This window comes from Triticum urartu, chromosome 1A (assembly GCF_056163025.1).
Source record: "Triticum urartu cultivar PI428250 chromosome 1A, HENAU_Tu73, whole genome shotgun sequence".
Classification (NCBI taxonomy): Eukaryota; Viridiplantae; Streptophyta; class Magnoliopsida; order Poales; family Poaceae; genus Triticum; species Triticum urartu.
In genome coordinates this window covers 98250111-98321176 of record NC_141873.1, presented here as the reverse complement: position 1 = coordinate 98321176, position 71066 = coordinate 98250111, and the positions used below count along the sequence as shown (strand labels likewise).

The 71066-nt window shown below is 42.2% G+C and overlaps 5 protein-coding genes, 1 long non-coding RNA gene and 1 pseudogene across 30 annotated transcripts; 5 read left to right on the top strand and 2 right to left on the bottom strand.

Moving 5' to 3' along the window:
* Positions 1-5216, top strand: part of LOC125532730 (uncharacterized) — a 5341-nt pseudogene extending 125 nt beyond the window's left edge.
* Positions 5217-5295: 79 nt separating this feature from the next.
* On the bottom strand, positions 5296-6778 carry LOC147990230 (uncharacterized). Of its 2 annotated transcripts, none has more exons than XR_015599249.1 (4): positions 6668-6778; positions 6099-6589; positions 5927-6011; positions 5296-5569 (listed from the first exon to the last, which is right to left on the bottom strand). It is a non-coding gene; the product is annotated as an uncharacterized LOC147990230 (long non-coding RNA). The 2 variants fall into 2 exon arrangements; XR_015599250.1 differs by lacking the exon at positions 6668-6778 and having other exon boundaries at positions 6099-6439; positions 6535-6592.
* On the top strand, positions 5569-6573 carry LOC147990231 (uncharacterized). The gene is made up of 4 exons (XM_087514564.1): positions 5569-5702; positions 5783-6071; positions 6144-6226; positions 6462-6573. The coding sequence occupies exons 1-4, from the start codon at positions 5653-5655 to the stop codon at positions 6571-6573; spliced, it is 534 nt and encodes a 177-aa protein (XP_087370690.1). The 5' UTR covers positions 5569-5652.
* A 9401-nt stretch (positions 6779-16179) lies between the features above and the next one.
* On the bottom strand, positions 16180-45397 carry LOC147990228 (cyclin-B1-5-like). 7 transcript variants are annotated; one of them, XR_015599248.1, is made up of 12 exons: positions 44138-44317; positions 43977-44042; positions 42653-42775; positions 42502-42572; positions 19059-19317; positions 18651-18774; positions 18466-18556; positions 17885-18376; positions 17177-17378; positions 16995-17091; positions 16859-16907; positions 16180-16610 (listed from the first exon to the last, which is right to left on the bottom strand). XR_015599248.1 is itself a non-coding variant. In XM_087514548.1 (12 exons), the coding sequence occupies exons 4-8, from the start codon at positions 42727-42729 to the stop codon at positions 18324-18326; spliced, it is 384 nt and encodes a 127-aa protein (XP_087370674.1). In that variant the 5' UTR covers positions 42730-42775; positions 43977-44042; positions 44138-44222; positions 45250-45397; the 3' UTR covers positions 16180-16610; positions 16859-16907; positions 16995-17091; positions 17177-17378; positions 17885-18323. The 7 variants fall into 7 exon arrangements, 6 of the variants coding, with proteins under 6 accessions (XP_087370674.1, XP_087370670.1, XP_087370680.1 ...); XM_087514548.1 differs by lacking the exon at positions 19059-19317 and adding an exon at positions 45250-45397 and having other exon boundaries at positions 17885-18344; positions 44138-44222; XM_087514544.1 differs by lacking the exon at positions 19059-19317 and having other exon boundaries at positions 17885-18002; positions 18242-18344.
* LOC125549342 (uncharacterized) lies at positions 21194-23525 on the top strand. Its single transcript, XM_048712782.2, has 9 exons — positions 21194-21732; positions 21864-21927; positions 22105-22194; positions 22290-22361; positions 22464-22502; positions 22606-22653; positions 22756-22893; positions 22999-23151; positions 23242-23525. The coding sequence occupies exons 2-9, from the start codon at positions 21870-21872 to the stop codon at positions 23406-23408; spliced, it is 765 nt and encodes a 254-aa protein (XP_048568739.2). The 5' UTR covers positions 21194-21732; positions 21864-21869; the 3' UTR covers positions 23409-23525.
* On the top strand, positions 32977-37665 carry LOC147990229 (uncharacterized). Its single transcript, XM_087542774.1, has 4 exons — positions 32977-33013; positions 33111-33203; positions 33309-34229; positions 34316-37665. The coding sequence occupies exons 1-4, from the start codon at positions 32986-32988 to the stop codon at positions 37663-37665; spliced, it is 4392 nt and encodes a 1463-aa protein (XP_087398900.1). The 5' UTR covers positions 32977-32985.
* A 5743-nt stretch (positions 45398-51140) lies between the features above and the next one.
* LOC125549453 (uncharacterized) lies at positions 51141-54795 on the top strand. 18 transcript variants are annotated; one of them, XM_048712899.2, is made up of 5 exons: positions 51141-51615; positions 51857-51901; positions 51980-52026; positions 52541-52607; positions 53112-53566. In XM_048712899.2, exons 1-4 carry the CDS (start codon positions 51426-51428, stop codon positions 52598-52600), a joined length of 342 nt encoding a protein of 113 aa, XP_048568856.1. In that variant the 5' UTR covers positions 51141-51425; the 3' UTR covers positions 52601-52607; positions 53112-53566. The 18 variants fall into 18 exon arrangements, 8 of the variants coding, with proteins under 8 accessions (XP_048568856.1, XP_048568853.2, XP_087370643.1 ...); XM_048712896.2 differs by lacking the exons at positions 52541-52607; positions 53112-53566 and adding an exon at positions 54393-54794; XM_087514517.1 differs by having other exon boundaries at positions 52541-53566.
* Positions 54796-71066: the final 16271 nt, after the last annotated feature.

The following is a 71066-nucleotide window of genomic DNA, read 5'->3' as shown; positions in this document are numbered from 1 at the left end:
ACAGAGACCAGAATATGCACAATTATACATATTTGATACAGAGTGTGAGGTTTCAAATAGAATAAATGTTGCCTCATCTTCGCGCACGGGTTCATCTTCGTGCACCACTTCATCTTCGCGCATTGCTTCATCTACACGCACTTTGTTCCAAGCTAATGAAGGCATTGTTCAGTCCCTCATAACAATGTTGAACACACATAATCCCATTGTGAAACTATTTAGAACAGCAAGTCAAAGATTACATGGCAATGATTCTGACCATTTATACATCAGAATATATGGCAAACCTGATGCCCATGGAGATATCTATAGTGCTCCAGTTGCATCCGAAGTTGTTGGATTAGTGGTTGGAGATTTAGGGTCTTCTAATGTTGGACGAGACATTATAATAGAAGATCATTCATCACGGTTACAACAGATCAATGAAAAACACTGCAAGTTTATGTCCATGCAATATCCTCTTTTATTTCCATATGGTGAGGATGGTTATCATGATGAGCTTATGTGCCTTCCAGTGTCAAATGCATCAAATCAACGCCAAAAAGTCACAATGCTAGAATACTATGCATATAGGTTACATGATAGGCCAAATGACTTCAACACTCCATTACGATGCAAAAGGTTAACACAGGCTTACTTTGTGGATGGCTATTGTTCTGTTGAAACCTTTCGTATTGCATTCTACCGCAAGCCTAGCTTTCAACGGAAATACAGATCATCATCATTCAGTTGTTTAGCAGATTCTGTGTCAAAGGGTATTACATCAGGTTCTTCTGTTGGCCAAAGGATTATATTACCTTCCTCATTTACTGGAGGCCCTCGCTACTTATACCAAAACTAACAAGACTCCATTGCTATTTGTAGAAAATATTGTTGCCCAGATCTGTTTGTCACGTTCACATCAAATGCTGCTTGGCCTGAAATTACAGAGGCTCTATCATCCATTCCTGGTCAAGAACCATCTGACCGTCCAGATATTGTCAACCGGGTATTCAAAATGAAGCTTAATATTCTAATGGATGATATTAAAAAGAAACAATTCTTTGGACCCATAAACGCAGGTAATAAGCGTTCTCTTAAACTTATATTCCCTTCTCTCAACATAGTTTTCTGCCGGTTATTAAACATGTTTTACATTCCTGTAGTTATCTACACAGTTGAATTCCAGAAACGTGGACTCCCACATGTTCATATAATTATATGGTTAGCCAAAGAAGCACCTTTAGATGCACAGAAGATAGATTCCTATATTTCTGCTCAGTTGCCAGATCCTGTAAAAGATCCAATAGGATATGAGGTTGTTTCTTCTTTTATGGTGCATGGCCCTTGCGGCCCTCTCGGCCAGTTGTCACCATGTATGTCATAAGGAAAATGCACCAAATTTTACCCAAAGGAGTTCTGTGAGCAAACAACTGTACGGGAGAATGGTTTCACAGAATATGCCCGACCAAATAATGGAATAACAGCTAGGAAAAATAATGTTGACATTGACAATAGATTCATTGTTCCTCACAATGTGGACCTAGTGGTTAAGTACCAAGCTCATATAAATGTAGAGAAGGTTAACCATGATGGTATGCACAAATATCTTTTCAAGTATGTCACAAAAGGATTTGATTGTGCTAGAATTGGCCTCCACGGCAACTTTTCAACATCAGCCTCATCAACTGAAACCGTTAATGAAATTGATAATTATTTAGAGTGTCGTTGTGTGACACCAAATGATGCTGCTTGGCGGTTGCAGCAATATGATATTCACCATACAGACCCTTCCGTGGAAAGGCTCCCTGTTCATCTTCCTCTTGAGAACAATGTAATTTATTCGGAAGATGATAATCTGGAACAAGTTATTGAAGACCCCAAAAATGTGACCACTAAACTCACTGCATGGTTAGATGCTAATATGCAACACCCTGAAGCTCGACAATACACGTACATAGAATTTCCAGAATATTGGACATGGCACCAGCAAGGGAAATACTGGGATCATCGTCGAGGTCCTCAAAAAAAAATTGGCCGAGTGGCACATGTCAACCCTTCACAAGGAGAGCCTTTCTATTTGCGAATGTTGCTGAACATTCGTAAAGGTCCAACCTCCTTCACTGATATCAGGACTATATCAGGCCAAGAATATCCTACATTTCGTTCAGCATGTGAAGCTTTAGGCCTCCTAGGTGATGACCAAGAGTGGTCCAATGCATTAAAAGATGCGGCTCAGTGGGCATCACCATTCCAATTACGTCAGCTTTTTGTTACCCTTTTGCTTTTTTGCAATGTAACAAATCCTATCAAGCTTTTTGAGGAGCATGCATCAATGATGTCTGAAGATATAGCACATCGGTTGAATCTTCATCCTTCTCAGTTGAGCAGTTCATCACTAGATTCGTACGTGACATCCTGTCTTCTCATTGAGCTGGATAAATTGCTGAAGGATTCCGGATATTTCTTATCACATTTTAGTTTGCCACTGCCAGATGATATAGGAAATGCTTCTGCACAAAATAGGCTTTTGCTGGATGAGCTTACCTATGACATTCCAAACATGACATCCACTTTGAATGATAATATTCTGAAGCTAAACAACAACCAGAAGGATGTATTTCATGCTATCTATAATTCTGCCATAAATAATGAAGGTAGAACATTCTTTGTTTATGGATATGGAGGGACTGGTAAAACTTTCTTATGGACTACTTTACTTTATTCTTTGCGGAGTCAAGGGAAAATTGCATTGGCAGTAGCATCCTCGGGAATTGCTTCTCTATTGCTCCCGGGAGGTCGAACACCACACTCCCGTTTTAAAATTCCTTTGGAAATTTCAGAGAATTCAATGTGTACCATAAAGAAAAATACACACCTGGCAGAACTTATTCAAAACACATCTCTTATAGCTTGGGATGAAGCACCAATGAATCATAGATATTGTTTTGAAGCACTAGACCGCACTCTCAGAGATATAATGTCAGATACTAGACCTAATGCCGAAGACATGCAGTTTGGAGGTATCACTGTAGTTCTTGGTGGGGATTTTCGGCAAACACTACCAGTGATAAAAAATGCAACCAAGCAACAGATTTTGAAATCTTGCATTGTTAACTCTTATTTGTGGAACAAGTGCACACTTCTACAGTTGAATGAAAATATGAGGCTCACCTCAGGGTGTCTCTCCATCTCCAGGAGAGAAGAACTACAGAATTTTGCTGACTGGCTCTTACGAATTGGAAATGGCACTGAGCCTTTTGTTCCTGTTCCAAATGAACCCAATAGCATATTTATACAGATCCCCCAATATCTCCTTTTGTCCCCAGATTCTAGAAATATAGATGGATTGATATCATTTGTCTACAACTCAGGCTGTGAGTCAACTACCATTACATCGTATTTGTGTGATCGTGCAATTCTTGCACCTACAAATGATGTCGTTTCTAAAATAAATACAAGAATGATTTCTCGGCTAGCAACAAGTGAAATGTCATATTATAGTTCAGATTCAATTGATGATAGCTGTCCTAATCATTCTACTCTAGAAGCATTATATCCAACAGAGTTGCTAAACACCATTGACATACCTGGACTTCCAGATCATATACTGCATTTGAAAATTGGTGTTCCTATAATTCTACTGCGTAATCTTGATCCATCAAGGGGACTTTGTAATGGCACTAGACTCATTGTTACACAACTGACTGGTCGTGTCATTGAAGGAGAAATCATAACAGGGAAGGCTATAGGTTCAAGAGTGTATATTCCTCAAATTGTCACTACGTCATCTCAGTCTAAGTGGCCTTTCAAATTGAGGCGTCGCCAATTTCCTGTTCGCCTTTCATATGCTATGACAATAAACAAAAGTCAGGGGCAAACACTAAACCGAGTTGGTGTCTACTTACCATCTAATGTCTTCTCACACGGTCAATTATATGTGGCATTTTCAAGAGTTACATCACCAGACGGCTTGCGAGTTTTCATTGAAAATAGCCCATTTTCTTATGAGCATTGCACACATAATGTAGTATATGCCGAGGTATTCAATCAAATTAATACACATAGAAGCTAAAACAGCTAGGTATTTTATCCACTCAAATTTATGTTATGCCTGAAATTTCACAAGTATGTAATACATTTTTTCTGCATGCCATCATTTTTTTCCTAACATTCTTATTCATTCAGATCCATCTCCCCTATGGAGTCAACTACGAAATTTAAAGATATTACAGTGGGACAGCAAAACTGTAAGGTCTTTGCACGGGTAATAAGGCTTTGGGATGCTATAAATACGAATCCCAGATATGGAAATGCTTTGATCAGCATTGATGGCATTCTCTTGGATGAAGATGTACGTCCATTTTTATAGTTACCTATTTAACATTACACAATAACATTGTTGTTCCAAATCATTTGATTACTTGAACTTTTGCAGGGATCCATGGCACAAATTAGTGTGCCTAAAAAATTTGAAAAACAATTTCGTGGGTTGCTATCTCAAGGATCTGTCTATATTATTTCAAATGTTGCAGCTATCGATATCAGAAGCAAATCATATGTCTATCGCCATCAGAATTATATGCTGCAATTCAAACAAGACACAAAGGTTCATCCGCTACATTCAAGAGGTGCAGATATACCTACACTTTCGTTCGACTTTTGCCCATTTGATCAGCTGCCACAAAAAGCAATTGATTCCAAGCCACTCCTAGGTAACATAATGTGCTTGACTTATCTATCTCTTAACCACTATACTTCAATGCATAACGACTTGCATACTTGAACCTTTTAGATGTGATAGGAGTAATATGTGATGTTGGTCCATATGACTATGCTAGCCAAACATCTCAGCACAAATTTCGGAAGATCAAAATTTGCAACCTAGAGTATGTCTTCATAGCTGCTCCTGTTATTCAAATTTTTTTACCTTAATAACCTGTTCCCCTCAGAATGACTATACCTTAATTTTCCAGAGAACAAACACAAGAATTAGTTCTATGGGGCCAGCATGGAGAATCATTTGATGAAGAAACAGTACTTAAAAAATCTCAAGAAGGAATTGTCATAGCCATTTTTGCTGGTGTAACTGCAAATCTACAAAGGTTTACAGGTAACTTATAAAAAAACTTGCCCAAAGAAATAATAAACATATTTATTTAAACATCCTATTAACAACATAAGTTTATAGGTATGATACAAGGATCCTCAAGTTCTGCGACACAAATATATCTTGATCTTGATATACCTGAAGTTCAAAAGTACCGCACCAGGTTCTCTCTTTCTCACTCTTGCGCATACAGAATTTATGTTAGCACTACAGCAAACTAATATTTTATATGAAAAACATTTGAAGCTATCAATGGAAATGCCCAACTCTACAAAAGCATCTCCCTCAGGTCAAACAAGTATCTCCACTTGAAGCAGCAGGCAAACTATACACCATTGAAGAAATATCTAACCTTCCAGCATGATCTTTTCAGGTGAACACTTTCTCATGCAGTTCACTTTTTCCTGCCTCGCCATTCAAAATAAAATAGATTATTGATACTTCATCCTTTTTTGTGCCAGGGAGGAGCAACCTTCAGCACTATCGCAAAAGTAGCATCAATTATACCGTCAGTCAAATGGTACTACAAAGCATGCAAGCGTTGTGGAAAAGGATATAACAACATGACAGATACCCCAACATGTGGCTGCCAATTTCCAGTTCCATGCCCAATGTATTATATATCTTCTTAAAATCTAATACTTAAATAATTCCTTTTTTTATCGTGTCACTAACAACTATACCATGCTTCAGGTACAAACTTCCCCTTACACTAACAGATAACTCGGGAAGTTTGGATGCAATTGCTTTCGCTAGAGTAGCTGAAGACTTAGTTGAGCGTCATGCTGATCATGTTTCAATGAGTATGAAGATAGAAGCTACAGATCATGTGCTTACCCTGGATAAGGCCATTGGTAAAGAAAAGTTATTCTACATAGGAATGAACACTGATTCATCTGCCAAGTACCCTATAAATTATGTCCTGAAAAAAAGTTTCTCTGTCAACAATACTGAATCAACACCTGTTCCACGTGCTCCAAAGGTAAGCAACTTCTTACAGATTCATTACCTTCATATATCATGGTTATTAACATAATGTGTGAAGCTTTTTCAGTCAGGCGAGGATACAACCACCAATGACAATACTCCTACAACTCATAAGCTAACGTCTATCAGCATAAAGGAAAACGAAAATAGGTAATGCTTCATAAACTTGGATTTTAAACATCTCTCTTATTGCTTCTCCATTATATGACTTGCCACAATGATACTTTTATGTGAAAGTACAAATGGAATTGAATGTTAGTCTTTTTCCCTTCTCAAATGCTTTCTCTTTTTTATATGCTGCTACATGTAATCTTTCATAAACCTCCATCTTATTGTATTCCTCTGATCAAGACTTCTTTACATCTGTGATGTACATTACAATCAGGATCAACGCAAAAAGAAGAATTGATTTTACTGAGAGTGATGCCGAAAAATCTAACAGGTATGAGAACACTCACAAAACCTTAGTGCACCATGGTTCTCCAATAACTACATAAGGCACATACAAACTTCCTGGTAGCAGTTAGAAGTAACCATTAACAACAACTAAAGTACACAGTAATAGAAATCACATAAATCCATTGGCAGTACCTGAAGCATCACATTTCCTAATGTGGTGTTAGGCTTCATTTAACTCACGTTTACATGTCACACTAATGGAGTTGTCAAGCTAAAGCCTAGCTCTGTCTTCTAGAATTCTTTGCCTGCTCCATTTTAAAGTCTATAAGTTACCAAGCTTTTACCAACTAAATGATAATTTCACAAAATCAATTCCGACTCACAATTATTTGTAGTCTCCTTACACAAACATTACTGGTCATGCAAGTGAACACTAACTTATACATGCTATATTGTGCTCAATATTGGGAATATGATATATTCAGGATTACATCTCATCCATGGTATGTTTCCCAAATGGTAACTTATTTCAAGTACATGGAGGTTCTTGGGTTACATTTATATTCTCTTGCCCAGTTCATTTTCTATTTTGATTCATGCTTTATTACTTTCAATATCTGATATAATAAATGGAACCAATTTTCTAAATGCAGCTCAAAGGAACCGGAAGAAAGTACTGCGAAAAAGAACAAGCATGAGTATGTTCTGTTTCTCACACCCTTTATACAAATTTAGCCAACAATATGAGTTTCTTCCTGCATATATTTAAAGTTGCCAAAAATCTCCATCAACAGGAATGTAGATACACTTCCAGAAAAATTGCATCAACAGGAACAGCCAGAGTAAAGGAACATTTGGACGATTTAAGTACTTTACATTGACTATATAAACTTTCATTTTCTGATTTAAAAAACCAGTAATATATTGTGTTATTTACTTTTTTTGACAACACTTCATTTTCCAATACAGGCAGGACAACTTGCACTCTGCTACAAATGAGAAATGAGGAATAACGTACATCGCCTACAACCAGAAATAACATAGTCCTTGTGTTCATACCACTTTGCTCAGTTTCTATTGTAACCAAGGAACATTACAAATTTTGTCCAACTACCAACTTATCAGTGGTTCCAGTTTATGTTCTTTGTTGGACTTATGATCTCAATACAAACCTACAGTGTCTGTTCAAATATATTCATGAATGGATACAATTTATGTTCTTTGGTGCACTTATTATCTCGATAGAAACCTACAGTGTGCATTAAAGTAAATTCATGAGTGGATCAGTTTATGTTCTTTTTTGCAATTAGGATCTCAATACAAACCTACACTCTGCATTAAAATACATGAATGCTAATTTGATTTTTGCATTAACCATTACTTAAACATCTTTCGGTTAGACATTCTTTCCCATGTGAGGCACCTATATAAGACCCCCCATAATATATTGTACTCGCCACAACTTCATCTTTCAAATCAAATTTTTTTGACTACCGGCACAAAAATGGACAGCCAACACGAAGGCAACAGGTACGGCTACTGCATAAAATATTGTTTTCTACATCCCTATGCTTGCTGCAAATAACATTAAACACATAAATCTTTCTCCAGGATACAATATGATGGACCAAGGAATGTTCTGCCCCACTCAACAACTAATTCATCAAGGGCTCAGAAGAAGTACATGGAGGCAACTGAAAAGAAAAAGACTACTCCAAAACCACCAGTGTCTGTTGCTTTCAGAGAAACCGTTGAACGTGAAGACAACACCACCAAATACATCTTCAAGTACATTACGAAAGGAACCCACATGAACAGATAGTTCTCAACGAAGAAGACCCCAACTACAAATAAATTATACCACATATTATCTTCTTTTTATGAACAACGTATAACTATGACTATACATATGTATTTTCTAATTTTCAATAAGTATTTATGATTATACATATGTGTTTTCCAAATTTCAATTATCATATTGTCTGTCCAAATATTCATCTTCTATGGAAAATAAATATCATCCAAATGTATTGCATCCAATTCCCGCCGCAACGCGCGGGGTATTATCTAGTTAACTGAGTTTTTAATGCATTTATGTGCATAATTCAAATTTGAACAACATGCACATGCTCCAGTGCATATAAATTGGTTGAAAAATCAAATCTGTGTCCTTGGGTGCATGCTTAGGTCCCATGCAAGAAATTAGAATGAATTTCAAACACCAGGGCACCGTTGATTGCCGACAAAACATTGAGATGCCTGGTTTTTAAATTCTAGTAAATCCAAAACTCGTCTGAAATTCATGAAACTTGGCATGCTATCATGGAATGGCACCCGACATGATGTGGTATTTTTCGTGTCCATTTTGAGAGAAGGCGCACTCGAATAATGACAGCCAACAAAGGCATTTTGAAAAAAAATAGCTGCCACTTTAATATCTCAAACGTTTGTATAATTCAAACCATGTGCGTTTTGTTAACCATTCACGTGACGCCACGTGTCTTGGTTTTAATGGCTGTAGGAGGTGCCGTGCGGACAGCTGCTTGACCTTGACTGAATGGGAGGTGTGCGAGCGCAGTCCGGTGCGCAGGCTGACCGAGAAGCGTGCAAGCTGTCCTCCAATGCCCAGGCTCACCGGGAAGCGTGTGAGCTGTACACTGCGCAGACTCACTGGGAAGCGATCCCTTTGACTTCCATGGCCGCCCACCTTCCTCTCCATTAATGGCGCTCGAGCCACTGTTTAATACGGGCGGCCTTATTGTTCGCCTCCCATTCCCATCCCCCCGCAGACCTCCACCGCCATGGCGCAGAATGATCATCTGCCACTAGTCTTCAAGTTTGGTGAAGTCGACTCCGAGCCGAAGGAGATAGAAAATAAGGAGGAATGGGGCCTCATGGACATGGCCCAGAACGAGTTGGCCGCAGCGGTTCCTTCCCCCGCTCCCATCCCAACTCCCATCCCCGCGCCCGCACCAGCGACCATCCCCGTAGCATTGACGGGCTGGTCGCCGAGCACTATCGCAGAGCTGGAAGCCGCGGGCGTCCGCGAGGTCTCTGCAGACCCGCGCGAGCTCGTTTACATGCCAGCGCCCGTGCCCATGCACGCCCCTCCACCCATCGTGGCGCCGGCCCCCGTGCGTTCGGATGCACCCGCCGCGCCCGTGCGCGCCCCTCCACCCACCGCAGTGTCAGTCCCCGTGCGTTTGGCTGCACCCGTCGCGCCCGTGCCCGTGCACCCCCCCCCCTCAGCAGCATGGGACGCTACCGTCGACCTCTACCTCTCAGCGGCGCCAGTAGCCCTCCTCCCGCGCCCTGCCCGTCGATCGCGCGATGACATGATGTTTGATTTACAAGTGAAGAACATTTTGTGCTGCCTTGAAGACTTCAACAACGGCGTCCGGGAGGACGACAACGACGGCGCGGCACGCCGCCTCCGCCGCCGCCAGAAATAGTTTGTTTGGGGTTTAATACTGTATCTCGAATTCTCGATCATATGAATATAAATTCGCAATGTGACTGAATGAAAGATATGGTTTGAACGAACTTGCGTTTTTCTCTCTTAATGTATAGACTTATCAAATGATTTTATTTTTAAAAAACGTCAACGGTTTTTAAATATAAAACACTCATCGCAAATGTTTTAGTTAGAACACCTGTATGCAAACCGACAGCTTCCTCGGGAAGCCAAGGGAAAATGTGTTGAGCAGGATTTTTGCATCCCTTCAACGCAAACGGTTGTTTTGCATGACCCGTGTGCAACCACGTACACACAATTGGGTAAGGTTTGCATATCTATCATTTTGGGTATGTTGCAATTTCTCAAACTGGAAAGATTGACATTTGTTTATCTAGTAACATTGCCATTTGTCAACCTTGTAACACTGCGATTTGTCAAAATATGCAGCTAGAAATCACTAGCACTATCTAATTTTTGCAACTAAAATCACTAGCAATGTTCATATGGACACCACTAGCAGGCGTGAGTTCATGGATGCATATGCAAATGTACCATTGATTACATACAACAAGTCATCAACCCACAACGACAACGAGGATACACGTTGGATTATAGATCATGTCCAACAAAACATTCTAGTAAAGTTTTTCTCACACAACAAATAACAAAGCGATGAAATGAAATTCAGCTCAACCACTCGTCGGCATTGGAAACGCTTGCTTTGGACCAGAAGTGATTCTCTCGGAAGGGCCAGCTACTGTCAATCTCGAGACCAACGCATGACTGATCATCCAGGCTGAAGCGGCCTATTTCAATACCCATATTGGGACGGTAGGGAAGCATAGTAATGTCCGAGGTATAGATACAGTTGCTTCTCATAAATGGTAGTAACGTTGTGTCAACAGCAGCTGGATCGCCTTCCACCACCATTAGATAGGTTTGTCCAAGGAAGAGCGAGTTTCCTCTAAGACTTTCAATACTGAACCGGGGAGAAGGTGTTGGCGCTAGTACACCAGTATCCATCCCGAATACCCTGCAACGGATGTTGGAATAGGTCTGGAGAGTGCGACCATACGAGACAACACTTGCTTCCTTAGTAACATCAGCAGTGCCCCGTATACAGACAAGAAGGGGTGATCCATCGGAATAAGTTGTCAGGCGCCACTGAGTATATGGGTCCTGCTCGTCCTCATGCTCATGAATAAAATTTTCAAGTATAGGTGGTGGAATGTTGACAGGACCTTGGAAACACAAGAAGGTTAATTAGTAAAGGGAAACTAGCTAACCCGCATGCATGTGGATGAAACAATTATAATTACGGTGGAAGACAAACGTACCGAAAGCATGATGATTCCGTGCAAAAACAGTGCCACGAGTGGTGGCAGCAAACACAAGACCCTCGCATTGAATTGCATCACAGTACTCATCCGTGTACATAAATTGATTTTTGAGCAATATCCATCGAGGCGTGGAAGTAAGGAAGGCAACAAGCTTGTCGAAGATAGTAACAACTTCATAGTTCGTGTAATCCCAAGAGCGGTTGGGAACTCGACAAATTGCTATCTTTCGTAGGCGACAGTTACCATGATCGTATTTGAACTCGCGTAGACCATCTGTGTGCTCAACATCTGGGCAGTCTGAGATTTTTGGAAGTGGAACCCGGTGATGAGTGTACACATTCACAAGTTCCCACTCGCAGTTGTACCCAATATAAACAACCCAATCTCCATTTGCGCCTGCCCAAGCCTTGCCCTCAAGCGATGGCATCTTAACATCATACGTATCATTATCAAGCGGTGTCAACTTACACAAGGAGAGGCTTCCCTCGTCCCCGCACCAGTCAGCAGGGTCACGACGAAGAAGATAGGGGAGATCACACCGGTCCTGGACCCTTGGGTTCCTTGTAATGATGTTATTAGTTGAGTCGAGAATGGTCTTGAACGAACCTGCCATGCTAGCCGAGGTGATGACGTCACACCGATCAATGAGTTCCTCCACCGCGTCATCATTCAGATCGGGGCAAGAATAACGGGGGCGTTTTCGGCTTGTTCCCTCCATGGAGAAGACGATCAAACAATGGCAGAAGGAAGGGTGAAGGCAAATGGAGGAGGGAGGAAGAGCTAGCATGCGACAGCGGTTCCAAATCGAGAGGGGAAGGCGAAGAGTCGGTGGACGGTTGCCACGGTACATGAAGAGGCGCCTGGGGAGCGAAAGGTTGCCACAGAGGTCACACACTGACGACAAGGGCCGAGTGAACTGCATGCAATCCCATCGCACAACACACATGTCTTGTTAAGTTGAACCGTTTCTGTTCTCTTGTGTCAACGCAAATAGTTCATCCGAGTGAACTGCATGTCGTATATTGCACACACCGTGATCTGGCTGACCGTTTCTTTTGTGTTGCCTAATCACAAACAGTTCATCCGAGTGAACCGTATTCTTTATATCGCACACACTTTCATCTGGTTGCCCGTTTTTTTGTGTTGCCTAATCACAAACAGTTCATCCGAGTAAATCGTATGCTGTGTATCGCACACGCCTTCATCTGGCTGCCCGTTTCTTTTGTTCCTCCTCACCGCAAACAGTTAATTGAACTAAACCGTATGCCCTTCATCGCACACGCAACTAAAATCTGAACCGTGTTTGATGTGTCCTCCATCGCAAACATTTTATACATTTCTGACGATTTTCATACACCACCGTTTACGATTATGGCATCACACACAGTTTCTCGAAGGGTCTCTGATTGTAGTGTCGTGTTAGCAGCATCCTGCAGTAGTGAAGATCAAGGCCACCTGGTTAGAACTTCTAACAAAGAGTTTTTCGATCTGATCGGTCATCTTCGCTCAATTTTATTCTGATTCTGGCTCACCATGCAAACGACGCACACCCACCATTGGCCACATCCATGTAGCATCTGGAAGACTTTGGCTACCATAGATTATCACCTCACCAGACCCGACCATAATTGCATGAGAGAAAAAGAACTACAGCAGACCAATTCACCAAAGGTTTTGATCTACGGTTGATGTTAGCCAACGAGAAAACGGTGTCGTAGCTCCCAGGTTTCCCTACACCCCCATGAGCAGTAATAAAATATAGAAAAGAAAATAAGAAAATTGAAATTTTGTGACATCAAATATGCTCAAACGTTTTTGGTGCTTGCAAATTTTTGTCGGGAAATATCATCCGATGAGCTCTATACATGACAAATAAAATAAGTGCTTAAAACTTTGGGCATATTTGATGTCATGAATTCTTTTTTTATTTTGTTTTCTACTATTTTATAAGTTATCACTGTTCGTGAGGTTGTAGGGACACCTAGAGATTAAAAATCAATCTCTTTCCAGTCGTATGCAGCTGTAGACAAAGATCAGTATAACTTTAAAAACAAAATATAAAGCGTACTCTGAGTGATAACTGAACATTAATTTTTTAGGATGGGTGTAGATCAAACCTGCATGATTCATGCCATTGCATGCACCAGGAGATACGTACCGTACGTGTACAGAGACCAAAACAAACATAAGCAGACGATGAAGCTGCTACTGCCTGCCGGTGCCCGCCGTCAACTCCTTGCATAATTGCATACACGTGTAAAAAACAAACAATATAGGATGAAAGATTAATATGAGCAGATGATGAGTAGTTGTCCACTCTTCGCATGCACCGGGACGTACTCGATCCGGATTTGCAATTACCTGATGCCTTCTCCCCCGTTCAGCCCCATGACCAATGCTAATGACCTCCTGCTCGCCACGCCCTCGTCATTGTCATCATGCTAGACGTCGATGATCCTGGGCTGAGTGTTCCTTCTCCACGCCCAGCCCTACCAACATACTTTCCTTTCGTCCCTTATTATTTATTTCCCTATTTCCAGCCCCACCAGTATAGGATGCGATGAATCCACGAAGCGCTCCTTTCCTTCGTTATTCCTTTCCTTATTTCTGAATCCACGAAGCGCTACCTTTCCTTCATTATTCCTTTCCTTATTCCTGGCAAGTCTTCCTTATTTCTTTGTCTCAATCATTTCCTTCCTTCCTTTGTTTATTAATTCCTATGATGACTCCTTGATACCAAGGAACTTAATAATAACATATATAAATTGAAAGAATTCTATTTAAGGAGGCGGGGTGGGATCTTTTTTTTTTTTGACAGCGAATAGACTTTATTCCTCACATAATAGACAAGTCATTTACAAAAAGAGGAGGATCTCTACTCCTAACTAGTAGAATGCCCGTGCGTTGCTACGGGCTACAATGCATATAAATAAATAAATAAATAAATGATTAAGGTCGTCTTCAAGGTCAAAGTTCATCTTTTTTCTCGTACGTCCGGACGTGTACAGATGCCCAGCGGGCTCCCCAAAATTGAACCGTTTGTCTGGGATCCCCCAAATCCAAACCATATGTGTGAGAGAAATGTGGTTGCCCGGACTATCCGACATGTTGTCTCCAACACGCGGGCCCAACACAAAAGGAAACCAACCCATGACTCACCCTTTTCTTTTCCTACAGGACCATTCTCTTCCGGCTCGGTTTCCCACCACAGGGACATTTCTCGTTGGAGCCCTCTCCTTCAAAACCGATGACTCCCACCTCACTTTCACCATGCGTCTACTATGACAAAGAAATGTTTATGTGTTTTTTTAATAAAGAAATGTTCATGTGTTACTATGGGTAGAAGGCGAGAAATACCACGAGCACATTACAACAAGTGCTAAAGTGCCTCTCGCATATCCCACCTTCCCATTAACCATTGTGATTCTCTAACATGCTTAAGTTTTGACAATTAAATGAGGAGAGAAAATTAAAGCACTCTCAAAGTGAAGTAAATCATATGATCCGATAGTTAGCTGTCTTTTGTTTTAATTATAAGAAAACATCGTACTGGGTCGATGAACCCCTTTCTTCGATGTAATCTCATAAATAATGCAAGAGAGCCATGATGGCCTTCCTTAGAAAAACACAATGCTACCCAAATCCCACTCCCATGCCTATTGCAACAGGTAGGACAAAAAACGATCATAATCAACCTAATAAAAAGGCGTAAGACAAAAATAGATCTTAATCAACCTAACTGAATTCCCATGTGTTGCCACGAAACAACAAAAAATAGGATAATTAAATAAATATTCTAATTGGGAAATGTGCATCGATTCCTTCATCGATCTCCTCTAGTTCTCGTGCTTGGCGACGTCACCATGAAGCTCATGCGTGAGCGCGAAAACACCCGAAGTTCGGGGGCTATGTAGCGAGATCAACCGGGCCTATTTTGTGGTGGTCGACGCGCGTCGGCACGTCCATCTTCATCTCTTGCCGCATTGGAGATGCCGGGAGGACTGGTGATGGGAGAGATGGTACCGCCAGAGAAGAGAAAAGAAGAAGGCGAGCAGGCAAGCCGATCATGTCTGTTTCTTTTTTTCCTTTCCCCTCAACGGGTGATATGTGTGCAATTCAAATTGGCCACAGGACAATAAAACATATAGTATACCATTATTCAAACATATAGCTCTCATCATGTATACTTCTCCAAGCAAGCTCACCTTCTCCTCCTCCAATCATTCATCCATGCACGGGAAAGCAGAAAGGAACTCTATTCTTCGTCCGTTGGCCGTGGCGGCATTAGTGATGTCCGACCACCTCCCCGCCCTGATAGTGTTCACTCTAACACCAGCTCACAGTTTGCCAAGTGAATCCACCGTGCCTCCGTTTCGCTGAGTAATATGGAGTATGATTCAACTATATTTGTTTAATCTAATTTTTAAAAATTTGCAATTTCTAAGCATGCAGTCCGGATTCCAGCTAACATAACCTACAAAATATTGTGTTTATTCTTACGGAAAAACAACACTGAACTAATTCAGTTGCAAAATGTTGTATTTATGCATCCTATGCAATCGAGTCATTTTGCTTTTTCTTTCTTAATCTCACAAAATAACATGTACAAGGAGGCATGATGAAAAAGGAAAATTCTTTACACCCAATATGACAGGGGTCAGTCGTACGCTCACATCAGAATTTGAATACTAAAAGTACATTATGTTGATATGGTACAGACAACCAATCTACCCATGTCTCCTTATTGAACCTTTCCCATCCCACTCATCACACATACTATATCCCCCAATTTCAGTTCACAAAAATGAATATATGTTTGCACTACCAGGATTCCAGGAATACCTGGGGCCACTAATCCATCACCAGCTTCAAGATGATACTGCTATTTTATGTAGCTTATAAGATAATGAACAAAAAATAACTGCAAGTTCCTTATACTATGAAGTTAAACCAACACGACTTGATCCATCAATACAAAAAAAACTGAACTTGTCACCGACGAAAGTGGAGAGGGAGAAAAGTACTTACTTCCACGATATTTTTTAACAGCTTGTGCCTTTAGCTATAAGATAATAACCGACCCTAAACTCGATAAGATCATAAGCTATAACAATTATTAGCTAATAGTGGATCAAATATTAAGATTTATTGATCCATAAATGTTTCCAAATCTGGTTCATGGGTTCATCTCGAGAATATTCAGAGGATATTTTCCATGGCTTTTCGATGCCTTCAACCAACGCTCCTGAAAATTCTGTAGAACATCATAAGCTGTTGGATCATCAATTTTTGAATGCAAGTCATACCATGGTTCCCTAGGGCCACGGGCATCATCTGACTGCAAATGGAGGACAAGGATAATTACTTTCAGTTTCCCTAAATGAAACTTTCAGAACAACAATTCAAATTAACACTAAGCATAGGAGAAGATGTAACTATTCTTCCTGTCTATTATGATCTCATTGCAGTGATTAAGAACCAAACATAACATAATTTTTCTACTCCTGTAAAAAATAGACTCCAATAGCTGTTACATGAGAAGCTGCAAAAATACACAAGTACACGACAAAGGAGTCAGACACTTACAACAAAGTTTGGATTGTAAAGTTTGAAGCTTGCCCAGGTATGTCGTAGCCTATAATAACCACAGATATAATGGTGAATTTTCAGCACATATTTAACTAAAAAATCTGTGAACCTTGGCCAACGGGGATGTATGTACCTTGTTTGTGATAGCTTAATCAGCCCGAGGCTTCTTCAATAGTCGGGCACGAAGATCTGGGTGCTCAGGCGGCTGGTAAGCCAGACAACTTCTTCATCTACAAATAGAAGAGATAGTTTGTTTCTGTTCATCCAGCTCGACTGAAGATTGGAGGAAGGAAAGAGAAGGGGAAAAAACAAAACCTCGGTGGTGCAGAACAATGGCAAGCATGCATGGGGTGGAGCATCCTCGTCGAGGCCGCGCTGGCCGGTCACCGGCTAATGTCACTGCTCTGTGCAGCCATGCTCGCCTATGCCTACTCCTCATGCACATCAAGTTGTCTACCTTAAGTCCATCCTGCTTCTTTTTTGCTCTTTCCAACCAACTTCTTCACCATCTCCAAGTCTGCATCAATTAATTTTCTGTCCAGTTATACGCACAATAATAATTCTCAGCTATGTTAAGGTGTGAGGTTGTCAACTAATTAACGAACATAAACTATATGCAACTCAAAAGCAGAGTGTTCAAAATAAGCAGAGAGGCACAGTTAACATTGATACTAAATTAATGAGTCTCTGCTGCCAAGTCAACCATGTGCATACACAATAGCCTCTTATAGGACGAGGTGAGTACTGACCCGACCTTGTTTTTTAGAGCACGCAAATTGCTTACAGTATTTTTTATAGAAGGAGAAAGCAAGTAATGTTACAAGAGAGCGGTCGTAATAATAGGAACACCAATAATACATCACTCCTAGATACAAATGGAACTACTCCCACATGCAGCAACTCCGGTTCCTCTGGCCAGTTTCCAAAGAAGCATATCAGATAAGATTTGAGTGGTCACATATTAGTGTTGGCAAATAATAAAGGCTCCAGCCGGTTAACATGACCAGAGAATCAAAACCTCACCGCTTCTGCTTTGAAATGAGGACCCTGCTCGTGATCCACCACTCTACCAAGACATCAGAGACCAAGGGGAGGATGATGGTGTTCTCCAATCAGACATCCTCAAGGCAGCAGTGCCAACCTTGCCTCGAGTAGATGCATTGCATTAGTAGTGAGATATCTAAGAAGTATGGCCAACACAGTCCTTGCATTGGTCGCAGAGGAAACACACTAACCCCGCCATTAGAGTCAAGGAATGAATGGTATTGAGATATATATCTAAGTACATAATGTATGGTAATATGAAAATGTTGAATGCTGAAACCCCAACAAAACAGTGCATTCACACCTAGAATTTTGCTTGCAAAGTAAGTTATCTACCTATCCTGCTCATCCACTTAACGCACCACTCTATTAGCGATACTACCTAGAGTGTTGGTCTAGTTCCTCCAGCAATGGTAAATTAAGAAGAACCCAAGAACTCCTGCAAGTGTAGGATCAAAATGTTGATGTCATCTGCAAGTGCAGGATCAAAATGTTGATGTCATCTATAGGAAATTGCTTTCGAAAGCCTGTATGAGCGGAAAAGGGGGTGTTGTTCATACCTTAGATGGATCAGCCTGAGCCTTCTTCAAGAGCTTGGTGCCGAAGCTCCTGGTGATTGGGTGATTGATCCCCGTCGGCAGTTGGATCTTGCTGTTGCAGTGAACAAGACAAGATCCAGTTCAGTCCAAAGAACGGAAGAACAGAAAAACAGAACATTATTCGATCCTTGCGTTGATTTTCTTACCCGTCGAGGACGTCCACGTGGAGAACGTCGCCGATGCCCCCGAGCACCCGTCTGTTTCCTCTCACACAGGGGAGGCCAGCGCTGGCGCCGGCATCCTTCTGCTTCCCTGTCGGGCCTGCGGCACCTGGACATCACGAACGAGAAACATGAGTAAAGATCAAGGAATTTCTAGTTGACACACGAATCGGGCAAGAAACTCTCTCGCATCAGACTGTCCTGGTTGGAAACATTATTAATGAAAATTTGGTCTTGACGAATTATACTATGAACATCAGAACTCAACTGAAACAAAGCCGTGAGAAACCTAATGGCGCAGCCAGGACCGAATCGAGAATCCCTAGAGCGGCCATTTCCCATGCAGCGCGGCGAGAAAGAGAGATTATGTTGATGGGCGGACAGGCGACTCACCTTTGTTGGTTGGCCGTGGAGCGACTGTCGCGTGTTGGTTATGCGCCTGGTAGCCATGGGGATTGTCCCAGCGAGGTGCTTCCGGCGACCCCTGCCCCCGATTCCTCTCTGCTCCTACTGCTACATGTTCTCTGGTGGGGAGGAGGTGCGATGTTGACTTGTGGAAGCCCTAGAACGGGAAGGGGCAAGACGTTGGACGGCGGAGGCATGGAACTGTGGTCCCGTGATGGCGGCGGCGGCGCCATCCCATAGCCACAACCTAGCAAAAATATCAAGGAGGATAGGATCGAGAGAGGAGTTGGCGGCGTACTATTTTTTTTTCTTTTTTGAGAGAGGAATCAAATGACCCATTCTCATATAATAGTAATGATTTATGATTGATCAAAGATTGATCATGATTTATTCATTTCCATATAAAAGTTACCAAATACTACCCAATTTTTTTATGCTTGATTAAAGATTGATCATGAATTATTCCTTTCCATATAAAAGTTACCGAAAATTGATCTTATTGGCATATAAAATTGGTTTAAATAGATCATGGGTAAAATTCCATTATTTGTTTCCTTAAAATTCGTTATTTTATTTCCTAAAGTAAATTGCATTGATGGGAGGAATCAGTTGATTTAGGTAAGTTAGGAAAGTTAGACCTGTGATCTTTTGTATCTTAGGAAAGTGTTGGTTTACAAAGAAAGAATGGAGACGAAAATAAACCCGTAGAAAAGGGGTGGGGGAGGGGACGAAAAACCAGACGAAAAAAACCAGACGAAAGTGGTGTGACTATTCAACCAACTCGTCCATTAGGAGTCTCTACTCCTAATGGAGCAGTTGGTAGTCTCCGCCGGTCAATTTTCGTCCCACCTTCCCTGGTTTTTTTTTGGTACTTCGTCCCACCTCCGGCTTTCCACCGTTCCCCCGCATCTTACCTCCCAACCAATAAAAAAAACGTCAAGATACAACTACGCCCATTCTGAACCGCGCCGGTTCACAGCTAGAAAAAACCCCTACAACGATCAATCACGGTTAACCTACGAAATGACGGGCTGATCGATCTGATCGTCTTGACCTCGATCCCATTGCGAGCCGCGGTCATTCGTCCCCGCCCCTCAAACCCTTGGCCGCCGTCACAAACCCTGAAACCCTTGTCCGCCGCCACAAGCGCTCATACCGTAGGTCTCTTTCACAGCGTGCAGTCTTATCCCGGCGACGACGCCGTCCGGGTGCAAAGACAGGCTCACGTCCCCGATCCGTCGCTCTTCAGCGGACCTGCGTGCGATCCAGTCGCCGCCGGAGTGGCGATTGCAAAATCAGGTGTCAGGTGTGGCGTTTACATATTCCTACCTTTACAATTACTACTCTTACAAATCTGCATCTCTGATCGGTTCCGTGGATCCAGTCGCCGCCGGAGTGGCGATTGCAAAATCAGGTGTCAGGTGTGGCGTTTACATATTCCTACCTTTACAATTACTACTCTTACAAATCTGCATCTTTGATCGGTTCCGTGGTCGTACTGGCATTGTGATCTCGGTTCAACATCCTCAACTGTGCCATACCTCTTGCTCTCATTTTATCAGCCCTAAATTGAATCATCTCATTGCAAGGAACTCAGTTTTCGTGCACATAACTGACAGGAGTTTGGGCCTGGTGCCGGCCCCAGGGTGGGGTGTCATCAGCAGCAGCATCTGGAGGTTAGTTGACACAAACATAAGGTAGGTAAGAGGCTTGACTCTAATTGGTGACATGCAAAAGTTAAGGTTTCTATGCCAACAGGAAATACTCAGATGGTTGAAAATGATTGAGTGCAGGTAGATGCTGGATGAACAAAATCGTTCAGAGTGGGAAATAATGTCATCCTTCCATATGAACCACCGTTTTGAATGGGAAATGTTTGTCACTAATTGACAGCCATACCTGTTTATCACTATTTGACAGCCCCAAATGCTTGCAGGTGGTGAATCATCAAGTGGCAACAGGCATCGGTGACGGTGTCATCGAGTTTGCATCTCACAACTGCAGAGGATCTCCATTTTCCATCCTCGAAACAGCATCACATGCAAAAAGTGTCACAAACATAAGGTAGTTATAACACTTTAATCTAATAGTGCACATAATTATGTGAATACGAAAAGTGCACATAACTCATGCGTAGCAGATTATGATAGGTTAAAGCATGCCCGTAGAATTAACTTCAACAGTTATCACGCTATGAAAGCTTGCGAATGTTCGTTAACACATGTGTAGTACTTTCTCATGGAAATGTTGCATACCTGTAGAAACGTCCTCTTCTGGTAGCTGATCAACCGCCCTGCTTCTTGAATTACCCATGTGTACCTATGAAATTAATTGCTATACATCAGTTAACTGCTGTATAGGCAATGAGAATATACTGTAAGCTGGCATGAATAGGTACAGGCTGGATGAATAAAATCGTTCAGAGTGGGAAATAATGTCATCCTCCCATATGAACCACCGTTTTGAATGGGAAATGTTTGTCACTATTTGACAGCCATACCTGTTTATCACTATTTGACAGTATGTGCACACAGGTGGTGAATCATCAAGTGGCAACAGGCATCAGGGAGGGTGTCATCGAGTTTGCATCTCACAGGTTCAGAGGATCTCCATTTTCCATCCTCGAAACAGCATCACATGCAAAAAGTGACACAAACATAAGGTAGTTATAACACTTTAATCTAATAGGTTCCATGAAATAGTAAACAATCTAGCAGTCTATGCCATCTGAAAAAAGTCAACGGTCTTATGCCAATACATCATTTAACTGATGTATAGCAATTAATTTCATAGGTACACATGGGTAATTCAAGAAGCAGGGCGGTTGATCAGCTACCAGAAGAGGACGTTTCTACAGGTGTGCAGCATTTCTATGAGAAATTACTACACATGTGTTAACGAACATTCGCAAGCTTTCATAGCGTGATAACTGTTGAAGTTAAATCTACGGGCATGCTTTAACCTATCATAATCTGCTACGCATGAGTTATGTGCACTTTTCATATTCACATAATTAATGCATAATGCTTTTCAGTCCTTACAAGATGTACAATAGTTGAAGATAACAATGCAAGCATCTTACCCATAGCGGAGACTGGTGTGGACAATTCAGCTACTGTTACAGGTATAGAGCTTGTGTGACTATTGTTGGGAATGTTGCCATGTAGGTACGACGTTTATAACATTATCCTTATATTCATGTTGGTTGTCATCCTACAGATGGAGAGCATAAAGAGGATTCATTCACAGCTCCGAATACCAATGCTTTGGATTTTAGTTTAGATGAATATGGTACTCTCTCAGCCTCATTACAAATGTCAAGATTGTTATAACCATATTTTTGTAGTGTATATTTCATTGATTTTTTGTTATTTACTGGGTATCACTATACAGGTGGAACAAGTTCACCACGGATTAAAGACCTTCATGATGGTTCGTTGTTGGGTTCCAACCATCTAATTCTTGATAGTCACCCTACTATTGGTCATTTTCATTAACAACATGTGCCTATGCTGCATATATTGGTGTTCTACAGAGGGTGAACCTCCAGACGAATATATCAACGGTGGGACAAATCTATCAGGTACTCCCACGGATGCTTGTCTAACATCGAATATGACCTTATGTACAGATGTTGTGAAAAAGCATTACCATCTTTCTGTTTGATATTTTTGACATGCTGCAGACGAAATCAGATGCGGGAATCAAAGTCATATATCAAAGGAACCTGACAACACACAAATGCTTTCAGCTAAGGATATAAAAAAAATCCAAGATGTCGTGTTACAAATAGAGGATCAACAGCGCTGCTTGTCGAAATCTGGTAATTTGTGAAGGCATTTAACTTGTGGACATGTTTTCAGGTATTTTGCTATATGCAATGGCTGTTTTTATTCACTAACTACCGTATGTTTAATATGCGTTGTAGACCCTAAGGAACTTAACAAAGCCTTGAGGCGGGAAACTTATCGCATTAGCAAAAAACAGGGTTTGAAAATACAACAAGTCGATGGCCACATCGTTCAACGTCGTGCCCTAGGTGATATCACGAATGTTCGTCAACCTAAGCTTGTGACATCAGGTACATCAGGTAGTCATTGTTTATCTATTTGTATGCGTGGCTTCCCCTTGGTATACCATCGTATAATACTAACCCATCGTTCTGAATCAGATGACTTCAATGTCACAAAAGATAATGCTGCACTAACGGAAGAAGAACGCAAAAGAGCTCATAGAAACGCCCTGAGGAGAGCTTCTTATCGTAGGAAAAAAGAACTTGCTCTTGAAGAAGATAAACTCCGCGCCATTAATTTGTCTGGTAAGAATCAAGTGTTCTAACCATTACCAATTAATTTTTGTGTAACATTTATTAACCATGTTCAACCAGACAACGCAACTAGCTCTGCCTATACAACATTATTATCGCATCCTGATTCAGCATATACTGCTACATCGACAGAGACATACGATCTGGTTAACGACAATGATCAAAATGGTAATTGACTTGTTAATAATGGATTCATCAATGTGGGAATATTATTTTTTACTTTCTACATTTAAAGTATGGTTTCAATGACACCAGACATTGACGAGAATATACTTGAAGAAACATGTCTGGTAACCGAGGAAGATCGCAAAAGAGATCATATAAATGCACTTAGGAGGGCAGCTTATCGGAGGAGAAAGGATAAGTTAGAATCAAGTGAAAATCTACGGATGCTATCTAATTCAGGTAAATATTTATGTTATTAATTCACGGCGTTTAAGAACATAAATTAATGTAGTCGATGCAAATACCCTAGCGTCATATGCTTGATCTTAATGCAAATTTATCATTGTTGGGTCCGAGAAGAATGTTCTGGTATTCATTTCTCACTAAAACAATATTTTCCAATTACAATATTACCGCCTCACTAATGATGCTTGCACACATTATTTTAAAAATTCCACGGCTAATATCCCTAAATATGCAGACACATTCCACGATGATGCAACATTACCCCCTCCATCATTAGACGCCTTCGGTGTTACCCATGACAACGAGGGATCTAAGAGGATACAGAGAAACTCTCGTAGCCGAGCATTTTATCACAAGAAAAATGAGGAACTAACGGTTGATGATAGAGATGATTTGAATGAAAAGATACGAGGGAAGCGCGTGCAGCGCCGCAAAAGCAGGTCGGATATTGAGAAGGGGCAGTCAAGTGCTCAAAGGAAGGCCTGTTATGCTAAAAGGAAAAATACCCCGTGCAAAGAATCTCTCGCACTCCCTCGTCCAGACATTACTAACTCAACAGCTGATAGTCTCGCAATCCCCCTCTCTCGGGCTGCCGACGATGGTTCATCGGATGGCGACCCTGTTGGGGAACGTTGCAGAAAACAAAAATTTTCCTACGGTTTCACCAAGATCCATCTAGGAGTTCATCTAGCAATGAGTGATTAGATGCATCTACGTACCTTGTAGATCGCGAGCGGAAGCGTTCAAAGAACGGGGATGATGTAGTCGAACACGACGTGATTCAAATCACCGATGATCTTAGCACCGAACGGACGGTGCCTCCGCGTTCAACACACGTACGGAACGGATGACGTCTCCTCCTTTCTTGATCCAGCAAGGGGGAAGAGAGGTTGATGAAGATCCAGCAGCACGACGGCGTGGTGGTGGATGCAGGGCGTCACAGTAGCAGGGCTTCGCCTATACTGCGAGAGAGAGACGTAACGGGGAGAGAGGAAGCACCAAAGGCTGAGGTATGAAATCCCTCCTCTCCCCCACTATATATAGGAGGGCCAAGGGGGGGTGGTGCGCAGCCTAGGAGATCCAATCTCCTAGGTGCGGCGGCCAGGGGAGGGTTTCCCTCCCCCCCAAGGCACCTCGGGGTGCCTTCCACCACTTGGACTCCTCCGTGGTGGAAACCCTAGGCGCATGGGCCTAGTAGGGCTGGTGCCCTTGGCCCATATAGGCCAAGGCGCACCCCCTACAGCCCATGTGGCCCCCCGGGACAGGTGGCCCCACCCGGTGGGCCCCCGGGACCCCTCCGGTGGTCCCGGTACAATACCGATAACCCCGAAACTTGTCCCGATGGCCGAAACAGCACTTCCTATATATAATTCTTTACCTACGGACCATTCCGGAACTCCTCGCGACGTCCAGGATCTCATCCGGGACTCTGAACAACATTCGGATTACTGCATATACATATCTTCATAACCCTAGCGTCACCGAACCTTAAGTGTGTAGACCCTACGGGTTCGGGAGACAAGCAGACATGACCGAGACGACTCTCCGGTCAATAATCAACAGCGGGATCTGGATACCCATGATGGCTCCCAACATGCTCCACGATGATCTCATCGGATGAACCACGATGTCGAGGATTAATCAACCCCGTATACAATTCCCTTTGTCAATCGGTATGTTACTTGCCCGAGACTCGATCGTCGGTATCCCAATACCTTGTTCAATCTCGTTACCGGCAAGTCACTTTACTCGTACCGTAATGCATGATCCCGTGATCAACCACTTGGTCACCTTGAGCTCATAATGATGATGCATTACCGAGTGGGCCCAGTGATACCTCTCCGTTATCCGGAGTGACAAATCCCAGTCTCGATCCGTGTCAACCCAACAGACACTTTCGGAGATACCTGTAATGCACCTTTATAGTCACCCAGTTACGTTGTGACGTTTGATACACCCAAAGCACTCCTACGGTATCCGGGAGTTACACGATCTCATGGTCAAAGGAAAAGATACTTGACATTGGAAAAGCTCTAGCAAACGAACTACACGATCTTTGTGCTATGCTTAGGATTGGGTCTTGTCCATCACATCATTCTCCTAATGATGTGATCCCGTTATCAGTGACATCCAATGTCCATAGCCAGGAAACCATGACTATCTGTTGATCAACGAGCTAGTCAACTAGAGGCTTACTAGGGACATATTATGGTCTATGTATTCACACGTGTATTACGATTTCCGGATAATACAGTTATAGCATGAATAAAGACAATTATCATGAACAAAGAAATATAATAATAATGCTTTTATTATTGCCTCTAGGGCATATTTCCAACAGTCTCCCACTTGCACTAGAGTCAATAATCTAGTTACATTGTGATGAATCGAACACCCATGGAATTCTGGTGTTGATCATGTTTTGCCCTAGGGAGAGGTTTAGTCAACGGATCTGCTATATTCAGGTCCGTATGTACTTTACAAATCTCTATGTCTCCATCTTGAACATTTTCACGAATGGAGTTGAAGCGACGCTTGATGTGCCTTGTCTTCTTGTGAAACCTGGGTTCCTTGGCAAGTGCAATAGCTCCAGTATTGTCACAAAAGAGTTTGATTGGCCCCGACGCATTGGGTATGACTCCTAGGTCGGTGATGAACTCCTTCACCCATATAGCTTCATGTGCTGCCTCCGAGGCTGCCATGTACTCCGCTTCACGTGTGGATCCCGCCACGACGCTCTGTTTGCAGCTGCACCAGCTCACTGCTCCACCATTCAACATATACACGTATCCGGTTTGTGACTTAGAGTCATCCAGATCTGTGTCGAAGCTAGCGTCGACGTAACCCTTTACGACGAGCTCTTCGTCGCCTCCATGAACGAGAAACATTTCCTTAGTCCTTTTCAGGTACTTCAGGATATTCTTGACCGCTGTCCAGTGTTCCTTGCCGGGATTACTTTGGTACCTTCCTACCAAACTTACGGCAAGGTTTACATCAGGTCTGGTACACAGCATGGCATACATAATATAACCTATGGCTGAGGCATAGGGGATGACACTCATCTCTTCTATCTCTTCTGCCGTGGTCGGACATTGAGCTGAGCTCAATTTCATACCTTGCAAAACAGGCAAGAACCCTTTCTTGGACTGATCCATTTTGAACTTCTTCAAAATCTTATCAAGGTATGTGCTTTGTGAAAGACCTATGAGGCGTCTTGATCTATCTCTATAGATCTTGATGCCTAATATATAAGCAGCTTCTCCAAGGTCCTTCATTGAAAAACTCTTATTCAAGTAGGCCTTGATGCTGTCCAAGAGTTCTATATCATTTCCCATCAAAAGTATGTCATCTACATATAGTATGAGAAATGCTACAGAGCTCCCACTCACTTTCTTGTAAACGCAGGCTTCTCCATAAGTCTGCCTAAACCCAAACGCTTTGATCATCTCATCAAAGTGAATGTTCCAACTCCGAGATGCTTGCACCAGCCCATAAATCGAGCGTTGGAGCTTGCACACCTTGTCAGCATTCTTAGGATCGACAAAACCTTCCGGCTGCATCATATACAACTCTTCCTTAAGGAAACCATTAAGGAATGCCGTTTTGACGTCCATTTGCCATATCTCATAATCGTAGAATGCGGCAATTGCTAACATGATTCGGACGGACTTTAGCTTCGCTACCGGTGAGAAAGTCTCATCGTAGTCAATTCCTTGAACTTGTCAATAACCCTTAGCGACAAGCCGAGCTTTATAGATGGTCACATTACCATCCGCGTCTGTCTTCTTCTTGAAGATCCATTTATTTTCTATGGCTCGCTGTTCAACGAGCAAGTTAGTCAAAGTCCATACTTTGTTTTCATACATGGATCCTATCTCGGATTTCATGGCTTCTAGCCATTTGTCGGAATCCGGGCCCGCCATCGCTTCTTCATAGTTCGTAGGTTCACTATTGTCTAACAACATGATTTCCAAGACAGGGTTGCCGTACCACTCTGGTGCGGAACGTGTCCTTGTGGACCTTCGAATTTCAGTAGGAGCTTGATCAGAAGTATCTTGATCATCATTAATAACTTCCTCTCTAGTCGGTGCAGGCACCTCAGGAACATTTTCTTGAGTTGCGCCATTTACCGGTTCAAGAGGCAATACTTCATCAAGTTCTACTTTCCTCCCACTTACTTCTTTCGAGAGAAACTCTTTCTCTAGAAAGGACCCATTCTTGGCAACAAAGATCTTGCCTTCAGATCTGAGGTAGAAGGTATACCCATAAGTTTCTTTAGGGTATCCTATGAAGACGCATTTTTCCGACTTGGGTTCGAGCTTTTCAGGTTGAAGTTCCTTGACATAAGCATCGCATCCCCAAACTTTTAGAAACGACAGCTTAGGTTTCTTCCCAAACCATAATTCATACGGTGTCGTCTCAACGGATTTCGACGGAGCCCTATTTAAAGTGAATGCGGCAGTCTCTAAAGCATAGCCCCAAAAAGATAGCGGTAAATCGGCAAGAGACATCATAGATCGCACCATATCTAATAGAGTGCGATTACGACGTTCGGACACACCGTTACGCTGAGGTGTTCCAGGCGGCGTGAGTTGTGAAACTATTCCACATTTTCTTAAGTGTGTGCCAAATTCGTGACTCAAGTATTCTCCTCCACGATCTGATTGTAGAAACTTGATTTTTCTGTCACGTTGATTCTCAACCTCACTCTGAAATTCTTTGAACTTTTCAAAGGTTTCAGATTTGTGTTTCATTAAGTAGACATACCCATATCTACTCAAGTCATCAGTGAGGGTGAGAACATAACGATAGCCACCGCGAGCCTCAACACTCATTGGACCGCACACATCAGTATGTATGATTTCCAACAAGTTGGTTGCTCGCTCCATTGTTCCTGAGAACGGAGTCTTGGTCATTTTTCCCATGAGGCATGGTTCGCACGTGTCAAATGATTCATAATCAAGAGACTCTAAAAGTCCATCTGCATGGAGCTTCTTCATGCGTTTGACACCTATGTGACCAAGGCAGCAGTGCCACAAGTATGTGGGACTATCATTATCAACCTTACATCTTTTGGTACTCACACTATGAACATGTGTATTAATACGCTCGAGATTCATTAAGAATAAGCCATTGACTATCGGAGCATGACCATAAAACATATCTCTCATATAAATAGAACAACCATTATTCTCGGATTTAAATGAGTAGCCATCTCGTATTAAACGAGATCCTGATACAATGTTCATGCTCAGACATGGCACTAAATAACAATTATTGAGGTTTATAACTAATCCCGTAGGTAAATGTAGAGGTAGCGTGCCGACGGCGATCACATCGACCTTGGAACCATTCCTGACGCGCATCGTCACCTCGTCCCTTTCCAGTTTCCGTTTATTCCGCAGCTCCTGTGGTGAGTTACAAATATGAGCAACGGCACCGGTATCAAATACCCAGGAGTTACTACGAGTACTGGTAAGGTACACATCAATCACATGTATATCAAATATACCTTTGGTGTTGCCGGCCTTCTTATCCGCTAAGTATTTGGGGCAGTTCCGCTTCCAGTGACCCTTCCCTTTGCAATAAAAGCACTCTGTCTCAGGCTTGGGTCCATTCTTTGACTTCTTCCCGACAGCTTGCTTGCCGGGCGCAGCAACTTCCTTGCCGTCCTTCTTGAAGTTCTTTTTACCCTTGCCCTTTTTGAACTTAGTGGTTTTATTCATCATCAACACTTGATGTTCCTTCTTGACTTCTACCTCTGCTGATTTCAGCATAGCAAATACTTCAGGAATGGTCTTTACCATCCCCTGCATATTGAAGTTCATCACAAAGCTCTTGTAGCTTGGTGGAAGCGACTGGAGGATTCTGTCAATGACCGCGTCATCCGGGAGATTAACTCCCAGCTGAGTCAAGCGGTTATGTAACCCAGACATAGTGAGTATGTGCTCACTGACAGAACTATTTTCCTCCATCTTACAGCTGAAGAACTTATCGGAGACTTCATATCTCTCGATCCGGGCATGAGCTTGAAAAACCATTTTTTAGCTCTTCGAACATCTCATATGCTCCATGTCTCTCAAAACGCTTTTGGAGCCCCAGTTCTAAGCTGTAAAGCATGCCGCACTGAACGAGGGAGTAGTCATCAGTACGTGTCTGCCAAGCGTTCATAGCGTCTTGGTTCAGTGGGACGAGTGGATCACCTAGCGGTGCTTGTAGGACATAATCTTTCTTGGCAGCTATGAGGATGATCCTCAGGTTCCGGACCCAGTCCGTATAGTTGCTGCCATCGTCTTTCAGCTTGGTTTTCTCTAGGAACGCGTTGAAATTGAATACAACGTTGGCCATTTGATCTATAGGACATATTGTAAAGATTTTAGACTAAGTTCATGATAATTAAGTTCATCTAATCAAATTATTAATGAACTCCCACTCAGATTAGACATCCCTCTAGTCATCCAAGTGTTACACGATCCAAGTCAACTAATCCGTGTCCGATTAACACGTGAGACGGACTAGTCATCATCGGTGAACATCTCCATGTTGATCATATCTTCCATACGACTCATGTTTGACCTTTCGGTCTCTGTGTTCCGAGGCCATGTCTTCACATGCTAGGCTCGTCAAGTTAACCCTAAGTGTTTTTGCATGTGTAAAACTTCTTACACCCGTTGTATGTGAACGAAAGGATCTATCACACCCGATTAACACGTGGTGCTTCGAAGCGACGAACTGTAGCAACGGTGCACAGTTAGGGGAGAACACTTCTTGAAATTGTTGTAAGGGATCATCTTATTTACTACCGTCGTTTTAAGTAAACAAGATGCAGAACATGATAAACATCATATGCAATCAAATAATAATAGTGACATGATATGGCCAATATCACATAGCTCCTTTGATCTCCATCTTGGGGCTCCATGATCATCCTGTCACCGTCATACTCATCGACATGTAAGTCGTGATTCCTATTATAAGAACATGATCAATCTCATACATCACATATATCATTCATCACATCCTTTTGGCCATATCACATCACATAGCATACCCTGCAAAAACAAGTTAGACGTCCTCTAATTGTTGTTTGCATGTTTTACGTGGCTGCTATGGGTTTCTAGCAAGAACGTTTCTTACCTACGCAAAGACCACAATGTGATATGCCAATTGCTATTTACCCTTCATAAGGACCCTTTTCATCGAATCCGATCCGACTAAAGTAGGAGAGACAGACACCCGCTAGCCACCTTATGCAACTAATGCATGTCAGTCGGTGGAACCTGTCTCACGTAAGAGTACGTGTAAGGTCGGTCCGGGCCGCTTCATCCCACGATGCCGCCGAATCAAGATAAGACTAGTAACGGCAAGCATATTGAACAAAATCAACGCCCACAACTACTTTGTGTTCTACTCGTGTAAGAGAACTACGCATAGACCTAGCTCATGATGCCACTGTTGGGGAACGTTGCAGAAAACAAAAATTTTCCTACGGTTTCACCAAGATCCATCTAGGAGTTCATCTAGCAATGAGTGATTAGATGCATCTACGTACCTTGTAGATCGCGAGCGGAAGCGTTCAAAGAACGGGGATGATGTAGTCGAACACGACGTGATTCAAATCACCGATGATCTTAGCACCGAACGGACGGTGCCTCCGCGTTCAACACACGTATGGAACGGATGACGTCTCCTCCTTTCTTGATCCAGCAAGGGGGAAGAGAGGTTGATGAAGATCCAGCAGCACGACGGCGTGGTGGTGGATGCAGGGCGTCACAGTAGCAGGGCTTCGCCTATACTGCGAGAGAGAGACGTAACGGGGAGAGAGGAAGCACCAAAGGCTGAGGTATGAAATCCCTCCTCTCCCCCACTATATATAGGAGGGCCAAGGGGGGGTGGTGCGCAGCCTAGGAGATCCAATCTCCTAGGTGCGGCGGCCAGGGGAGGGTTTCCCTCCCCCCCAAGGCACCTCGGGGTGCCTTCCACCACTTGGACTCCTCCGTGGTGGAAACCCTAGGCGCATGGGCCTAGTAGGGCTGGTGCCCTTGGCCCATATAGGCCAAGGCGCACCCCCTACAGCCCATGTGGCCCCCCGGGACAGGTGTCCCCACCCGGTGGGCCCCCGGGACCCCTCCGGTGGTCCCGGTACAATACCGATAACCCCGAAACTTATCCCGATGGCCGAAACAGCACTTCCTATATATAATTCTTTACCTCCGGAACTCCTCGCGACGTCCAGGATCTCATCCGGGACTCCGAACAACATTCGGATTACTGCATATACATATCTTCATAACCCTAGCGTCACCGAACCTTAAGTGTGTAGACCCTACGGGTTCGGGAGACAAGCAGACATGACCGAGACGACTCTCCGGTCAATAACCAACAGCGGGATCTGGATACCCATGATGGCTCCCAACATGCTCCACGATGATCTCATCGTATGAACCACGATGTCGAGGATTAATCAACCCCGTATACAATTCCCTTTGTCAATCGGTATGTTACTTGCCCGAGACTCGATCGTCCGTATCCCAATACCTTGTTCAATCTCGTTACCGGCAAGTCACTTTACTCGTACCGTAATGCATGATCCCGTGATCAACCACTTGGTCACCTTGAGCTCATAATGATGATGCATTACCGAGTGGGCCCAGTGATACCTCTCCGTTATCCGGAGTGACAAATCCCAGTCTCGATCCGTGTCAACCCAACAGACACTTTCGGAGATACCTGTAATGCACCTTTATAGTCACCCAGTTACGTTGTGACGTTTGATACACCCAAAGCACTCCTACGGTATCCGGGAGTTACACGATCTCATGGTCAAAGGAAAAGATACTTGACATTGGAAAAGCTCTAGCAAACGAACTACACGATCTTTGTGCTATGCTTAGGATTGGTCTTGTCCATCACATCATTCTCCTAATGATGTGATCCCGTTATCAGTGACATCCAATGTCCATAGCCAGGAAACCATGACTATCTGTTGATCAACGAGCTAGTCAACTAGAGGCTTACTAGGGACATATTATGGTCTATGTATTCACACGTGTATTACGATTTCCGGATAATACAGTTATAGCATGAATAAAGGCAATTATCATGAACAAAGAAATATAATAATAATGCTTTTATTATTGCCTCTAGGGCATATTTCCAACAGACCCTCCCCCGGTCATGCCGAATTACGGTGTTTGCACCCCTGGTATGTAATCGATTTTCTTCTATTCTGATGCAACTTCTCAGCAACCTTATACTGACCGGATCAGGTCTTTGTCCCTGACTGTTCAACTATAATGCAGACGACATCAATGTGTTCCCAGAGCCCATCATGGGCGATGAGCCGACACCAGCCGAAATGATGGATGAGGAGTACTACTTGTATCGTGACCAAGGTATGGTCAAGTCTGTTTTAGGAAGGCTAGGATCTTCATTGTAGTTGTATATATATATATATGTCAATATTATTTTCATGATCATGTTTCAACGAATGCCTATAGGATCCGATAATGATGCATTCGAGGATGACGAGGAAGCTAGCATGACGTCTTTTATATCTGGCGAGGTTGATCCATTAGACTGTGTGTACACAAACATACCAGACCACACCCACATCCTGAAGCTCGACACAAACTGCAAACACTGCAAGGCCATAAAGTTTGTTTCTGAGACTGACAGATTCTGCTGTCGCAATGGACAGATCGAGCTTAAACAACCGGAACCAATCCCAGAGCTTATGAGGCTATGGTCCATCATGGATGCTGATTCCAGACATTTTCGTGAGAACATACGGTTCTTCAATGGGCATTTCGCCTTCACAACCCTTGGCGTCAGCCTTGATGAGAACTACACGAACATGAAGTCTGGGGTATACACATTCCGGGTACACGGAACCATCTATCACAATGTGCATTCGTTCGGGCCTAGCTCACATCCAGAACATCTGCAGTTGTACTTCTATGATGACGACCCAACCATAACCCATCGTAAGGCGGCCACACATCAATTAGATCAAGAGGTCGTGAAGAAGTTAGTAGACATACTTAAAGAGAACCCTTACTCCCAGCAATTTAGGAGTTTGGGTGCACACAAGGGGAACCTTGATGATTATAGGATAGACCTAAACACCGATAAGAGGCTTGATCAAAGAAAATATAATAGACCTTTGTCATCTGAGGTTGCTGCAATTTGGGTTGAGGGCAGCGAACTGGCAAAAAGGTTTGACCGTAGGATAACACTTTATGGTAACAACAACGAAAGGCATAGCATACGCGTGTCATCCAGAGCATATGACCCGTTGTCTTATCCCCTATTCTATCCAAGGGGCGAACTAGGTTGGCATCCGAAACTACCTAAACGTAATGTTCCTTGGGAGGCTGTACTACATCCTCAACTTGTCCAAGATGATGATGAGGATGCAGGTATGACATCTGTGTACCTTTTTGTTTCAATACATGAATTATTTCTAAAGGTAAGCATTGTTTTGATCATATACTATCGTGTGCAGAGGGAAATAACAGGTTGTGCGTCTCCGTCAGAGACTACTACTGTTATATGCTGCAGACACGGCCTGCAATCTTCAATCCCATACTCTGTGGAGCACGACTGCTGCAACAATGGGCTGTTGACATGTACGTTAAGATTGAGAGATGTCGATTGAGGTGGTACAGGAAGAACCAGACGCAGATTCGTGCCGACTTGTATAAAGGAGTGGTTGATGCCATCACTTCAGGGGAGACACGGGCAAGCGCTGTTGGGGTTAGAATAGTGCTCCCTGGTACATACCTTGGTGGCGACCGCGACATGAAGAAGAGACATATGGATGCCATGGCAATTGTCCATACATACGGGAAGCCAGACATCTTCCTCACCATGACTTGCAATCCTAAATGGGACGAGATAACAAACGAGTTGCTGCCTGGTCAGACGGCGCAAGACCGACCTGATATTGTGGCTCGTGTGTTCTATGGCAAACTAGAGCACATGAAGTACATGTTGTTCAAGAAGCATATCCTGGGTGTTGTAGTTGCTTACGTATACGTAGTCGAGTTCCAAAAAAGGGGCCTCCCCCACGCACATTTTTTGTTGATCATGGACTCAACATATAAGCTTATCGTCCCGGAACAGTATGACCGACTCATTTCCGCGGAGCTCCCAGACAAGCATAAGTATCCGGAATTGTATGCAATGGTGGTAAAGCATATGATGCACGGACCATGTGGTGCTCTCAACCCGAAGAATGTTTGCATGCAAGAAAACGGTTGCAAGTGCATATATCCACGGGCGTTCAATGAGAACACAGCACAGGGGAAGGACTCATACCCAGTGTATCGACGGAGAGACGATGGAAGACGTGCTAAGGTCAGAGGGAAGATGCTGGACAACAGATGGGTTGTGCCTTATAACCCATACCTACTGCGGATGTTCAATTGCCACATCAACGTTGAGGTCTGCTCTAGCATTAAGGCTGTGAAATATCTTTACAAGTACATTTACAAGGGCCATGATAAGGCTTCTTTCAGCATCGATCAGCCCGACGCTGATGGTAACATTGATGAGATCAAGAGGTACGTTGATGCTAGGTGGGTCACACCTCCGGAGGCTATGTGGAGGATATTTGGCTTCCCACTTTGCGCCAATTACCCGCCTGTCTTGCAGTTGCCCCTTCATCTCCCTAATATGCACAGGGTTGCGTTCAATGCGCAGGCTGACTTGAAGAATGTTGTAGCCTCCGAAAATGCTTCAAAATCCATGTTAACGGAGTATTTCAAGGCTAACCTGGAACACCCTTGGGCTAGGCATATATTGTACAAGGATTTTCCCGGAAGCTTTACGTGGCAGAAGAAAAATAAGTATTGGAAGCCGCGGGTCGAGCGTTTTCAAATTGGGCGCATAGTGTCAGCCAATCCTGCCGAGGGGGAGCGATACTACCTGCGGGTGTTGCTTAACCATGTTACGGGCAAAACATCCTTCGACGACTTGCTCACCGTGGATGGCGTGCTATGTGGGAGCTTTAGAGAGGCTGCTGAAAGGTTGGGACTCATCGAGGCAGACAACACGCTCGACGACTGTCTTAATGAGGCTGAGCAGTGGGCGATGCCATGTTCACTTAGGAGGCTCTTCGCAACCATCTTGGTTCACTGCGAGCCAGGCGATGTGCGTGGATTATGGGATCGGCACTTCGAGGCTATGTCAGATGACTATCGTCGATCACGCACGTCCACTGACGAGGTGGAGCAGATGGTGTTGCTTGACATTAGGGGAATGTTGCAGTCAATGGGTAAAGACATTGTTGATTTCGCTCTTCCAAACATAGATGATGCATTTGACCCTACAGAGGGCGAGGCAAGAGAGGTTATCGAGGAATCAACCGTTGAGTTTGACATGGATGACACAAAATTGGCATCTTCACTCAACATGGAGCAGAGGGCCGCATACGATGAGATACTAGGGGCTGTTGAACGCGGTGATGGGGGTGTTTTCTTTGTTGATGGCCCTGGAGGTACAGGTAAGACCTTCCTATATAGGGCGATGCTTGCCAAGGTGAGAAGTCAGGGCAAGATTGGTATTGCTACCGCGACGTCCGGCATCGCCGCTTCTATCATGCCTGGCGGCAGGACTGCCCACTCCAGGTTCAAGATCCCATTGAGTTGCGAGGATGGAGCCTCGTGCAGCTTCACCAAGCAGAGTGGGACCGCCAAGCTGCTACGGATGGCCTCCTTGATCATATGGGACGAGGCCAGCATGACAAAGCGACAAGCGGTTGAGGCATTGGATAATAGCATGCGCGACATAATGGGAATACGCGACCGACCCTTTGGAGGAAAGACTGTTGTTTTTGGCGGGGACTTTAGGCAGGTTCTTCCGGTCGTCAGAAGGGGGTCGCGGGGCCAGATAATTGATGCAACCCTCCGAAGCTCTCATCTATGGAAGGGCATGCGTCAGCTTCGGCTCATCACCAACATGAGGGCTCATAATGACACGTGGTTTGCCGATTACTTGCTAAGGGTCGGCAATGGCACTGAGGAAGCTGATGATCAAGGCAACATAGTACTCCCTGAAGATATTTGTCTGCTGTCTACAGGCGAGGTTGACGACCTGGATAAGCTTATTGAGCATGTATTTCCGAGTCTAGAGGACAACATGGCTGATTCGAGTTACATGACATCTCGAGCAATCCTTTCCACAACTAACGACAATGTAGACAAAATAAACATCCGCATGATAGAGCGTTTTCATGGAGATGAAGTAATCTACCATAGTTTTGATAGTGCGGAGGATGACCCATATGGGTACTATGCTCAGGAGTTTCTTAATGGATTGACTCCTAACGGGCTTCCTCCGCATGCTCTAAAACTAAAGCTGAACTGCCCTGTGATACTTCTAAGGAACATTGATCCAGCTAATGGGCTTTGTAATGGCACTAGGCTTGTTGTTAGAGGTTTTGAGAGGAACACCATTGATGCAGAAATCATGATTGGACAACACGCTGGCAAGAGGGTCTTCCTTCCTCGAATACCTCTCTGCCCATCTGAAAATGATATGTTTCCGTTCAAGTTTAAGAGAAAACAATTTCCTATAAGGCTTAGCTTTGCTATGACCATTAACAAGGCTCAAGGGCAGACCATCCCGATTGTTGGTGTCTACCTACCCAATCCCGTGTTCTCACATGGTCAGCTCTATGTTGCTTTGTCTCGAGCCACCGCGAAGAGAAACATAAAGATACTCATTCAGAAGGAGAAGCCGAAGGAGAAGACCAACAAGCATAAGGACAATCCAAAAAAGCGTAAAAGAACTAGCGTGTCCTTACTGACCTCGATGAAGAACATCGTCTACAAGGAAGTCCTTATAGGTTGAAGACCCGTTAATATCAAGGCAGGTTTTGTAATGACAGAGCAATTACTCATGCGATTGTCTAGACATGATGTAATTCGTTTTTCTACATGTATTTTTTAATATGTTATTTTGATAGCTGGAGGTATATTCGATCATCGCAAGATACGCACTGCAGTTCAATAATCAGCCGTCATATTGTCACCATCATCGCTGTTATGTTTTTTCTACTATTGTTGTTTTTATGTCAGTGTACATGTCACACAGCGTACTATTTAGTGTGTTAGCTGTAATCCAGATTTAATGATTGGCCTGCTAAATTCATTGCACATGCAAAGGGTCTTTTTTAATTAAGGCAAGTTATCGTACCTGTTCTTATTTATTTTGGTTATTTGATACTATGCTTGACTGTAAATTTACATATTATTCTGATATGTCACAACTAAAAGATTCAGAACGGTTTGAATTATAAGACCAACACACGAATAAGGGAAGTTTGTCCAACTTTTGAAATTATATTTTGCATATGTACTTTTAATAATTAATAAAGTGCGTGTAATCCCATTTTCTAATAAGTTTAAATACCCATTAGACTCTGTAGTTTGTGGCAATGCAAATGTCTGTTTGCTGAAGTGTGCAATTTTCGTCAAAAGTTATATTACCAGTACTTTCACCCAGCTATACTAATTAACTAACATTTCAATTCAAGTTACATATTATCCTTTAGGAATCTCTTTATAGCTTTTGATGAGAGCATGCAGTAGATTTATATGGAGCTCCAAGTCCATGATAAATAATTAAACCACAGCAACATGAAACTATGAAAGAAATTACTATAGTTATTTATATAAAGCCTAAAGGATAACATTGGAGGACTTTTTGATGGATTTTTTATGTTGCTAATACTTTGTGACCTGTTATTTAGCATGCAGGTTATTTTTTATTGGCATGTTTAAAACATAGCCTCAAACCAAAATTAGAAATAAATTAATTTTACAAGACGCAGACTTATTAATATATATCCAAAATATAAGATGCCGATGTCTAGATATAATTTCCAGAAACAAATAATATATTATCGGCATACTTAGTATTAATTACGGCATGTGATCATATCCGGTCTTTACAAAATGGCATGTTTAAAATTTTTCATTGTAATCTAATACTTGGTTGATCATGCAGAATCACAAACATGATTCCAGTGAATATATAGTAATTGTAATCATATTAGTTGATTCATTTTTTGATTTTGTAGTTATTGTTTCCTTATAAACATCTATAAAATCCTTCACCCTTTAAACAGCCAAACCCAAACCATACCGCTCTTGCACCCTTGCCACTACACCTATCTTTGACATGTCATCATCCAACAGCATCGATGGTGCTGATGATCATCAACAAGAACAAGAAGATAAGAAGGAGCTGCACCCTGATGAAGAACCGAGCAGAGATGGGAATGTTGGTGAGGGATCTGCACCGAGATGTAAGAAACTAAAGAAGAATGAGCATATCCTGCCTGTGCAATTCCCATCCATGCTTTCGTCGAACCATTTTTCTAACCTAATCCGACGTCGTGAGGTGCATCACATCCCTCATGCACATCTCCCCTCAGGCTGGGATATCCAGCGTAACACAGGGTCAAGTGCAGCGAGGAAAGACGTTTGGGGATCCAACAACTATGAGATTCTACAGGCACAGAAGCATACTAGCATGTTGGTGCAGGTTTTGATTGAACACATAAATCTTCTGACGAAGTTGGTCGAGAAGCTTATTCAAGAGAGGGACAAGAAGCCAGGACCAGCTGACAAGGACGAAGCATAAGCAAATTTACAGTAATGTTGACATGATAGATTGTTTCTTTTATCATCCCGTGTAACCCTTCGGACTTGAACAATAATAAAGTTTGCTTTTCAGTTCATTTATGGATGCTACGTGTGTCCTAACTATGCTCAATGACAATCTGATTTTCCCTTAATTCTTATTTATAATTCCCTGATTACGCTCTAATTTCTTAAACTAATTATACACGACGATAGCCTGACCAAAAAAACAGCTTAATTTCATAATATAATTTGTCACGCTAACTCTTAGCCGAAAGTCATAATCGTAGGCATGCACACTATCTCTCCCGTCTCTCTATCGGCACCTTCATTTGTACCTTCATTTGTCATTTAGACAGTCGTGATGAAAAATAATAAACTGGTTTCTCCCGTTGTGCTATTATATTATTTGATATAGATGATGATTGTAAAGTTATGTGTTAGGCATGATATATCATTTGTCCCATAGCTACGCACGGGCAGATACCTATATCAAAATTTTATATATCATCAAGTTAATGAAAAAAATTAATATATTATATTTAATTAATATATTTATGTGAATATAAGAAAGGTTAATAAATATCCATAAAAATGAAAGTATGTTTATCAAAGGCAAGTGATAAATCACATGCGTTTTCATAGGCAAGTGATCATAATTTTAATCGTACCGAATATCATGGACCGATTTTGTTATGTACGTTTCCTTGATTAATACATCCCGATTTAATAGGTTGCCGAATATTACATATCTGAATATAGATATTTCACCCATGGGGGCCTAGCCAGCCAAAATCGGATTTTCATCACTTTTTCATTTTCCCGCCGCCCACCATGCTTATATAAATAACCCCTGCTGCCCACTAATTGTCTGTACAGCAAAAGTCATCTCCTCCACGACGACCATGGTGATCTCATACGGATCGATCACATCTAAGAGGGTGGTGGCGCCGGCGCCAGCTCCTGTCACCAGTACACTCATCTCCCCTCCGATGAACAGGCAAGATATAATAATCTTTTCGTACGTCTATTTGCCATCACTATATAACGGTTTTTTCTATTTAAATCATCACCATTGTTTTGCAACTTGTTCTTTTATCTAAAAAGATGGATCACATGGGATACACTATAACATATTAATAGGCTTGGCCATCAAAACATCTATTGTCGGCTTGTTTTCATCTTGTATATTTGTTAAAACCAGATGTAGCAAGCACTAACACAATCACCTGAGTATATTACTATTTTATTAGCATTCATTTATATAGTTCCATAAGTTATTAGATTGATGGTGTGGCTGTAATCTCATTGGGGTTGTTTCTTATAACCACTGGGTACTGCATGTTTTCAAATCCATATTTATCCCATGTGCAATAGTACTGATTGCAAAGAATGCACCTGGACAGAACATGAATAATATGTATAAATTTCACATGATTAGTGTTTGGCCACTAGAATGTTATGCTGCTTGTCTGCTAAATTTTGTGATCCACATGGAAATGCATTTTACCTGATCCTTTTGTTTTTTTATACGCACAGGAACATCAATTTTCATCACGTCCAAATGGAACACATTTATCATAATTGCTGGATTATTCAAGCTAGGGTCGTGTGGAAGGCTCACATCAAAGAGAATGGAATGGGAAACTTGTACCTTCAGTGCATACTACTCGATCGGCATGTAAGAATACTTTATAGCCCATATATTGTAAATACAATTTTGATATACATGTTTATTTGCTCATTGTTGTTATGTGTCATGATAATATGCTAGGGAACAAAGATGGAAGCGATTGCATACAACAACCAGGCAATCCGTTTCAACATCGTTCTAGAAACCGGTAGGACCTATGATTTCAATCGCGTCGGTTTTAACCCCACAGAAATGCCAGATGGTCATTTCTGGTACCTAGCCATGGATTTTGTCGCCACGCTAAGTTCTACGACCGAGGTTACGATGTCGGCGCAGCAGATAACGTCGACAATTTGCCCACCGTGCTTTCCACAGTTCGTAGAAATATTTGAGCTACGGGACAAAACCATCACGGGTGCATCATTTAGTTTGTTGATTGTGCATATTAGTCCGTACAACTCATAGTCTCATTGTGATTTAAATTTTGCAGATGTGGTTGCTATCCTTGCCTATGTTGGTCAAATAGAATTTAAGTGGGATGCAATATATAGGCGCCGCGTCCCTTCTCTCGAGATTGGCCTCACGAACTTTCAGTAAGCGCCAATTATAATATGAGTTTATCATGTGCTTATTTATGCAATTCTATTTCTGCAATGATACTCACATTTGTATTTGTTTACAGACGACAGATAATTTTCTTACGTGTACGTGAAGAACACGTTGGGCCTAACTTCTGGCATTTGCAATGCACTGACAACCTGTTCGAGAAGTTTGCTGTAACTTATATACAGGTAAATCAGAGGCATCGTTGCTTGCAAACTATGATGGAGAGCACATTCTTCTTCTCTCCCAACATTAATTATGATCATCATTATCTACAAGGTAGGGTATGCGTTCTATTTTTAAGTTGTTTTGAATAGAATTTTTCTGTAATACTATGTCACTATATATAACACTTATTGTTTTCGTAGATATCCATGAAGCCAGTCTGACGACACTTGATGAAACACGTGCGTACGTCAATCGTGTTGTTCAAGGTAGGAACAATGGACGTCGGAAGTATCATAGCTGCAATTAGATCATCCTTGAGGGTTTTGGACGACTGACTATGTACTGATGCATAATCAAATGTCGCGAATAAATTTCTTCTACAGTTTTGTTATGGATTGAATACATAGAGTACAAGTCTGTCCCAGGATGTTCCGACAATTATTATTCTTTACCAACATTTTCCAATTATATTTGGTGAGGAAGAAAATTATTATAAAGTTACCCTAAGGGAGTCACATCTCATTCGAATATGATATAATTCAAAATATAATGTGTTCTATGTATGAACTATATTTAAACAGAATAGACATATGTGGTAAGTAAAATTGGAGCTAATATACAATTGGAGCAACATACCTATTTCCACTTGCTTAGGTACTGTCACTATGTAGCCCTCCACACCCCGAACAACTTCCCTTTGAAAAATGCTGGCAAAAGATGTCAATGTTTTAAATCCAAAGGAAACAATGTAGAAAGAAAAGAGACGATGAAATTGTGTTACTCATACTTTGGCAGCACGAGTGGATAAGTAAAGTTTTTCCAATCTCTGATGTAGTTTAACTTCTTACTCGTCTTTGAATGCATTATCAGAATTTAACTAGCCACCAGCCCCAAAGTGCTTAAACACTTCCTGCAACGGTATATACATGTTACAATATTATTTTACTCATACGAAAATTGGGAATTTATATGTTTTGATGCCACTGGCAGGGATATATATTAATTTTGTTATTATTTAAGTAGATACAATGTAAAATGTGTGGCCAGTTAAAGGTAATCTTGGCATGCAAATCAATGATAAGTTGATTAATTAATGAATACAATAACAATTTACCTATTTAGAAAGTTATAATTATTGACATCTTTTCTAATATATTAACAGGTTGGCATTTGATCTCGAAAGGAAATAGATCTGCACCATACAGTAATATATGGTGGGACTATAACAAGCCATGATTTCCTACCCAGTTATCCGGCGCATGGCCTATCTATATATGTTAACCTATGCCATCCCTCCTCCCCCTCCTTTCTCTCCCTTCGCCCATCACAGATAGCAAAATATCAAATTAGCCAGTCCTAGAGGAAAAATTCCAGAGGAGGATCAAGAAGGCGAGTTCATCTAGGTATGAAGATTTCTTGATCTGTATCTTCTCAAAAAGTATAATAGTTATTTTATTATGATCATGTCCTATTAGGTGAGCTACAACTGAAGAAAAATAGATTCATCATATATTCTGGACTGCATAGGCAAGCAAACTATTTTCATAGCCAAGCAAACTTCCACCAGAAAAACCCATCCTTTGGCAAAGATTACCAAAATAATTATTGTCATTAGATGACTCTAAGGACTTGTAGTGTCTCTAACTCATGAAGATATGGTCACATCATTGACCTCTGTTATTAGATGACTCTAATGTACAAGTGAAGATAAATAATATTATTTGGCATTAGATGCCTTATTGACTTGTAAGCACAATGCAAATTTCAGACATGAAGCTCACCACACACATGTACATATGTACTAAAAAACGAAACATGACAAAGCAGTAGACAAGAAGTTTTTATGGCAAACAGTAGACACTGAGTTTTGATAGCAAGCAGTAGATAAGAAATTTTTAGGTCAAGTAGTTTTACTTATAATTTGCCTTGACAACTCTATCCCCTCACCTCACATAATTGATATATATATGTGGTTCCTCAAAAATGAGTTGACATGTATGCCCAACTTGATTGTAAGTGTCCAGGATTTCCTTGTAGCACCAAAAACATAGCTCAATATATATTGAATCCAACAACACTGAAGCTAAGCAAACTATTTTCAGAAACAATACCTTGACTATCAAAAGTTGGCACATCGATGAGCTTTCAACAAAGTTTTCTTCTAGCAACTACTCCTACTGCACAATAAAGTTTAGTCAAAATCAATGTGAGTAAATGAGCGTATCATACCTATGTACATAAAATGCATACATATTGTGCTGCTTTTACTTACTTTGATTGCTTGGTTGTGTGGGTTGTTCTGCTTACTTTGCACTGCCAAGAAGCAGCCTGTCCAATAAGCATAGTCTCCAAGTTGTCTCCAAGTTCACGAACAAAAGTGCATGAAACCACAAAAAACATCAACAACATGAAGAAATTAGTTTAAGCTCAACTCCAACAAATATAGTTTTCATCTTCTAACTGACCATATAATAGTACAATATATCACAACAAGAAGAAGCAAAAGTGACTTTATTAAACATGTTTAAACTACCTTTAGCTTATCATGGTTAAATACCATGATCCCAGTTCGGCCCAATTTGTGTATAGTTAGCACAAATTCAATATGGGGTGGTAAGACACAAAATTCTTTCCAGTAATTGAAAGAAAGATCTAATAGTGACTATTTCATGATTAAAATGACAGCTTCATAACCAGATGACTATTGACATCATAGCACTGTCTGCTATTTAGTTTATTATATTTCCATAAAGTGCGGCTGGAATAAATGGGTCTCCTAATAACATTAAGAAACCAAAAATACTAAGTAAAAAAACTGGGCCATAACTTGTGCACTAGCCCAAGCCCAGCTATCATTAAAAGATTGGTGATGTTAGCTTAACTAAAACCAAAAGCAATATATAAATAATACTGTAGGATTTAAGCAAGGCACATTGTTGTGGACTCGAACCAATCCACTTGTTTGTATGAAATCCAGAGAAGATTGTTTCAGAAAAGTATAAATAATACTGTAGGATTTAAGCAAGGTGCACTATCAATTCATAAACAGTACCCAGATGCCTACTAAAATTAAACTGGATCAACAAATCATCCAGCAAAAATCCCTGAACATTACACCTTTTCATCATTCGCCAATTCAATTATGAAAAAACAAATCATCAATCAATGATATGAAATAGTAGCACTATGCTGATGGAGCAAGTGCAAAAGATACCCAACACTCCACACGGCAACACTCGATCTGTTGTCTCAAATCCCTCTCTCTTCTCCTAAAGCTAACTTTCTAGCAGTACACGATCACGTAGCTAGCCCTAAACTACAGCAAACCGCGGACCTACGGCCATTAGTGGGGACGGAGGACGGGGGAGGGGCTGTTTGTCTCACCTTGCCACGGAAGTGGGGATGGGTTGCGGAAGACGGCGGAGTGGTAGACCACCGTGACTGCACCTCGTGGTGTTGCTTCTTGCCGGCGATGAAGACGACAGGATGCACCACTTTGGCCATGGCTTGGCCGTCGGGGAGCCGCCTCGAAACAGAAGGCGAGGACGAGATCAGGCCAGGGATTCCACAAATGGAAGAAGTAGAGGAGGAAATGGTTCGGACGCGCGTACCGTAGCTAATGTCGTTGCAGATCGATGCACCCCACCTCGGTTCGACCTTGACATCGCCGGAGACCAGCAACATGGCGGATCTGAACGGACCGCCACCGGATCCAGCACCCGCGCATGTGCGATGAAGCTCTATGCGTGCGTCCCCTCAGCCACACACGGCTCGCCGGAGATGCAGCTGTCGCCGGGCGGAGTCTTGGTGGTTGCGTTCTCGGCGAGGTGCGCGGTGATGCGTCGGGGGTGAGGTGAGAGGGCGATAGGTTGCCACTGATTGGAGAGGAGAGGGCCTGATGCGGCGGTCGCCGGGCGGAGCCGCGCGGACGCCAGCCCGTGGATGCACGCGGCGACGCGACGGCGGAGGGAAAACTGGGGCGACGAGGGAGTGAGTGGAGGGGAGAGGAGCGAGTGGAGGGGAGTGGAGCGGAGGGATTGGATAAGGTGGGCGGCGGGGTAGGTGGAGAGGCGGGGAGGTGGGCCGAGGGGCGGGTAGGTGGAACGCCAAGCGCGGCCGCAGCGGGGGAGGTGGGCCGTCGCGCGGCGGGCGGCTGGGCACGCAAAGGCTTCGTCCCGACTCGGCCGGCCCAAAATATTTTCCTTTTTATTTTATTTTTCTTTCTTTTCTGCTTCATCACCTTATTTCTCTCTTGAAAACATGAATGCTTTTGAAAGTAGATAGCAAAAATGAAAAAGCAAACAAATTTTCCAAACCTATTTTTTTTATGAATTTTGAGAAAAAACTTTTTAACAAATAAAAAAAATTATAAATTTGAAAGGTTTTTTGACCACAAACAGTTTATAAATATTTCAAAAACATTGGAAAATGACATCCTTATTTTTTAAAATGAACAATTTCGGAAGTGTGAACAGTTCTTTAGAAGCACAAACATTTTTTGAATATTAAGAACAAACTTTGAAAATCGTAACCATTTTAAAAAGTCCATAATATTTTCATAAACGTGAACAAGTTTTTAAGATATTAACATTGTATTGAATTTGAGAACTAATTTCAATAAAAAATAACTATTTTTTAAAATCCAAGTCAATTTTTGAAAAGTCAGAACCTTTATAGGTAAATCCATAAAAAATTTCTAAAAAGCAATTAAATTTTTTCGAATTTGAGGAAGAATTTTTGAAAATACCTAACATTTTTTGATAATATACATCAGTTTTATTTTAAAAACAATAACACCTGCATAATTTGAAAAAAACATTATGAATAATCAAAATATCAAGAACATTTATGTAAAAAGCAAAAATATTTTTCAAATATCATGAACATTTTTTGAAAACTATGAAAAAAAATTAGGAACATGGCGTATGACATTTATTTAAACAACATATATTTCTAATAATATGAAATTGGTTTTATTTTTTGCATACCAATAAGTTGTGTTACAAATATTTTTTATTAGGAAATATAATATAAAATAAATTTGGCTTCTCATAATATTTATTTAAACAACATTTTTGCATACGAATAAGTTGTGTTACATATAATTATAATAATATCAAAATGGTTTATTATATACTACATATAATAATATGATGCAGTAGGAAATATCATTTATATTTCATCATATATAATTCATCATGGTATTCTTGTTATTAATGCTGGGATGATTTTGTTTGTAATTTTTTTTGTACCTCACAAAATGATATTAAACAAAAAATCGTAATTATTGATTTGTAAATAAACAAAATTCTATATATATAAACCTGGTTCATGAAAATAAATATTTTTATGCTTGTTACATATATTAAGGGTATCACAAAAAAATATAGATGAAACAAATAAACTTTGTTAATGTTGGGTTGTTTGTTTTAGTTTCTGTTTGTCAATTTTCCGTAGCCTATCATTTAATTTAAAATAGTTTAAGCAATTTTAAACGCCTACTAACTTATATGAACATTATAGATTTTTGTTTTCCCCAAATTGTTCTGCTTGTAAAATGATTTAACAAGCATTGTTTTCTAATATAACCAAATGCTTTTCTTATTATCAGATAAAACAGTTGTTTTGTATTATATATTATATATAGTTTTATGATGTAGTAAAAAATATTAAATATATTTTAGCATAGATATAAATTGATGGGTTCCGACATACGCACGGATGCAACGATGACAGACCGCACTGAAACACTGCGAGAAGAGGTGCATATAGCTAACCTTACTCTGTATCTATGTTATATACGATAAAATGAATGGTGTATTTATATTTTTGTTTTTTCAGGATATAGTATACATGGATATGGACTCTGGAGATGCACGGAAAGAATCCATTGAGGGTTCAGATGCAATGTCGCTGCAAGGGGCCGGAAATTCACAACATAATCACGTTAAAAGAGGTTATATCTCATAATAAACCAAAAAAGGATGCTAATTTACATGTTATCCCACAAGGTATTTTTTTATATTATTATCAACATTTATTTGTGATATTGTCTTTTGTATTCAACTAATTTGGCTTTTATTGTTTAATAAGCTAGCTCACTTTTTTATGAATTTCATAGACTATGTTGTACCCCTAGAGATATTACAGTCATCGAATCAATCAAGTCTGCCCCTAAGAATACCCAGTTTGTGGATATTGGAGATGCCATGTTAGCAACTGACGATTTGGAATGCCTTATTAAAAATGACATGTTCTTACATGATGGTGTAAGACCAATTGCACAATCTTTGTAATTAGTTGATTATATATAATATCATAATGTATAAATATAATTTAAATATTGTTTGCAGGTGATAAATACTTACATATATTGCATGCTTGCTCATGAGAATTTACAAGACAGGGCGGGTGAAAAGGTACACATTATTAGCACGTTTGTATCCGGCTAGATAAAAGAAGACAGGGAAAGAGACATAGACCCATCAAAATATCGTCGCATCGTGCGTCATGTTAATAGTTATCTACAACAAAATATGGTTAGTTTTTGTCTCGTAATCCATGCATATAATTATGGATTGTTTTTATTTAGTTCATATGTTTAATGATTTATTAATAACTATATCTAATTGTGACTGTGACTTGTATCTTATTTACACCAGTTGTTCATTCCGATTAACATGCCGGGCTACCATTGGTATCTAGCAGTTGCCAACGCCAAACAACGAGAGATCCAAGTATTGGACTCACTTGGTGAGAATGTCAAACGCAATGACCTTTCTACTACGGTAACTATCTATTTCTTTTCTCATCTTAGCATTTATTTTGTTTAACTTTATCCTTAACATTTTTCGTATATACATAAAAGTTATTAGGACTCGAGAAATGGCTGAAACTTGCAGAGCATAGTCCGGAGTTTATCAAAGGTCATAAGTGGCCTGATCTCAATGTTACAAAATGGACGGTTGTAGAGCAAATTCAGGAGGCAATACAAACCGATGGGTAAGCAGTTGTTTCAATACTTTGTTTTTAGATTCATCTGTGTGATATTCTAAAGCATTATTTTATAATAATATTATAGCGTATCATGTGGATTGTTTATGCTAAATTATATGGAATACTGGACACCACATGGACTGTCAGACCAGTTTACGCAGGTATTTAGGTTTTATACATTATCTCATAATGTTTTATCAAAATATCTTATAATTTTTTTTCAATTTTTTTTGTAGGAGGATATGAAACATTTTCGACAAAAATTAGCAATTATTTTGCTCGATTCAGAGCTTAATAAGTTAAAAGGATGTCCCGTGTACCATCAACCTCTTAGCGAAGAAACTTGTCTGCTCCATGCTAATTCTGATCTTGAGATCCTGGATAATCCATCTGACGTTGTCGAAGAGAAACGTCCCGCCCCAATCACTATCATTCCCACGGACCAACGTGAAATACTTGCCGGCCTCTGTAGCTACATCATGTCGATCAATGATGCTGGATGTTTGGAGTAAGTATCATGTATCAATATTTAATATGCGGATGTATATTATTGTTCTTCTTACCATCCAAATTACAGGAAGGTGTGGGTCCGGAGCTCCACACCCGATCCAATGAGTTTAAGTCTTAAGAAACTTCAGTGCATACTTAACATGGAGCAACTCATGGACAATGATTGCTTCAACACCGCCGTGCTTATGCTGGCATGTGACGAGGGAGTATTGTTCACAGACCCTCCTATACACTACATGGATCTACGATTTTGTATAAGTTACCATAACTCTTCATTCTAGGTGCCATTAGTATCAACATGTTGAAACAATATTTTTTTTCTTCTACTTAGTCCATGCTGCTAGATTCAACACGAGGTCAGAAGTTTTGTGAGAAGGAAACTATCCAGACGTTGGCAACATTATTTGATAGCTGGTCTGGGATGGAGACCGACATCTCATCTTGCAATAAGGTAAATAAAATATTTTGACCATTGTTATCATAGTTTGTTTTTGTTTCTAATAGCTCCACTTGTAGATTTATCTTTCCTATGCATCCATCGGCCGATACATCCTGTACATCATCGACAAAGAGGCACGTCGTCTACATATTATGGATCCTATTCAATCATCACAATTGTCAGAGGATAAAAACTTGAGGCATTCACTGAAATTAAAAAGTTTTTCAAGAGATTTCAAAGAAGCACTCGAAATAAAGCTGCCTGGGTGGAATTCTGATATATCTAAATGGCATCGTTTGTTTCCGGCCGGTGTTCCATCGAGTATAGACGGGTAATGAATTCATAATAAGAATATTTACTTTTCGTATCATTATATTATTTATAATATTAATTGAAAGTTTTCCAGGAATGTGTCTGGCTATTTTGTTTTTCATTTTATGCTCTGGTGGAATGGTAAAGAATTGGTCAAGCCGTTTGCGCGGTGAGTATTGTGGGTTACATTTTTTAAGACCTTCTCTGTGATTTTTTCATACTAACTACATTTATTTTTTCTGCAGGATGGGTATGAATTGAGGAAGCAATTTTTATTATACTTGCTAAAACATCGCGGGAATGAAGCTAGAGGAAACTTTCCTGATATTGTGAAAGAATTTCTTAAGCGCATCATCTGGATATTTTTTTTTGTAATAGATGTTAAGTTGTAACATCACTCAGCTTGTTACATTGCAATAATGGACTTCAGTTTGTGTTATATTGTTTGTATGTGTGCATTTTAACATGTAACTCTGATAAACTATTTCAAGAGCCCGTGGCAACGCACGGGCACTCTACTAGTAGAGATAATGGAGCAGTTGGTAGTCTCCGTCGGTTAATTTTCGTCCCACCTATCATGGTTTTTTTTTGTCCCACATTCGCTGGATTTTTTCGTAGATTTTTTTTCGTCCCCTCCCCACTTCATCGGTTTATATATCAGGTAATAATTCTTGCGCTTTCTTTGATAGATGCTCATTTAATTCTTAGGTAATTAAGGATTCAACAATCACATCATGATTTGCTTACCTTCTTACGTGAGATCACCTTCCCACATTTTAATTTCTTTCTCCTTCTCAACTAAAATCGAATCGCATCCGATCCTCTTCCCATTTATTCATGCTTACTTTGGTAAGTGTCGATTGAATTCAATCATGTAATATTTGGTAATTAGGAGTAGGGATTACGCAGTCCGTACATGGTTTCGTTCGCTCGCAGCCCACCCACCGATCGAGGGAATCGATCACACCACCCCACCCCACCGATTTTCCCCCCATACAATCTGTTTTTTCCTCCCATCGTGTACCCTCTCCCCTCCCCCGACCGGTTTTAACCCCCGCATCACGCTGCAAAAACAAGCACGTATCACCAATTCCCCATCGCTGCCCAGCCGCCGCACATCTCCCCGACCCAGCCGCCGCGCCCTTTCTCCCTCCCTCTGCCTCCTCATGTTCCCTCGCCTCGACTATCATTCGGATGGCGACCCCCGCCTCGGCAGGGACCCATCGCGCCGGCACCTTCGCTGCGATCCTCGCCGTCGTTGTGGTGTTCGCCCTCGCGCCGGGGGCTATCCTGCTGGGCAGGAATGGAGTGGTCTGCTACATCCAGCGATAGTGCCGCCAACCGACACGGAGTCACAATGGCGTGGTTGTGGGATTACTCCGTCGTGGCCACCATCACGGGACCAGGATTCCTTGGGTCGCTGCCTCCGCCGCCTCCGCTGACCTCTGAGACCGCCACCTCCGCCGCCGCCCACCGCCATCGCGAAACCCCAGGTGAGGGCAGGACTTGAGGGAGGGCGTGGTTGTTGGAGGACGCCGCCGCCGCCATCGCGGAACAGTAGGGTCAGGGGGTGGTCTGCGGTCAGTGAGGACCGGCAAGGCCGTGTCAATCGTTCCCTACATCACGGAACATCACAGATATTTACATTCTGTTCGTTTTGTGGAGTTTTCTGTTCATTTCTGTATTTCCTGATCGTTTGTATGCTTCACCTGTCCTGAACATCGTTTCTTGCAGCGAGGAGCGGCGCAAGGCCATGCCCTACATCACCGAACATCACAGGTATTTATGTTCTGGTCATTTTTCTATATTTTTCTGATCGTTTGTATGCTTCACCTATCCTGAATCATAGGTACATAGGTATACAGATACAATGTGAGGGCGCTGGACGCAGGGACCTCTGCCAGGTACGCAATGTTGTGTGATGAAAGACCGTCTTGCTCGATTGATCCATTGAGTTTGTATGTTTATTAAAAAAAAATTGTACATTGCGCGTGATCGGTTGTTAATTTTATCTACACCTGTAAAATGTGTGTTGTATTACTCATCATTACCACTATTTATGAACTCTCTATTTGAACTATGAGGAATCATTGAACTATTTGGTATGGATTAAGAATTTAAGATGATTGTGTTCGTATTGATGCTTCTGTGCTAAAGTGCCTGCAGGCAATAGGAAATGTTATGTTTTCTCGATTCTTACTATGGTTAAACTTGCGGTGTATTTTCAGATATTGTTATGTAGTCTGCTTTGCACCGCATTTATGGAGCTGGATTATTTACCTGTTTTCGTTAGCTTATGCAAGTTCGTTTGGTGAAGAAGATAGTTTTGCAGTTCGTTTTGTCGATGTGATTCTGTAAACTATGTATTGCACCTCGTATTGGGAACTTTCACTTAGATTGATCATTGGTTCTAAACAGGTGGTCATCGGGCATGAATTGTTTATCGTAGTTGAGGTTGCACATAGAATGCGGAAATAGATCACGGGTACAGTATTCAGGTTTTCTGAATTTTACTGCGGTTGATGGTGCTTTTCCAGTATATTACAATGTTTATGGTTTAATCATAAAGTGTTGAGATACTAGACAGACGAGAGATACATAATCAGGTTGTGGACTAATCTTAGTCTAAACCCAGGTTTAAATATTGTTCAGAATATAGTGGAATAGTATGCCAGATCGTCAGGTCTGAGGAATCATGATTCTGAATTTACCAAAAGAATTCGATGGCTTAGCTGAAATGGCTCGACCAAACAGAAAGTATACCTTAATGGAGGATCTTGTGTTTTTTAAGGAACACTTGTGACCTTTCCTAGCTATATCAGCTAGGGATTGGTTACGAGCATATCTGAAATCATAATAGAAAACTGACAAGATGTGTTGAGGATATTTTTCCTACTACGCATGAGTAGTCTTTGCTACTAGCACTTTTAGCAGTGGAATGGATTTGGTTGTGAACACAGTCTGATCCACCCAAATCTCACTTTGCCAGCCTGACCATGCACCTGTGAAGCTTTTGTTCGAGATGGACGAGCGAAGGGCATACGAACGACCGCCAAATTGTGGCAGAGGACGTGAGTGGCCAGGATCGTTGCGAGCTGGGTGGATGCAGGCATGGTGAAGTGTGTTGGCAGAGCAGATAAGGGAAGCTGGGCAGGGAACCAGCAGAGTGGCAGGCGTTGCAACGGAGTTTGGAGGACGGATCATGGTGGGAGGTGGGGCAACACGGGTCTTGGCCTCTTGGGTCTGAAGAGTTATTTTCTCAACTGTTTTTGGATATAGTTTTCTCAACGGCTCTGTCTGCAAGGGGCATGTTGGAGAAGCTAGGAGCAAGGATTTTGTAGTAGAGATATGGTCTGGGATGGAAACATATTTGGGAGATATGTTGCTGGGAGCAAAAAAATTGTACTTGTCAGTTTCCTTTTATCTCTTTCTCTCCCTGCCTCATTGCACTTACATGTGATTTTAGCTTATGTCCATGCACAAATTTTATCCAGAAACCAAAGATTAAAATCACGGGTGAAATCTAAGGTATCACGGATCTGAAACCGCCCCCCGATTTGCATGGCTCAGTAAATAGCGGGAGATCAGGCGATTGCACCATTATTTCCTTAATCGTCGCTGCAAAAATCCCGGCCGCGATTCCCTCTCGCCCGCGATTTTAATCTTTGCCAGAAACCAAAAAGAAGAAAATGTTTAAACCTGTTGTTGGCATCTTAGAAGCTCGACCATATGGACTAGCTTTTGTCGATTAAAAACATACAAGTAGTTCTTGTAAGATACTTTCATCTATTCTCTAATTTACTTGCAGTATGAATTTTTCACCGAATTGGCTTTTGGAGAAAATGCTTGCTTGAGAATTTAAGACTTGAATGCTGGAATGACAGATTATGAGATACCGAGAAAGGAAATATTGCCTTTAGTGTGTTCATTTAATGAAGCGATTGGCCTCATTCGCAAATAATAAATAAAAATGAAGTTATTGGCCTCTTTTCTATTTGTTGCCCCATTTTTATACTGACATTGGGCATTTAGATACAACTAAAGGTGTTTTTGTTTGTTTTTTAAGAAATTTTATAATTTGTACTCCCTCCTTCCATCTATATAGGGCCTAACGCGTTTTTCAAGACCGTTATTGACTATTGATAAGATTAATAACACATGACATGTATAATATGAAAATTATATCATTAAAAGCTCCTTTCACATACGAACTTGACGGTAATGCTTTGTGTAAGTTGCATGTCATATATTATTACTCTAACATTTGCAGAAATCAGTCGACGCCATTTCCCAGGTCATGCTCCCAGCCTGCACCAAAAATTCATCCACCGACGAGTGGGATTGATATGCAGTAGGACGTCCATGTCAAGCATTCTCGGGATAAATAGCCTATGAAGTCAAGACCCTAGATATGGCCAAACTTCTGTCCAGGCCGCATGGTGGAGAGAGGTAGAGCCGTGAAGAAGGTTTTGTGATTTATTTTTTGTTCTTTTTGTGGATTTGGGTGTGCTTGTAGTGGTGTAATCAAAATTAAAGAAGGTTTATTGATTTTCTCAATAGTTTTTTTTATAACATGAAGGATTATAAATATCCCTATGGTTTTGTGATTTTTTTATAAGTGAAGTTGATTTTTTATGTAATTAAACCCTACAAGGAGATGATGTAATCAAAATAATGAGCATCATCTCCCTATGGTTTGTAATCAAAATCAACTTGTTATAAAAAAATCACAAAATTAAACAAGTTTATCCCTATTGAGCAAATAATTAGCATCATCTCCTTGTAGGATGTGCTTGTAGTGGTGTAATAAATAAATCTCCTTCTAACCATAGGGATATTTATTTATTTTCTCAATAGTTTTTTTATGTACCATGCTATTTATGCTATTCAGACTACGTTGGCTCTGTTTCCATTCACAACCTTTTCTCACCTTCCACTATCCCTATGGTTATTCTTTTGTACAAAATCTTATTGTGTCTTCATAGATGAATTCTTAACAGAATTTGCTAATATATGTTCAAACTATCTGCGGTTTGTGACCCAGTTTTAAGAAATGGAGGCAAAATGTATGCTCCTCATGATTTACTTCATGTTTCAAAAGAAGGTGATTTAGCCCTTTTAAACTTGCTAAGTTTATCTTTTTGTGATATCAAATGTTGGGAATGGCTTATTCTATGGTTTTTAGCATGTTTATAGAAAAACACAAATTTTTACTAGACTTCAGCATTCGTTATTGACGACTTCTACAAGTCATGCATTTTATTGGTATTAGTTTTCAGGGAATATGGTACCACATGATGGAGGATGGTAGAAAATCAGATCTAAGTTTGTACCAAATGTGACTTTGCCTTTGTCATATGGAAATGTCTCACGCTGACGCTATATCTGACACTGACATTCGGCGACGTTTTGCGCCGTCACCCTCTCGGGGGCGTTGTCATTGAGCTCGGGGGTCTTTTTTCGTGCCTCGGTGAGGTGTTAGGCTTGTTCTAGGCTCATGTTGTATCTTGGGGACCTCCACGCTATATTGTATCGTTCGGCCGTGTACTTTGGTTCATTGCTTAAAGCGGGGCGAAAGCCTGTTCCGAGAGAGGGATAAGTGCCAATCGGCCAGGTTTCTGATCCTGGCGCATGTCCTAAGTACCAAGTGTTGGTGCTTCCCTAAGGGGATGATCAAGGAGCATAACAAAGATGTAGTGACAAAAATATAGTGGCATAGTTCATTAGATCCGATGGTCTGATGGAGAAGGATGAATAGAGGAGAAAAAAATCACATGTATATTAGCAAGGTGAGTGTAGAAAGAAACGTCTTGAAAATAGGAAATGAGGAAGGCAAAAGCTCCCTCTAGATAGAAAACGTCGGGGTTCTCTATATAACAATAGTAAAACAATGTGTGGTTACATAATATTTATATTATCCAGTGGCAACATATGTACATTCAATTGCTTTGGTAAGGAGGGTATGCACATTCAATTCCTTTGGTAAGGAGGGTATGCACATCTTTTCCTAAATATTAGTATATTTGTTTATCCGTATTATTGCCCGTAGCAAAGCACAGGCATTCTGCTAGTTTGTATAATGTCGGAGCCATGCAATGCTGATGTGCTGGCCCATAGTCTCCATCCATCCAGTACGTACACATAGATTTTATCTCTATTGAAGAATAACGATGCTATCCACAACCTTGTTAGCGAAGGCCTCCACAACCAGAGCTGGATCTCCGACATTGCCGGCACCCTCGGACCGCTGGCTACCCTCAAGTACGTCAATGTATGGCGCCGCCTTCGGCTGATTTCCCTCTCCTCCACCCCGGATACCCTTACCTAGCGATGGTCCTTGAAGGGTGCATACACTGCCAATTCTTGCTACACCGCCATGTTCGTTGGCTCAACAACAACGCCCATCTGGAAACTCATTTGGCGCAGCTAGGCACCGCTCAACGTCAAGTTCTTTCTCTGGCTTGCTTCTAAAAACTGGTGCTGGACTGTTGATCGCTTGGTGCACCGAGGGCTGCCGCACCCTACTGTCTGCCAGTTTTGTGCCCAGGATGGCGAAACTCTGCACCACATCCTTGCCGGATGTGTGTTTTCGCGCATCACCTGGCATGAAGTCCTTTCCTGGTGCAGACTACCGATTGCGCCACCGGATGGCCTGACCGGGCTCTTCGACTAGTGGTCCGCTAGCGCCTTGGCCGCCCCCTCCTGCCTCCGCAAGGGTTTTGCCTCACTTGTCACTATAACAGTCTGGGCCATTTGAAACACTGGAATGGCATCATCTTCGATGGTGTGCAACCCTCAAGTGGCGAGCTCCTGGACACGATCAAGACCGAGGCTAGGCGTTGGGAAGGGCAGGCGCCAAAGGATTAGATAGGATCATCCCTATAACCTGATCTTTGTATTTGGGGCTGAGCAACCCCCTCTCTCCGGCTCACTGGTCTCCCTAATGCCGCATCTTGGTGTACGGCTATCTAGGATACCAACACTGTATTCTCTCACTCTTCTGTCAATGGAATGATACGCCACAACGCGAATTCACGAAAAAAAGAATAATAATGCTATATGGTTGGATGGTTATTATATGTGTTATCAATATGGTGGTCCTGAGTTCGAATCGCAGCCTTGCTAGTTAGTTTTTTTGTACGGAAAAAGATGTAAAGTTTGTCTCTTAAGGGGTGACGGAAGGAGAAAAAAACCTAACTCCTTTTAAATCTTAGCCGTCAATCTTTGTGTTTAACACAAAATCAACGGATATAAAATGATGACTTATGGAGAACTATGAAAGTTTCCTCCTTTATTATTAGGTACTGATATAGAGGGGGCGAACCACGAGAAGAGAGGGAGGGGTCATAGATATCGATAGAGTCGAAGAGAGGATCAAGTGTGTGGGTGCGAGATCGATGAAGAGAGCCATTGAAATTGTGGTGTGCACAACAAAGATATAGGGCGACTGACCTACCAGAACATCAGAGGGCACATGGTAAGTTTGTGTGTGGCAGGGAGACATGACTAGAGCACTCGATGTATCAGTGTGTGTGGGGGGAGGGGGCAGAGACCTAATTAGAGAGGTAGATTGACTCGTATATGTGTTGAGAAGGAGAGACCTAGCTATGTCTTGAGGGAGATCGGTTGACATCCATAGATAAGTGAAGGACGGGAAATAGGCTAGGACAGAGAGAGAGATAGAGATAGATAGATAGAGAGAGAGAGGGAGGGAGGGAGGGAGGGAGAGAGAGGGGGGGGGGAGAGAGGTAGAGTGTCGGAGGGGTGGTGGAGTTGCTTCTCGGATATGGTGGGAGAGGCCTACTAGACAAACTGAGGGTACAACTACATATTATGAAGAAGAGTGGGGATGTGTTTCTGTGTGTGCATGTGCATGATAGATGTGTGGGAGGCATGCATGGATGATGAAGGGGGACCATGTGTTTGGTAAGCAGACCTAACTAGATCGGTAGATCAATTATTGTGTGTCGAAGGAAGGGAGAGACATAACTAATGAGGTAGATCGATCGACGCGTGGGGAAAAGGAGTTATAAGCGACATAGCTAGCTATATGTATAGTGGGAGATCAGTCGGTGTACATCTATTTGTTAGAGGAAAATAAGGCCCAGAGAGACGGATAGAGAGAGATATGGATCTAGGAGGTGGTGCAAGAGGCCTACTAGCTAGATAGGGGGAGGAGTGTGCGATTGTGAGATCGATGAAAAGAGGGGCGAGAGTTTACACGTGTGTGGGACCGTATCAGAGACACGAGGCATGGACACAGAAAGGAGGAGATGGAAAGTGTGTGTGTATGTGGTAGGCAGACATCGCTAGAGAGGTTTATCGATCAGTATGTGTCAAAAAGAAGGAGTTGTGGAGACCGTGGGAGAACGACCTAAAGAAAAAATAAATGTGCGTGGTGGATAGAATGATGAGGAAGGGGGAGGGCGAGGAGGGCGTGTGCATGCATGAGAGAAAGTTAGTGCTAGCTACAAAGGTTAGAGAATTGTGTGGGTGTAAGAGACTAACAAAGATCATAATTCGATTTGAAAGTGGATTCACATATTTGAATAAGAGATCATAGTGTTATAAACCTATGCATGCATGAATATAGCGGTGATACACGTGGTGTGGTTTTGGACATGTTATACTATAATGTGATAATGCGTGGCGTGCAACTCACAGCTAAATATCAAACAATCTCATATTTTATTTTAATTCGTGATAATGTGTGGCGTTTGTATCTCACAACTAAATATCGGACAATAAACCATACTATATATCAAACAATCTCGCATTTTATTTGAATTTGTGATAATGTGTGGCATTTGCAACTCACATCTAAATACTTGTAGGCGTAGGGACGGGGCACCATAAATTATGTGATACACATTATACATATGAGACATGGTTTAGATTATGAAGATCTAGGTAGACCTTGAAATGTACTGTGATTTGAAATCAACATAAAGTGGATTCAAAAAATCGAGTTCGAGTTCATATAGTACACATAGTTCATATCTAACTTGACAGTAATTAATCATGTGGTGTGCTATGAAGATAATATACAAACTATAGTTTAACTTGACAATAATGATGATTGTAGATCTTATTAAAATAGAGAAATGAATTCAAATGGTTTAAATTGACAACAATCATAATTGTAGATCTTATTCAAATAGAGAAATAATTCAAATTTAGTTCATATTGAAGTGGTAGCATATATGTTTGGAATGCACTAAAATGTTTATCTGAGTAGCAGGTTGCATGCATTATACACGTAGCGAAATATTTTAATTGAACATAACATGGATTCAAAGTTTTGAATGGCATTTGTAGTGCGAATTGATTTGGTACAGTACACGGGACTAGACTCTCTTGTGTGGTGTGAATTGATTTCTTTTTGGGTTTTTCGTTGAGGGAAGTGTGAATTGATCTGATATAGTATACACGTTAGGCTTGTCCGAAAAATTTAACCGGCGCCTTGTTATCCTGAGATTTTAAGATATCTCTTTGTCTCTTTGTGCTCCTAGAATTCCCTCCATCTCAACCTGTGCCTTGCTATCCCAAAATTACAACGCGTGCGAAAACTCCCACCTCCTGCGAAATCCCGACAAACGAAATTCCTGTGATACCCCTGAACCGAAAGAACCACCTAGTTCAAATCGGTGGGGCTACTTTTGTAACTTACCCCACATTTCGGACAAGCGCATGTTGGAAATATGCCCTAGAGACAATAATAAATTAGTTATTATTATATTTCCTTGTTCATGATAATCGTTTATTATCCATGCTAGAATTGTATTGATAGGAAACTCAGATACATGTGTGGATACATAGACAACACCATGTCCCTAGTAAGCCTCTAGTTGACTAGCTCGTTGATCAATAGATGGTTACGGTTTCCTGACCATGGACATTGGATGTCATTGATAACGGGATCACATCATTAGGAGAATGATGTGATGGACAAAGACCCAATCCTAAGCCTAGCACAAGATCATGTAGTTCGTATGCTAAAGCTTTTCTAATGTCAAGTATCATTTCCTTAGACCATGAGATTGTGCAACTCCCGGATACCGTAGGAGTGCTTTGGGTGTGCCAAACGTCACAATGTAACTGGGTGGCTATAAAGGTACACTACAGGTATCTCCGAAAGTGTCTGTTGGGTTGGCACGAATCGAGAATGGGATTTGTCACTCCGTGTAAACGGAGAGGTATCTCTGGGCCCACTCGGTAGGACATCATCATAATGTGCACAATGTGATCAAGGAGTTGATCACGGGATGATGTGTTACGAAACGAGTAAAGAGACTTGCCGGTAATGAGATTGAACAAGGTATCGGGATACCGACGATCGAATCTCAGGCAAGTATCGTACCGCTAGACAAAGGGAATTGTATACGGGATTGATTAAGTCCTTGACATCGTGGTTCATCCGATGAGATCATCGTGGAACATGTGGGAGCCAACATGGGTATCCAGATCCCGCTGTTGGTTATTGACCGGAGAGTCATCTTGGTCATGTCTGCATGTCTCCCGAACCCGTAGGGTCTACACACTTAAGGTTCGGTGACGCTAGGGTTATAGAGATATTAGTATGCGGTAACCCGAAAGTTGTTCGGAGTCCCGGATGAGATCCCGGACGTCACGAGGAGTTCCGGAATGGTCCGGAGGTAAAGATTTATATATGGGAAGTCTTGTTTTGGTTGCCGGAAAGGTTTCGCGCATTATCGGTATTGTACCGGGAGTGCCGAAAGGGGTCCGGGGGTCCACCTGCCTCGGGGGCCACATGGGATGTAGGGGTGTGCGCCTTGGCCTATATGGGCCAAGGACACCAGCCCCAAGAGGCCCATGCGCCAAGAGATAAGGGAAAGGAAGAGTCCTAAAGGGGGAAGGCACCTCCTAGGTGCCATGGGGAGGATGGACTCCTCCCTGGCCGCACCCTTCCTTGGAGGAAGGGCCAAGGCTGCGCCCCACCCTCTCCCTTGGCCCTATATATAGTGGGGGGAAAGGAGGGCAGCCGCACCTAAGCCCTGGCGCCTCCCTCTCCCTCCTCCCACAGCGCTTGGCGAAGCCCTGTTGGAATCCCGCTACTTTCACCATCACGCCGTCGTGCTGCTGGATCTCCATCAACCTCTCCTCCCCCCTTGCTGGATCAAGAAGGAGGAGACGTCGCTGCTCCGTACGTGTGTTGAACGCGGAGGTGCCGTCCGTTCGGCGCTAGGATCATCGGTGATTTGGATCACGACGAGTACGACTCCATCAACCCCGTTCTCTTGAACGCTTCCGCGCGCGATCTACAATGGTATGTAGATCCACTCCTCCCTCGTTGCTAGATGACTCCATAGATAGATCTTGGTGACACGTAGGAATTTATTTGAATTTATGCTATGTTCCCCAACAGTGGCATCATGAGCTAGGTCTATGCGTAGTTTCTATGCACGAGTAGAACACAAAGTTGCTGTGGGCGTTGATATTGTTCAATATGCTTACTGTTACTAGTCCAATCTTGATTCGGTGGCATTGTGGGATGAAGCGGCCCGGACCGACCTTACACGTACTCTTACATGAGACTGGTTCCACCGACTGACATGCACTAGTTGCATAAGGTGGCTAGCGGTTGTCTGTCTCTCCCACTTTAGTCGGATCGGATTCGATGAAAAGGGTCCTTATGAAGGGTAAATAGCAATTGGCATATCACGTTGTGGTTTTTGCGTAGGTAAGAAACGTTCTTGCTAGAAACCCATAGCAGCCACGTAAAACATGCAAACAACAATTAGAGGACGTCTAACTTGTTTTTGCAGGGTATGCTGTGTGATGTGATATGGCCAAAAGGATGTGATGAATGATATATGTGATGTATGAGATTGATCATGTTCTTGTAATAGGAATCATGACTTGCATGTCGATGAGTATGACAACCGGCAGGAGCCATAGGAGTTGTCTTAATTTATTTATGACCTGCGTGTCAACATAAACGTCATGTAATTACTTTACTTTATTGCTAACCTTAGCTGTAGTAGTAGAAGTAATAGTTGACGAGACAACTTCATGAAGACACGATGATAGAGATCATGATGATGGAGATCATGGTGTCATGCCGGTGACGATGATGATCATGGAGCCCCGAAGATGGAGATCAAAAGGAGCAATATGATATTGGCCATATGATGTCACTATTTGATTGCATGTGATGTTTATCATGTTTATACATCTTATTTGCTTAGAAGACGGTAGTAAATAAGATGATCCCTCAATAAAATTTCAAGAAGGTGTTCCCCCTAACTGTGCACCGTTGCGGAAGTTCGTCGTTTCGAAGCACCACGTGATGATCGGGTGTGATAGATTCTTACGTTCGCATACAACGGGTGTTGACGAGCCTAGCATGTACAGACATGGCCTCGGAACACATGCAAAACACTTAGGTTGACTTGACGAGCCTAGCATGTACAGACATGGCCTCGGAACACAAGAGACCGAAAGGTCGAGCATGAGTCGTATGGTAGATATGATCAACATGAAGATGTTCACCGATGTTGACTAGTCCGTCTCACGTGATGATCGGACACGGCCTAGTTGACTCGGATCATGTAATCACTTAGATGACTAGAGGGATGTCTATCTGAGTGGGAGTTCATAAGATGAACTTAATTATCCTGAACATAGTCAAAAGGTCTTCGCAAATTATGTCATAGCTCGCGCTTCAGTTCTACGTTTTAGATATGTTTCTAGAGAAAATTTAGTTGAAAGTTGATAGTAGCAATTATGCGGACTAGGTCTGTAAACTGAGGTTTGTCCTCATTGCTTCATAGAAGGCTTATGTCCTTAATGCACCGCTCAGTGTGCTGAACCTCGAACGTCGTCTGTGGATGTTGCGAACATCTGACATACACATTTTGATAACTACGTGATAGTTCAGTTAAACGGCATATAGTTGAGGCATCGAAAACGTTTTTGAAATGTCGCGAAACATATGAGATGTTTCGAGGGCTGAAATTGGGATTTCAGGCTCGTGCCCACGTCAAGAGGTATAAGACCTCCGACGATTTTCTTAGCCTGCAAACTAAGGGAGAAAAGCTCAATCGTTGAGCATGTGCTCAGATTGTCTGAGTACTACAATCGCTTGAATCGAGTGGGAGTTAATCTTCCAGATGAGACAGTGATGGTTCTCCATAGTCACTGTCACCAAGCTATTAGAGCTTCGTGATGAACTATAACATATCAGGGATAGACATGATGATCCTTGAGCAACTCGCGATGTTTGACACCGCGAAAGTAGAAATCAAGAAGGAGCATCAATTGTTGATGGTTGGTGAAACCACTAGTTTCAAGAAGGGCAAGGGCAAGAAGGGAAACTTCATGAAATGGCAAATCAGCTGCTGCTCTAGTGAAGAAACCCAAGGTTGAGCCCAAACCCGAGACTAAGTGCTTCTGTAATAAGGGGAACAGCCACTGGAGCAGAATTACCCTAGATACTTGGTAGATGAGAAGGCTGGCAAGGTCGATAGAAGTATATTGGATATACATTGTGTTGATGTGTACTTTACTAGTACTCCTAGTAGCACCAGGGTATTAGATACCGGTTCGGTTGCTAAGTGTTAGTAACTCGAAATAAAAGCTACGGAATAAACGGAGACTAGCTAAAGGTGAGCTGACGATATGTGTTGGAAGTGTTTCCAATGTTGATATGATCAAATATCGTACGCTCCCTCTACCATCAAGATTGGTGTTTGCGTTGAGCATAGACATGATTGGATTATGTCTATCGCAATTCGGTTATTCATTTAAAGAGAATAACGGTTACTCTGTTTATTTGAATAATACCTTCAATGGTCTTGCACCTAAAATGAATGGTTCATTGAATCTCGATCATAGTGATACACATGTTCATAAGATAGTAATGATAGTACCACCTACTTGTGGCACTGCCACTTAAGTCATATCAGTATAAAACGCATGAAGAAGCTCCATGTTGATGGATCTTTGGACTCACTCATTTTTGAAAGGATTGAGACATGCGAACCATGTTTGTTGGTAGATATGCATACAGATGGATCGTTTGGACTCACTTGATTTTGAATCACTTGAGACATGCAAATCATACCACATGGGCAATATGACTGAAAGCCTCGTTTTCAGTAAAATGGAACTACAAAGCAACTTGTTGGAAGTAATACATCTTGATGTGCGCAGTCCAATGAGTGCTGAGGCATGTAGTGGATATCGTTATGTTCTTACTTCACAGATGATTTGAGTAGATACTGAGTATATTTACTTGATGAAACATAAGTCTGAATTATTGAAAGGTTCAAGTAATTTCAGGGTGAAGTTGAAAGATCGTCGTGACAAGAGGATAAAAGATCTATGATATGATCATAGAGATGAATATCTGAATTACGAGTTTGGCACAGAATTAAGACATTGTGGAAATTGTTTCACAACTAATACAGCCTGGAACACCATAGTGTGATGGTGTGTCCGAACATCATAACTGCACCCTATTGGATATGATGCATACCATGATGTCTCTTATCGAATTACCACGATAGTTTATGGGTTAGGCATTAAAGACAACCACATTCACTTTAAAAGGGGCACCACGTAATTCCGATGAGATGACACCGTATGAACTATGGTTTAGGGAAACCTAAGCTGTCATTTCTTAAAAGTTTGGGGCTGCGACGCTTATGTGGAAAAGTTTCAGGCTGATAAGCTCGAACCCAAAGCGGATAAATGCATCTTCATAGGACACCCAAAACAGTTGGGTATACCTCCTGTCTCAGATCCGAAAGCAATAAGGGATTGTTTCTGGAATCGGGTCCTTTCTCGAGGAAAAGTTTCTCTCGAAAGAATTGAGTGGGAGGATGGTGGAGACTTGATGAGGTTATTAAACCGTCTCTTCAACTAGTGTGTGGCAGGGCACAGGAAGTTGTTCCTGTGGCACCTACACCAATTGAAGTGGAAGCTTATGATAGTGATCATGAAACTTTAGATCAAGTCACTCCCAAAGCTCGTAGGACGACAAGGATGCGTACTACTTCAGAGTGGTACGTAATCCTGTCTTGGAAGTCATGTTGCTAGACAACAACGAACCTACGAGCTATGGAGAAGCAGTGGTGGGACTGGATTCCGATAAATGGCTCGAGGCCATATAATCCGAGAGAGGATCCATGTATGAAAACAAAGTGTAGACTTTGGAAGAGCTACTTGATGGTCGTAAGGCTGTTAGGTACATATGGATTTTTAAAAGGAAGACAGACAATGATGGTAAGTGTCACCATTGAGAAAGCTCGACTTGTCGTTAAGATGTTTCCCGACAAGTTCAAGGAGTTGACTACGATGAGACTTTCTCACTCGTAGCGATGCTAAGAGTCTGTTGGAATTATATTAGCGATTACTGCATTATTTATGAAATCTTGCAGATAGGATGTCAAAACATTGTTTCCTCGACGTTTTTTTTGAGGGAAGGTTGTATGTGATACAACCAGAAGGTTTTGTTAATCCTGAAAGATGCTAATAAGTATGCAAAGCTCTAGCAATCCTTCTAAGGAATGGAGTAAGCATCTAGGAGTTGGAATGTACGCTTTGATGAGATGATCAAAGATTTTGGGTGTATACAAAGTTTATGAGAAACTTGTATTTCCAAAGAAGTGAGTGGGAGCACTATAGAATTTCTGATAAATATATGTTGACATATTGTTGATCAGAAATGACGTAGAATTTCTGGAAAGCATATAGGGTTATTTGGAAAGTGTTTTTCAATGGAAAGCCTGGATTAAACTACTTGAACATTGAGCACAAAGATCTATAAGGATAGATCAAAACTCTTAATGGTACTTTCAAATGAGCACATACCTTGAAGGTGTTCAAGATGGATCAGTCAAAGAAGGAGTTCTTGCCTGAGTTGTAAGATATGAAGTTAAGACTTAAAGCTCGACCACGGCAGAATAGAGAGAAAGGACGAAGGTCGTCCCCTATGCTTTTATCATAGGCTCTCTACAGTATGCTATGCTGTGTACCGCACCTGAAGTGTGCCTTGCCATGAGTCAGTCAAGGGGTACAAGAGTGATCCAAGAATGGATCACAGGACAACGGTCAAAGTTATCCTTAGTAACTAGTGGACTAAGGAATTTTCTCGATTATGGAGGTGGTAAAAGAGTTCGTCGTAAAGGGTTACGCCGATGCAAACTTTGACACTAATCCAGATTATTCTGAGTAGTAAACTGGATTCGTATAGTAGAACAGTTATTTGGAATAGCTCCAAATGTAGCATAGTAGTTGCATCTACAAGATGACATAAGAAATTTGCGAAGTACATACGGATCTGAAAGATTCAGACCCGTTGACTATAACATCTCTCACAAGCATAACATGATCAAACCCAGAACTCATCGAGTGTTAATCACATGGTAATGTGAACTAGATTATTGACTCTAGTAAACTCTTTGGGTGTTAGTCACATGGGGATGTGACCTTGAGTGTTAATCACATATCGATGTGAACTGGATTATTGACTCTAGTGCAAGTGGGAGACTGTTGGAAATATGCCCTAGAGACAATAATAAATTAGTTATTATTATATTTCCTTGTTCATGATAATCGTTTATTATCCATGCTAGAATTGTATTGATAGGAAACTCAGATACATGTGTGGATACATAGACAACACCATGTCCCTAGTAAGCCTCTAGTTGACTAGCTCGTTGATCAATAGATGGTTACGGTTTCCTGACCATGGACATTGGATGTCATTGATAACGGGATCACATCATTAGGAGAATGATGTGATGGACAAAGACCCAATCCTAAGCCTAGCACAAGATCATGTAGTTCGTATGCTAAAGCTTTTCTAATGTCAAGTATCATTTCCTTAGACCATGAGATTGTGCAACTCCCGGATACCGTAGGAGTGCTTTGGGTGTGCCAAACGTCACAATGTAACTGGGTGGCTATAAAGGTACACTATAGGTATCTCCGAAAGTGTCTGTTGGGTTGGCACGAATCGAGACTGGGATTTGTCACTCCGTGTAAACGGAGAGGTATCTCTGGGCCCACTCGGTAGGACATCATCATAATGTGCACAATGTGATCAAGGAGTTGATCACGGGATGATGTGTTACGAAACGAGTAAAGAGACTTGCCGGTAACGAGATTGAACAAGGTATCGGGATACCGACGATCGAATCTCAGGCAAGTATCGTACCGCTAGACAAAGGGAATTGTATACGGGATTGATTAAGTCCTTGACATCGTGGTTCATCCGATGAGATCATCTGGAACATGTGGGAGCCAACATGGGTATCCAGATCCCGCTGTTGGTTATTGACCGGAGAGTCATCTCGGTCATGTCTGCATGTCTCCCGAACCCGTAGGGTCTACACACTTAAGGTTCGGTGACGCTAGGGTTATAGAGATATTAGTATGCGGTAACCCGAAAGTTGTTCGGAGTCCCGGATGAGATCCCGGACGTCATGAGGAGTTCCGGAATGGTCCGGAGGTAAATATTTATATATGGGAAGTCTTGTTTTGGTCGCCGGAAAGGTTTCGCGCATTATCGGTATTGTACCGGGAGTGCCGAAAGGGGTCCGGGGGTCCACCAAGGGGGTCCACCTGCCCCGGGGGCCACATGGGCTGTAGGGGTGTGCGCCTTGGCCTATATGGGCCAAGGACACCAGCCCCAAGAGGCCCATGCGCCAAGAGATAAGGGAAAGGAAGAGTCCTAAAGGGGGAAGGCACCTCCTAGGTGCCTTGGGGAGGATGGACTCCTCCCTGGCCGCACCCTTCCTTGGAGGAAGGGCCACGGCTGCGCCCCTCCCCCTCTCCCTTGGCCCTATATATAGTGGGGGAAAAGGAGGGCAGCCGCACCTAAGCCCTGGCGCCTCCCTCTCCCTCCCATGACACATCTCCCTCCTCCCACAGCGCTTGGCGAAGCCCTGTTGGAATCCCGCTACTTCCACCACCACGCCGTCGTGCTGCTGGATCTCCATCAACCTCTACTCCCCCCTTGCTGGATGAAGAAGGAGGAGAAGTCGCTGCTCCGTATGTGTGTTGAACGCGGAGGTGCCGTCCGTTCGGCGCTAGGATCATCGGTGATTTGGATCACGACGAGTACGACTCCATCAACCCCGTTCTCTTGAACGCTTCCGCGCGCGATCTACAAGGGTATGTAGATCCACTCCTCCCTCGTTGCTAGATGACTCCATAGATAGATCTTGGTGACACGTAGGAAATTTTTTGAATTTATGCTACGTTCCCCAACGGCGCATCCCTAAGCCATGGTTCCCCCCTCCCATCCGATCCCCCCCATTTGTACACCGAGCCTGCGAAAACCTGCGAAGCCCCACACCCTCCTCCGTCCGCCACCCAGCCGGAGCCTCTTCCCCTACGACGTCGTCCACAACAACACCTCGACGTCCCTCATCCACCGCACCGGATGAGGATCCGTCGTCAATCTCGTCATACCGCCGGTTCAGCCACCCCATCCTCCACCTCAAAGGAGCTGCCCTAACATTCGCCTTGTCTCTCGCGCCACCTCCATTCACATAGCATCTTCTTCACCGGCACCACCAGAAGAGCCGTACAACCACCAATTCCTTAGATGAAGCTGAGGCCTAATCGGCGCCACCAAAGAGGTTCTACACTAATCGCTTCATTTTCTTCTTGATTCGACCTCATGATGCTGCCGACGCTCGGTCCCGAGCCGCCATGACGCGGCTTCATCTATGGAGGCATCACCGGCCACTTCCTCCATGGTGTCGCTCCCTCGATGGCAACGTACACATCAGTTGGAGTTGCCGCTGCTTCTCCAGCTCTTGCTGGTCCTACTGCTACTGCTTCGGCTCTCGCTCACGCTGCTGCTCTGCTCTTGCTCTCGGTCCCTTGCCTGGTCTGCTCTAGTTCTTGCTTGCGTTGCTGCTCTTGCTCTTGCTCTCGGTCCCCTGCCTGGTTTGCTCTGGCTCTTGCCTGCGGTGCTGCTCTTGTTCTTGCTCTTGCTTCTGTTGCTAGTCTACTCTTGCTCGTGCTGCTGCTATACGACCAGCAGCTCCGGATCTCGCTTGCACTCCTACTGCTGCTAACCAGCTGCCCCAGCTCTCGCACGCGCTGCTGCTCTGGGCGCTGTTGTTGCTCTGCCCCGACTGCTCTCTAGTAGTACGGTAGAAGTGGCTACCGATTTAGATCACTGCTACTCTGCGACTAGTGCTCAAGCGGCCGAAAATATTAGTGCACTGTTTTTCTGCTACTAGTGCGTTCAGTTTCAACTGTAAAATTCAGTTTCGACAGGAAAATTCAGTTTCGACAGTAAAACTCAGTTTTGACAGTTAAATACAGTTTTGATAGTTAAGTCTAGAGATGAGCGGCTGATGTATTTTACATCTAGCACTTTTTGGTTATGTATTTTACATCATCTATCGGAGATGCTATTAGAATACCACTTCAGCTTAACGTTGTCTCTCTTGTCCTACTTTAGCCTCACCGTCGTACACCTCACCGGAGCTGCTCCAAAGACGAAACCCTCCATCACAATGGAGCAGTACCCTTGGCTCCATCTCCAGGCGCCTAAGATCTTCTTCCCCTCCTCGACTGCCACATTAGCCGCAGCATCCTCAACGCCCAACCCAATGAGCTGAGATCGACATGGCTTCGCCAAAGAGGTTGTACACCTGCTGCATCGCTTTTTTACTCGACATGTTATATATATATTGTCCACTAAGCACACGTAGTAACGTGAAATACGATTAGTTTCAACTATATAACAAGAAGTGAGGTACCAGGAAACTTAGCTATCCATGATGGACTCTCTCGAAAGCCATCATTATTTATTTTTGTGCATTTGAGCTGTGCATGTGTAGATGGGCCTGGGAGTTTAGTTAGTAGGGCAGTGGCCTGGGTCCAAAGTAGTACAAGTAGCACAAAAACATTTTTGTAGTGTAGGCTTTTGCATGTTCAAGCCTTCCTACTAGAATTGTCAGTGGTTGAAAGGAAAAGTGAAGGAAAACACAAGAATTCAAAAGTTTCCTATGGTACTACTATTAATGAATTTGGTTTAAAGGAATAGAGCAAAGGAAAACTGTAGGATTTCTTCCTTTAGTGTCCTCTCAAAGAAAAACCGTAGGAATTTTAATATCCACTTGGCCCTCCTTTTCAAATTCCTATCCATGAAGAACAATACTAAGTGATAGTAGCATAATAGCATTATAACTGTAAATTTTCTTATGGTTTGACTTAATTTGACCATGCTTCTTTGCATTCCTGTGACCTTCCAATTTATGTGAACCAAACACACAGATTGACAGAAATCATGTGATTTTAAATTCTTTGTTTTGCAAATGTATTCCAATCCTATTATTGTGTATTTCCTATCCTTGCGTTGCTAGAATCCTCCATTCAAATGAGCCCTTACAGAATTACTTCTCTTACAGGTAGTTGTCAAATAAAACCTTGTGTGGTTTTTCCCGCTCCTGATGTGTCGTCGTCCACCCCAGCTCAGCTGCTCCAGCGATAGAAGGGTCCACCACAGCAGGGATCCGCCCTCCAGACTGTCTTTTGCCGCCTCAGATCTTCTTCCCCGCCGCCGGCAGCCATGACAACTACATTACCATCATCAACTGAGCAGATGACCTCGAGGACTACACGGGTTCGCAAGAGAGGTGGCACTCTTTCGTTTCTGCTTACGTTATGCATCACTTAATATTACATGCTACTTTATCGTCCTGTTCACCGATTAGAATCTAAGTCAGATCCAAACTAATGCTCAAACTTGAGTTTTTAAATGGTTGTGGGTACATATCAGGGCCGCAATCAATAGTACCTATCTACTATCTGTTAATCTCTAGTGTCTACTATGAGTTTCATGTTGGGTGGGAAACAAACAGTAAAGAAGCCATTGTTTGTATTTTTAACTGAAGCCATTATCTGCCTGCTATCATTGGTTTTGGGTCTATCCACAGGTTGCTACCATCAC

What these genes read in the sequence shown, in the direction of transcription:
- LOC147990229 (XM_087542774.1), top strand. Translation starts at nt 32,986, where the DNA reads ATGCCGAATTACGGTGTTTGCACCCCTG. An exon ending in CTACTTGTATCGTGACCAAG is followed by an intron (nt 33,204 to 33,308) that starts GTATGGTCAAGT and finishes GAATGCCTATAG; the next exon opens with GATCCGATAATGATGCATTC. An exon ending in AGATGATGATGAGGATGCAG is followed by an intron (nt 34,230 to 34,315) that starts GTATGACATCTG and finishes TATCGTGTGCAG; the next exon opens with AGGGAAATAACAGGTTGTGC.
- LOC125549453 (XM_048712863.2), top strand. Translation starts at nt 51,426, where the DNA reads ATGGAGTGGTCTGCTACATCCAGCGATAGTGCCGCCAACCGACACGGA. An exon ending in CCGCCATCGCGAAACCCCAG is followed by an intron (nt 51,616 to 51,856) that starts GTGAGGGCAGGA and finishes CGTTTCTTGCAG; the next exon opens with CGAGGAGCGGCGCAAGGCCA. An exon ending in GACGCAGGGACCTCTGCCAG is followed by an intron (nt 52,027 to 53,111) that starts GTACGCAATGTT and finishes TCACTTTGCCAG; the next exon opens with CCTGACCATGCACCTGTGAA.
- LOC147990228 (XM_087514548.1), bottom strand. Translation starts at nt 42,729, where the DNA reads ATGCATTCAAAGACGAGTAAGAAGTTAAACTACATCAGAGATTGGAAA. An exon ending in TATCCACTCGTGCTGCCAAA is followed by an intron (nt 42,573 to 42,652) that starts GTATGAGTAACA and finishes ATCTTTTGCCAG; the next exon opens with CATTTTTCAAAGGGAAGTTG. An exon ending in CTCAGGCTGATCCATCTAAG is followed by an intron (nt 18,345 to 18,465) that starts GTATGAACAACA and finishes CTACACTTGCAG; the next exon opens with GAGTTCTTGGGTTCTTCTTA.
- LOC125549342 (XM_048712782.2), top strand. Translation starts at nt 21,870, where the DNA reads ATGGGTAATTCAAGAAGCAGGGCGGTTGATCAGCTACCAGAAGAGGAC. An exon ending in AGAAGAGGACGTTTCTACAG is followed by an intron (nt 21,928 to 22,104) that starts GTGTGCAGCATT and finishes AATGCTTTTCAG; the next exon opens with TCCTTACAAGATGTACAATA. An exon ending in CGGTGGGACAAATCTATCAG is followed by an intron (nt 22,654 to 22,755) that starts GTACTCCCACGG and finishes GACATGCTGCAG; the next exon opens with ACGAAATCAGATGCGGGAAT.
- LOC147990231 (XM_087514564.1), top strand. Translation starts at nt 5,653, where the DNA reads ATGACAGATACCCCAACATGTGGCTGCCAATTTCCAGTTCCATGCCCA. An exon ending in CTGTTCCACGTGCTCCAAAG is followed by an intron (nt 6,072 to 6,143) that starts GTAAGCAACTTC and finishes AAGCTTTTTCAG; the next exon opens with TCAGGCGAGGATACAACCAC. An exon ending in ATAAAGGAAAACGAAAATAG is followed by an intron (nt 6,227 to 6,461) that starts GTAATGCTTCAT and finishes CATTACAATCAG; the next exon opens with GATCAACGCAAAAAGAAGAA.